A 70,649-nucleotide genomic window follows, 5' to 3' on the forward strand; every position below is an offset into this window, starting at 1 on the left:
ACTTAGCATTATACCCTCTATCCATCCATGTTGTTGCAAACGGCAGGATTTCATTCTTTCTTATGGCTGAATCATAATCCTGTGTGCACGTGTGTGTGTGTGTGTGTGTGTGTGTGTGTATCACATTTTTATCCATTCATCTATTGATGGACACTTGGGCTGGGATGTGGCTTCTCAGATTAGGCTATGAAAAGATGGTGGCTTCCATCTTGGGGACTGCTCACTCAGGGTGAGGGTGCATGCGTGAGGAAGCCAGCTGACGAGTCATGAAGCTATCCTGTGGAGAGGCCATATGGTGAGGAACTGAGGGAGGCCTCAGGCCAACAGCTGTGAGGATCAGACACCTATCTAGTCAGTTTACAAAAACCCTTCCCCAGCAGTCTTCAGATGAGACCACAGCCCAGGTCAACAGCTTGATGGCAACCTCATGAGACACGTTGAGCCAGACACCAGCCAAGCCGTGCCCAATTCCTGAGTTACAGAACTGTGAGACAATAAATGTTGTTTTGAGCTGCTAAGTTTTGGGATAATTTGTTACACAACAATAGTTGGGGAGGTTCGTTAAGGCATGGCAAGGAGAGGCTGGACCCGGATGTAAGTTGGCAGTGGGATAGTGGGAGTCCTGCCTGCTTTCAGGAGTGGGACAAGTGGGACAGAGGGAGCAAGGTGTCTCTCTATGGCTGTGGCATCATCTGACAGCCTCACCTGTCTCGGAGCTAATATTAGCTAGAGCTCAATGCCAAGGCTGAGGGACGGTGGATGACTTTATTGGGGTGGGGGAGGCTGGGGTCCCTTTCCTTTTATTATTGATGGAGCTCAATGTCTATTTTATTAATAATACATGCCTGGTGGTGACGTCTGTGAATGAATCTTTTTCTCCCACATCTAATTGTTCTGTCGGGCATCCCTCCTGTAGTTTTATCATTCCATCTTTTCTTTATTTGGTAGTTTTATTGCCAGTGATTAGTAATGGCAGCAGTTGGAGTCCTTCTTTATGGGAAAGATTCATCTCTGTTTACTAATGGGATGAATCTGGAACGAGGAGGCTTGTCTCTATCCCTGCCCCCATTTAGGAGAACCTAGAATCATAATACCCCTGGGCTCCCTCCCTCCCCCTCCCCCAGCACCATCTTGTAACGTTACATTCTTAGGAGACTTTTTCAGGCTGGGGAGATGTCCCTGTCGCAGACCTGGAGTGTGTCCCCACCACACAGTGTGAGAGTCTCTACTGCCTGACCCACTATTGCTGCCTGACCAACCCATGTCCCAGGGATAGAACTTTCTAGCTTTGAGTGAAGCTGACCTTCTGCTGCAGTGCCCTTGATGACAACCATGCTTCCAGGCATGGCCCAAAACCTACAGGACTCAAGGCCGGGGGCCCAAGGTGGGGTTCTCGTTCCTGGTATGACCTGCCTAGGCACGATGCATCCCTCCTGATGCACTTGTTCCCCGTCTGGTGTCTGAGAGCTAAACGGGCTATAAAGTGAACCTCTTCTGCTTTTATGGAGAAGGTGGAGAGTTGCAGGAGTGAAGCACGTTGAAAGTGAGAGGTCTGTGGGGAGAAGCACATTTCTGTGGATGGATGTAGTTATGTCTGCTTGTGGGGAAAGTGGAGAGTGAGGCAGGAGGGGGCTCCCGCCGCCGTGCAGCACACCGACTTCACCGAGGTTGGTTTCCCAGAGGGCATCTGGGTGCCCTTTCAGGGTTCTTCCCCATCCCTTCCTGCACTGGTGCAGCTAGTACAGCACGGCTGGGCTCCTCCTTGCGGATCCATGGTGTTGGTGGAGAACTCCAGCTTGGGAGCTGGATAAACCTGGTGTTTGGATCCCAGCTCCACTCTGTCCGTGTGCTGAGCTGTGTGGAGCTTAGATTTTTCTTCATCACAATGGAAAGAATAATAACTTATCAGTAAGGGGCTCATCAGGCTTCTAAAGAGTGAGCCCAGATCCTCAAGGTAAGGAGGGGTGGCTGGCCAGAGCTTAGAGCCTTAACACCTGCCCCCCCTGAGGAGCAGCAAGAGGTCACTGTGGCTAGGGAGGACAGAGGAGTGGCAGGAGACAAAATCAGAGAGCTGGAGACAAAGTCAAGGGCTGAGGAGCTCTGGTGGGTGGGGTGTGGGGCTGGTGGGAGCCTGAATCCTTCTGGCATCTGGCTTTTCACACACCAGGCACTGGTGTGTCCAGGGCCTGCCTCAGGAGCTTTGGGCAGAGCATCAGCCTCGTTCCTCAGTGACTACTTCTCACAGGGAACTCAAGGAAGTTCTCTGCCTGGGGCCAGAGCTCAAGCCCGGAATACCATCCCAGAAGCAAAGCTTTGGCTGGGCCGTGGATCCTGCAGCGTCTCGGGTTCTGCCTCAGGAGTAAGGCCGCACTGGGAGGCCATGGTCGCTCCTTCCACACTCGCTTCTCTGATTCTGGTCTTGGGGTTGGCACCAGGAAGGAGGGAGTAACTTTGTTCCAATTAAGCCGCATTCGCTTTGTCATCTGAATCCAATTCCCCTTCAGTCTCGCAGTCTAGGAATTATCCTTTATTAAACTCGGGCCGTTCCTGCATGCGCAAGCCTCGAACTGCAGCCGCAGCAGAATTGGGAGTGGTCCCCCTGGTGCCGTGCGGCCCTGCACTCCTGGAGGTTTTCCTCTTGCAGCTTTTTCATGCCTGCTTGGTGGGAGGAAGCCAGTCAACAAATGACCTCAGCATCCAGGAAGGGGAGCTGTGGGTGTGTTGAGCAGGACCCAGTCCCTGGCCCAGCCTGGAGGGCCCAGCCAGGCTTACTGGGGGCTCTGTGCAGCCAGGCCACCCCCAGACTGTGGGGCCTCTGCTGAGCAGTGAGGGGTTGTGGCAGAGGGAACCAGATGGATGAGCACTTAGTGGGTGCTGGGCAATGGGCTAAGTGCTTTACTGGTACTAACTCACCTAATCCTTACTACCATTGTATGAGGCTGGGATTAGAATGATCTCCATTTCATAGATGAAGATACTGAGGGTCAGAGTGACCTGCTCAATCACTGAGTAAGTAGTGCAGTGGGGATGTGAATCCGAGCAGCCTGATTCCAGGCCCTGCCCGAGCTCCTCATGAAGGCGGGGGCGGGGAGGGGGGCTCTTCTCAGTAATGCCTTTGATGTGTCTCTATGGGTTGGGGGTAGGTAGTGTTTTGCTACCCTGGCATGTTTTCATTGCAGATCTTCAGGGGTTCCCTTCTGGGGTGGTGGGTTGGGGCTTCTACCTTCTCTCAGTCTCCTTGGCTGAGGAAGGTCAGATGAATGTAGCCCTAATGGACATCTTGAGTCAATTTCATGAGAGGAATGCAGCTACGTCATGTCTTAGCTCCTGCATTTGTGACCCATGATATCAGTGAGAAAATAAACGTTTGTTGTTTTAAGCCACAAAGTCTTGTGGTATTTTGTTACGTATCAATGGATAACTAAAACAGTGTTTGTACGAATTTGTATTCTCACAAACAGCATATGAGAACTCCCATTGCTCTGTGTCCTTGCCAACGGTTGGGATTGTTGGAACTTCTTATTCTGCCAATCTGATGGGTAGGTCATGCTATTTCATTGTGACTTTAATTTGCTTCATTTACTTTAGAGTTCTGTTATTAGATGCATACACATTTGGGATTGTTATGTCTTCTTGATTAATTGGCCCCTTTATTACTCTGAAAGATCCCTATTTATTCCTTATTCTAAAATCTACTTTAATTAATATGAATATGGCCACTCCAGTTTCCTTTTTTTCATTTTTTATTCTTCTGCCACTTGATTTTATTCCTGTGAGCATTAAATCAGTAAGTCATCTCTTTCTATGTGTAACTTAAGTTTATTCATGCTTCTTGCCATACGATATTCATTTGCTCTACTATTGGCTTATTAACTCTATCTCATTTTATTTTTTAGTGGCTGCTTGAAGGCTATCAATTTAATCTTTAACTTATAATAATAATGTTATTCTGAGGCACCTGTGTAGCTCAGGCGGTTAAGCGTCTGATTCTTTTTTTTTTTTAAAGATTTTATTTATTCATTTGACAGAGAGAGAGAGACAGAGAGAGCACAAATGGGGGAGACGCAGAGGGAAAGGGAGAAGCAGACTCCCTGCTGAGCTGGGAGCCCAACATGGGTCTTGATCCCAGGACCTGGAGATCATGACCTGAGCCGAAGGCAGACACTTAACCATCTGAGCCACCCAGGTACCTCAAGCATCCGACTCTTGATTTTTGGCTCAGTTCATGATCTCAGGGCTATGAGATTGAGCCCCACATTGGGTTCCACACTGGGCATGGAGCCTGCTTAAGATTCTCTCCCTCTCCCTTTGTTGCATTCCTTTAAATGGAGTTGGGTTTTATCTGGGAAGCAGCTAAGTTACTTGGGATACGTTGGGTCCTTTAGAATTTACTTTGATGAGGAAGTGTTCTGTAATTTGTGTTGTTCAAAATGGTAGGCACTACTTACATGCAGCTCTTACCCGCTTTCTATATGGCTAGTGAATAGTCATGTTTGGCTAGTGGCTATCATATTGGACACAGTAGCTTTAGAGGCTTGACTTCAGCTTTTTTTTTAAAGATTTGTTTATTAATTTAGAGAGAGAGCGTGTGTGCAAGAGAGAGAGAGAGAGAGCACAGCAGGAGGGGTCAAGGGAGAAGGAGAGAGAATCCTCAAGCAGACTACCTGCTGAGTGTGGAGTCCAATGTGGGACTCAATCCCAGGAACCTGAGATCATGACCTGACCTGACCTGAAATCAAGAGTCGGCTGCTTAACTGACTGAGCCACCCAGGCGCCCCACCTTCTAGCTTTTTAAGGGCAGATCTAGTGAGTCTTTATTCTAAGATTTATTTAGCTCCACTACTAAGGTGATGCCCTCCCCCCCGCCGAGGATTCTACCTAATGCCCTGTGCCAGAGGATGCATTTCCATTCTAATTAGAGGGAGATGAACTAGTTTCGACTTTGCATGAGCTCTGGGAATTGTTCTATCTATGCATTTCCGGTGATTCTTTACCTGGGTTTGGTGGCTTCCTCTCAAACCTATGTATATTTTCTTATACTTGGCCAAAGACCCAAGGGGAATCCCTTTTGCAGATTTCCAGAACTTTTCTTCTGGACAGCCCCCTCCTCTCTAGTACTCTGCCCTAAAAATTCTGGTTTTCTTGACCTCTCGAAACTCTAATCTCTGTATCCACAAAGCCAGACTGCTGGGCTCTGTTTGGGTTTCCCCTCCCTGAAGCGCAAGCCTGGAAATTGCCTCTAAACAATAAGCTGATGAAATCTTGGGGCCCGCCTTACCTGTTTCTCTTCTCTTCTGGATGGCGGTCCTCTGTTGCCTGCTGTCCAGTGGCTACAAACTGCTGCTTATTGTAGAGGAAGCCCTACTACCACGAGGGGAGGCAGAAGAAGCATGCTCTCACAACATGTACTTTAATACTGATAGTGGCTGATTTCAATGTTTGGTAAATTCAGTTAGGAGCTCACTCATGGAATATGATAAAGTTATTTTTCTAAGCAGATTTCTGTTAATACCAAGTTTCCTTGTAAAATCCCAAAGATTCTTGGTTTAAATAAAAATGGCCAGATTGGATGGGCCTACAGACCTCACCTTGGAGGGACACATCTCTTCTGGTTTGCTGGAGTCCCTGCGCAGGTGGCAGAGAGAAGGGAGCTGCCCTGGGAGTCATTTTGGACCTAGCAAATTTCTTTCTGGGCCAGCAACAAGGGGGCTTAGATTTACTTAGAAGAACCTTTTTTCTTAGCATCTTCTGCCAAAGCTTGGAGGATTCAGATTAGATTCAAATCTGTTGTGGGAATTTTGGGAGGGAATAGCATATGGCTTCTCTCTTCCTTCCTCCTGCTTCTGGTGGCTTCTGCCCTGCCCCCTCCCTCCCTGCTCTGCAGAGTGCAGGACAGGGAAAGGTCTTTCCCCAGGCTGGGTGGGCTGTCCTTTTCAGCATGATAACATGCTCTGGGAAGATGGTGTGGTCGGGGGTCCTTTAACTGATGGTCTTAGCTGGGATCTTCTAATTTTAAGTTCTTGAAACCTCAAGAACATGCCCAAAGGAAGCTGTTGAAACTTTTAGGGATATCTTAGTGGCTGATTTGACTTCCCAAGACACTTCAGAGTCACCCTATTTCAAAACCTCATAGAGAAATTAATTGAGACATGAAGATGTCAAGCAGTGTCTCCTCTAGGACTTTCTAAAGCTCTTCCATGCTTGATAATATTCAAATCCTATCTACAGAGTTAAACTGGATGTGTGGACACCTTAGGTCATGATGCTATTTATCTTTTAGAGCCATATTTTTCCCTGTCATAATATTTATTAGACAGTTTCATTGGATTGAGGGTAAGCGAGAAGAGGATAATCAGCTGAATTTACCCCCCTCATCCTGAAGGAAGGCAACCTTGATTTTCCTTAGGTGACTTAAGAGTTAAACCCCATCTAAACCAGCCTGGCCTTCCCACTTGGTAGCCAAACATGGTGAAATACTTCAGAAGACTGGGATCTGGTCCCGAGTCTTCCCATGGCAATAAACACAGAGTTCAGGGCCACTCACCACTTTCACTTAATGTAATTTGTCTAATGTCCTCATCATTTCATTGTCACCAAACCAAATAAGAGTTGGTTACTAATTTGGGTTTTGGACGTTGTTGTGAGCACCAGGCAAGCCTTTGGCCTCTTTTTGTTGGCCGGTGTGAATTTCTCATCAAAGAACATTAGTTAAATGTGAATGCCAACTTATGGGGTACATTGTGGGACATCTGTTCTTGGGCCTCAGGTCCCTGAGACCCCATTTGTGGGGCCACAGGCTGCCCAGCTGCCCCTCATACAGGGTCAGGGGAGCACAGTGCCTGCTCTGGTTTGGGACTGGGTTGACTCATCCACATAGTGTCAACAACTAGGTGGGAAAGTGAGGAAATAAGATCAAAATGGAATGGGTTGCTTTCCTAAAAGATCCTTTTAACTGGCTTCAACTCTTCCATTTAAAGTAAGAATTCCTGGGGTGCCTTGCCTGGCTGGCTCAGCGCGAGGAGTGTGCGACTCTTGATCTTAGGGTTGTGAGTTCAAGCCCCACGTTGGGTGTAGAGATTACTTAAATAAATAAAATATTTAAACAGGGCAAAATAAAATAAGAATCCCACTGAATTCAGTGATGTTTACATGTTGCCTACCTTGGACCTCACACTGTGCTAGGCACTGGGGATGCAGTGATGATGTGGACAGGCAAGATTCCTCCTTCCAAAACTGACCATTGGGTAGGTGAGGGGGACAATTAAGTGGGCAATTACAGCCTGTTCTGTGATGGGGGAAGCCCAAGGACCAGCAGGTGGGGAAAGTGAGGTGCACGGTCAGGAGCAAGGGCATTGGGGATGGCCTCCAAGAGGACGTGGTCTAAGCTGGCGAGTGTTAGGGTTCACAAGAGTTAGACGAGAGGAGGCTGTCAGGGAGAGGGTGAGAGCAGACAGGGAAGGAAGGCTGGCGGAAAGACAGAGTTCCCGTCATCTCTTGCTGTGTCACAAACTACTCTGAAGTTTAGTGGCTGAAAATAACAGCAATCAGTTTATCATCTCTCACGGTTTTGTGGGTCAGGAATCTGGGAACAGCTTGGTGAGCTTCTTCTGGCTCAGGCGGCCAGACGCAGGAGCTAGAACAAGAGGGCCGGGGTCTCTCCCTTTCTTTTCATCCCCACATGGTCAGTGTTGGCTTCCTTACAGCAGAGTGAGCCAGGGGACGTGGACTGCTCCATGGCCGCTGGGGGCTTGAGGGGTGCATGTTCCAGGGGACCGGGGAATGTGGTATGGCATTTTTTGACTTGGCTTTGGCATTGCACACCAACTCTATCCTGTTGGGCACAGACCAGCGGGCAAGGAGATGCAGACCCAACCTCCTGTGGAGGGGTCAGAGAATGGGCAAAGTGCTGGAAATGGCCCATTTGATCAACTCAAAGAAGCCCAGGATGACTGGAGTCCAAGGAGGCAGGTGAGGAGGCCACTGAGAACTGAGGTCCCAGTATGTGGCAGCCGTACATGTCTTCCTCTGGAGCTGACTCTGCTGAGGTGAGCAGGAAGTCCTGGAACATTCTGGATCAGGGTGGGGCATTATTCAGGGCTTTGGAGTCCCTGTGAGGAGAGTGGAAAGGGGTCATATTGGGAGTGGGAGGAGTGGGGGGCTCTAACAGCAGCCTGAGTGAGGGGTGGTGGTAGGGTGCCGATGAATGGTGCATACTGACAGATGCCTGGAGATAGAATCCACAAGTTTGAGGTCTGATTGAATTGGGGACAAGAGATTGGGGGCAGTGGGGATGGGGACTGTGGCTTGGGCCACCAGGGAGTGGGCATTGTGGTGCTGAGCTGGGAAGGCCAGAAGGGGAGGACCTGGTTTGAGAGGAGAGCTCTGGAGCTTTTCCTTCTTCCATTTTTCTCTTTTCAGGCAGATATAGTTGCTCTGCTATCACCAGAGTGTGGGTCTGAGGGCCCCCCACCCTCTCAATTTGGCCCATAGTCCCAAATCCTGCCTTCCTCTGGCCCCTGCACCTTTGATTCTAGGAGAACATGGAGCCCAATCTTTTTAAGGCTTAATAATATTCCACTGGACGGATGGATGCCATTTTGTTTGTCCGTTCATCTGTTGACTGACATTTGGGTTGCTTCCAACTTTTGGCTATTTTGTGAATAATGCTGCTATGAACATGGGTGTGCAGATATCTGTTTGAGTTTCTACTTTCATTTCTTTTGTGTATCTGCCCATGTGGTAATTCTATGTTTTGCTTTTTTTTAAAAAAATATATTTATTTGACAGAGGGAGAGACAGCGAGAGAGGGAACACAAGCAGGAGGAGTGGGAGAGGGAGAAGCAGGCTTCCCGCTGAGCAGGGAGCCCAATTCGGGGCTTGATCCCAGGACCCTGGGATCTCAACCCGAGCTGAAGGAAGCCACTTAACGACTGAGCCACCCAGGTGCCCCTCTATGTTTAGCTTTTTGACTAACTGCCATTATTATTTTTTGCAGCGGCTGCACCGTTTTCTATTCCTACAAGCAGTGCACAAGGGTTCCAAGTTCTCCACATCTTCGCCAACACTTATTTTCCTTTTTCTTTTTTTTTTTTTAAATCCTAGCCATCCTAATGGCTGTGTGGTGATACCTCTTTGTAGTTTTGATTTGCATTTTCCTAATGAATAGTGATGTTGAACATGGGTCAAAAGGTTTCCATCAGAAGGTATCCACCTTCTGGGAAGTCAGCAAACTCGGCAGAAGAGATATGGTAAGTGTGTGTGGGTCAGGACTGGTGGGGAGGCCATTGAAATCACATTGCCTGGTGCAGTGGATCAGCTGGCTGGACAGAGCCCCCCCCCCCCATACTCCTCACACAGGTACGCAACAGACGACCCATGCAAGGAAGGGCAGAGATGGTGCTTCACTATGGCGGTGTTGGCTGAGTTCTTGACCTAGCTTGCTGGCACTTTCCATCTTGATCAGCAGGGAAGAATGGGCTGCTGAAAGCACAGGAATGCCAAGTGAGACTGACCATGTCATCTAGAGTTTGTAAATGTGAAAGAAGAGCACACCAGCCTAAAATTTTCCAAATTCAGAGGAAAATATAGGACTGAGCATGGAAGACAGGATGGCAGGCACCCACAATATCACTCAACACATTATGATGAAGGGGGACGAGAGGGCTCTAAAGAGAGCAAGGCGCACTTCTAAGCTTGGGAAGGATGGGAACGGGAGATGGAGGTCAGGGCTGGGACCCAGGAAGAGAACCAATTGCATGGAAGGGCTGGAAAATGGTGTCAGTGTGGCAGTGCCCAGAATACGCTGAGTTGGAGAACAGTGCGGGAACAGTGAGGGGACTTAAAAAACGAAACTGCAGTTGGATGAATGATGAGCACAGCCAAGACTGGCTTTGCTTAGGGATGGTGATGTGCGTGGCTCCTCAGTCCCCCATTATCTCCTCGTGTGCTGGGAACTCTGGCTCAACCGCCTTGGAAGGGAGCCCTCGTTCCTGTCTTCTGAGATCAGTCCGTAGGCTCCTTTCAGAGCTCCAGGGAACGCCTGCGTCTGGCTCTGGCAGGGCTGGTGGCTGCGCTGGACAGTTCCAGGACCTGGCTATACCTTTGCCCGTCCACAGCTTTCCACCTGGAGAAGGAGTGCCCGCCCATGGGCAAACCCAGATGGGCCCTTCCTCCTCATATGCCTCCACTGAAGTGACCCCACTGGCGGGAACGCTGGGCCCGGGCAGCGCCGGGTCATTTGCGTGGGAACTCTGCTTAGGATGGTGTTTATGAATCTGGGTGTCCCTGAGTCCCCCAGGGAGCTCTTCTATTTACAGCTGTCCTTTTCCCACACTTGGAGAGGTGATGAGGTGAGCAGGAATTGCAGCCGGGGCTGTCTTGTCATCAAGTGCACAGGTGTTTGGAAAGCCAAGGAAGGCTTGGGCTTCCTGTCTGAGAGCCAGCAGGTGAAGGAGAGAACCCCTAGAATCAGCTGCAGTTCTGCATCTATACGGAGTCCAGCGGAAGGAGGAGCCCTCTGCTCAGATGGCCCTGCTGGGGTGACACTAAGGACACATAAGCAGGTGGTGACAGGCTCTGATGACATGGCCCGGAGCTCTCTCTGCTTACCTTGGACTTTATATCTGAGTGATATAGAAGGTTCACATAAGACAATCGTGTGTAACATCACAGTGTTATCTGGGCCAAAATGCTTCCCACCTGCATAGAATTTACGTTTTGCCTAGAGCTCCTCTTTCAATTGCAAATGTTTCATTCATATATTTCACTCCTGAGGCCATGCCCTGTTTAGACTTTGGACCCATGACATTGTCATACTGGAACCCCATGTGCAGCCTGGGATCTCAGAGATGTAGTTAGGACACGTTGGACATTGAACCCATCCCTGTCTTAGGAAAGGGGTCATAGCTTCTCTGGCACGTTTCCAGTGATGGGGAGCTTAGTGCTCCCCAGGCCGTGCTAGCCACCTGGACACGGTGATGCCGTCTCCTGTAGGAAGCCCCTTTTCTGCCTGGGCTGAGCTAGATGCCCCTCAGACCACTTTATTAAATTACTTACCACACAGGACTATCACTGTCTTTCTTCTCTGTTAGATTTTAATTCTTTGGGTGTGGAGACCAGATCTAATTATCATAGTATATCTTTAGAGTCCAGTGAAGTGCCTGGCACAGGACGGGAACTCTGAAAATGTTTGTGATAGGAGGACACGAGGAAAATAGAGAGATAGGAAAAAGGAGAGAAAGGGAGGCAAAGAGGGAAAGAAGGAGGAAGGGAGGAAGGAAAGAGAACATTATTTGCAAATGAGTTGGTCTTCATTGATTCTATCCCCCGGAAGCACTACCTGCTTCCTAGGAACATAGGAACCTTGCTGTAAGTGATGGAGGCCTTCCTCTGGCTGACCTGCTGGGGAGCCAGGTGTCCCAGGAATCACTGCTCTCTGAGTGGATGCTGCATCCTGCCAGATGCCCTGTTCCTCTTGTGCATTCACAAGGAAGTTGACCTTGATCTCCAAATATCTACCTTGATGCTTTTAGCTTGATCAATAGCTTTGCTTATATTGTTTCTGAGACAGAAGATGACTGCTTCCCCATACGTAAGCTCCCCTTAAAGGAAGTATATTATTCCTCGTGGGGACATCGTTACTATTACTATGTTTTTTTTGTTTGTTTGTTTTGTTTTGTTTTTTAACCGAAGGTTTCTATTTTTGTTAGGCAGTTCTTTTCCTGGGCCCTGAGAATTTTAAAATGAGCTATCCATTTTCCTATCTGAGTAAGATGAAAGCAGGTGAGAGGATGCTTAGCCACGGTGGCAAGAGCCAAGATCACAGATTGTTCTTCCCACTGGCACCCCAATGCATGACTCGTGGGAACCAGACTTCTCAGACAGCAGCCAGACTGTGTTCCTGGCCAATCATCTGGTTGTCTCACCATGGCATCGAGACAGGGGATTTGTGGAGTATTTTCACAATGAAATTAAGGTGTGGCTGTACTTGTTGGGAAAACAAACAGGTAAAAAATCCTGAATCCAAATCGTGGCCAAGAATAAGAGCTCTTATACTGGTGTGAGCCTGGGACTTGGTGAGTTCTGTGCCTTCCCATCTTTCCAGCCTGGAAACAGCATCTTTGCCAAAGGAACAAGGATGATGCAGTTTGTGGGGTCCCTGGGGACGTGGACAGCACAGTCCTGACAGCTGCCTCAACAGCTGCCCTTTCTAAACAAGGAGGGAGATGTGTTTGCCCCTGTCTTTCCCATAGCACAAGAATTAAGTTGCTTCAGCAGATGCCCTGGGTAGAAGCCCATGAAACCTGCCTGCTTTCTTTCCTAGCACGGTTGCCCACAGTGTGCATGTGCTCACAGACTCCTCTGTTCTCAGAGGTCAGAGATGGTTATTGCATTTTGCTGCCTTGACCTGAATCAGATACTTCCCTCCACATCCCCAGAGGCCTGGGAGTTGGGACAATACACTTTCCTTTTGAGCACAGGGCATAGGTTAACAGTCATGAAATTGGGACACCGAGGGCCTGACTCAGTTCCCTGGGCCAGCCGTGATGGTGAGCTTGGGTCTCCCTCCTCTTTGTCCCCCGACACGGGTGGACAGCCTGGCCCCGCGAACTCAGGGGCAGTGTTGAGGGCTCCAGGAGGAGCGCCAGGATGGCAGCAGGTGCCGAGGCCGCTCTGTTCAGAGCGATGCCCCTGCGTGGCCGGCGGTGACGGAAGGTGATGGAAGGCCTGGACAGCACAAGGCACTTTACTCACCAGGGGAGACCTGCCACTGCCCAGATGGAAGACCAGTCCAGGACAGAACCACATCTGCAAGCTTGTTTCACTTTTTAAAAGGTAGCCTTTTCTTTATCAGAAAATAGCCTTCAGAGGAAAGCTTCCTCAGTAAAGAAAACCCACTCTATCCAAAGAAACATTTCTGCAGGGTTGCCTTGGGGCAGTCCTTAGCCATTTCTGCCTGCAGTGAGCTGAAAATGGTTACTGCACGGGAGGGAGGGTAGAGGCACTTCTCTGTGCCCTGCTGGACCTGGAGGGGCTGGGCCGGGTGGTCTGCTCGCCGGGCAGGGCTGCGCTCAGTGCAGTGCAGCGTTTCTGGGAGATTGGGAGTTGGCTCACTGCATGAGCCGGCCCTTGAGAAGAAGTAGGTGCGGTGCCCGAGCAGAGCAGCCATTAGGAATCAGGCTGGACTCACCCCAGTCGCATGGCCAGGGGAGGACAGGCAGTAAGGGAGGGGAGAAGGAAGGGGGAAAGGGAGCAGATCCAGGATCCGGGAAGGGGCTTGGGAGGGACCCGGTCATGCAAAAGTGCCCTCCCAGGGAGGAGAGCCCCAGGAAGCCCTTCAGGTCGGGTTTTCTCAGAATCCCCACTTCCTTTGAGACTTTAGGGATCCCACATGGCTAAGTATGTGTTGATGTGTGTGTGTGTGTGTGTGTGTGTGAGTGATTGATTGGTGGAAAGGGGAAGTAAGTTCTTCTGGGTTTATTTGAGGGGGGTTAGTCTGCTGTAATTCTCAAGAAATGCCTTCTGTGGCAAAGTCCTCTAGGTCGTCGGTAGAGATAATGCCCAGGCGCGGAGCATCTCCCGCCTCCACCCCTGGGCACCGGGGAGGTGCTGGCTGCATGCTCTGGGACCCAGGGCCGGCCGCCTCGGGGGTGTGCGGGCCCTGCCTGAAGAAGGTGGGGGCAGAGAGCTGAGACGAGCAGCGCAGTGGCATCAAGGGCAGGGGCCGGAAGTGGGGGTACAGCATGTAGGGAGAATCAGGTGTGTTTGGCGGGGGCTGCTCGGGGGAACCCCCCTCAGAGGATGGGATGGGGACCTTGACATATTTGCCTGTCTCTGGGTCATAGAAGGTCTTGATTTTCACCTGGAGTGGCAGATCGAAGACAAAGTACTCTCCAGATTGGGGGTCTTGGAGGACCTTCTGGGTGGCAGGGTAAGGGGCCAGAGGCATACGGGACTGGGATCCCGTAGGCAGCCTCCTGAGTGGCTCTAAAGCAGACACTGAGTGGCGGTGGATGGGATGGGGCAGGGAACGGACCTCGGGGAACCTGTATCGGGGCCTCTCTCCGGGGGATGGTGGCCTATGCTCCCAGTCCTCCAGGAAGGGCTTTTCTTCTCCAGGTTCACCATGCTTTTCTTGCAGTTGGTCGGTCTTTCTCCTCTTGCTTGCCAGCTTTTTGGCCCGCCGCAGGGCCTTCTCTGTTTTGGGTGGGACTGCCGGGGGCTTGCCGGCTGCCCTCTCCTGCTGAGCAGGAGGCTCTGGTTTCTCAGGGAGGCCTGCTGAGTTGGTGGCCATGTCCAGCACCGAACCTCTTGGAGAAAGTGTCCTGAGGTCTTCGGTGGATGGCTCAAGTTGGGGATCTGAGCCGGCCTCCCATGTGAGGGCGTGTGTCAGGTCCTCCCTACGGGCGACCCTGGTTGGGTAGAGGCTGGCCCAGGGGCTGGGGTGATGAGGCTCCCCTGGCAGCAGGCCCTGCTCAGTGGGGGCCTGGGAGGCATCGTCCCAGGTGCTGCTGGTGGCCGGGGAGCACGCGCTGCTCTCGTCCAGGGAGCTGGCATTAGGGGAAATTGCCATCTCCCCGGGGACCAGTCTTCTCCCTGGTGGCCCTGCTCTGGGTGTGGACAATAAGTGACTTTTGAAATCTTGTGTGTGCTCTTCCCAACACGTTCCCAGCTGCCGTGGGGGTGGCTGGTCTTCTGGGTCGCCTTGGGGCAAAGCGATGGTGGGGATGCACCTTGGAGCATCCAGCTTCCCCTGGTCCATGGAACTGTTCTTGGTTTCATTTGCCACAACGTGACATGCAGTCTCTGAGGGTGGCTTCAGCCCTTCGCCCTCTCCCATGAGTGGAGGAGACGGGATGTTTCTTGTTGGGACTGGCTGGGAAGTCTCCGTCCGGGCCATGCCAAGCACCTGTCCGTGGTCCTCCGTGCCCTCCCAGGCTGTGTGCTTCAAGTGTGTGTCCTGCATGCTAGCGGGGGTCGGGGTGTTGGCCATTTCCTGGCTCTCGGGGCCATCAAGACCAGCCTCTTCTCCCCAACTTGGCTTTGGCAAGTTGTCTTCTTTGTGGCTGCTGCCCAGAGGGTCCGCTGATGACATGGTCCTCAGGAGGGGCAGCATGATGGGTTTTATTACGGGGGTGGCCCTAAGGGTATTGTCTTTAATTGCAAACAATATGTGCTTGTTTGAAGTAGAAGATGGTGAGAGGGTAAGGTCTTTGGTTGTATCCTTACTTCTCCCCATCCAAGTGCCTCTGAAGTGAGCCTCCTCTCTCGATGCCTTCTTGGGTCTATATCCAGACAAACCTCCCCCTTCTCCTTGCAAGGATTCCCTCTTGCTGCGCTCCTGCATGCACGTGGGCCCATTACTCAGGGCACAGGGCTGTAGCTCCTCTTTCCCCATCGTTTTCTCCTTCTCGTCCTTCCAACTGTCTCCTGCACTTCTGTCATTCCTCCTGTCTTCCTGCTGGCTCTCGGTGAACCACGTTTTCTGCTGATCCTCAAATGAAGCAAAGGACTGGTCTGAAGAGCTGGTGCTGAACTTGGCCTTACTTTTGAAGCCTGGCATGAAATCAGATTGGCTGTCACTGTAAAACACATCTTCTTCCTCTGGAGAGAGGGGCTCTGGGGAGAATTTCTGGTTGAAGTTTGGATTCTGAAGTCCTGCGTCTCTCTCTGGTTCTGTCTCTTGAGACACGGATCTCAAGAAGCCCTTCTCGAGGCTGGGGCTCTTTGGTTTCTCTGCAGCCTTCCCTGCCTCAGGCTCTCTGCTGCAAAGCCTCAGGGACAGGTGCTTTCTAGGGCAGGGTTCCCCGGCGTCCGGACACTTGCCCGACCCGTTGGTGCCCATCTCCAGATCTCCATCGTCCTTCTCGTCACTGTTTCTGTCAGTTCCCTCCCCGTTGATGCAGAAGGGGGCTAGGGTGGTAGCTGGAGGTGAGCTAAGAGTTAGACAGTTATCTGCAGAGGCTGCACCAGGGACAGCCCTAGGGTCCTTCTGGGTACTGATGTGTGACCCAGAAGGGCCGTCAGCTAGTGTCTCCTTAGCCATCTCCTCTGGAGGGCTCTCCTCCAGCCCATTGGGAAGGATGGCACCATTGCTCACGGGTTCTTGCTTGCCTCTGGTTTTCTCCTCAAGGCCTTTCAAGAGGGGTGAGGGGCTGTATGTGCTTTTAACATGCTTCCGCACATCCTTCAGGTTGAACAGCAGGCTGGGCGCTTTGGATTTGTAGCTGTCCCGAGACTGACATTCACTGAGCTCCTTCTCTTGGTATCCATTTAGCTGCCCTGGGGGTGGTGGGGTTATCTCCCCTGGCTGGCTGTCGGATGGCTCCAGGACATGCTTGGTGGGTATGACGGGGGTCAGAAGCTTACTGATGTTAAAAGGAGGACTATAATGCTCATTGGGGTCCATGGGCAGGTCAAGAGCCTTGCTTTCTGGAAATTGTCCCTGGGGATTGTGCTTTGTATACAAGGCTGGGCCTCTTCTGGTGATCTGCTTCTTCTCTTCTGAAGCATCTGGTAGACTTTCTTTCCTTCCTTTGCCAGGCTTTGGTTTCCTCCATGGGGGCTGGGTCGGCTTCACCTGAGGGTCAGGCTGTAAGCTAGAAGCTTTTCCCTCCACAGCGAACGCCTGGGCTCCTGGATCCCTAGCTCCCCAGGGTCCAGATACGGTGAGAGCCCCTGCAGCCAGCCTGTTCACCTCCTGGCTGCAGCTGGCCCGGGCGTGGCAGGGGGAGACCCTGTGCTCAGGGGCCGGGGGCTCTCTTAACAAGGGCGCGTCGTCGTAATGCTTGGGAGCTTTGGTCTCTGGGACGGGGTCAGCGGCCTCCTTTCTCTCTGGCAGCCTCGGTTGGTGGGCGTTCCATGACTCAAAAGCACTGTTTTCGCTATGAAGAAAGGTCCCTTTGCGGGGCCACTCCTTACCTCTTCCAGGCTCACCCTTGGCTGGCTTGTGGGGCGGGGAGTGGAACTTGGACTCAAATGAGTTGGCCACGTTTTCGGGTGTCGGGAGGAAGCTGCTGGAGCCGTGACAGGCCATTTCGGGATTCTTGGGGGACTCCTGCTCTCCGTGCTTCCTGCCAGGCTGGTGGTGGCTATTCTGGTGGGCGCCAGAGACTTCAGCAGGCACCCTCCTGACCGTCAGAAAGGCAGAATCGAAGCAGAAGTGGACACCACTTTCTGGAAGAGGAGCAAATTTGGGCGGATTTTTGAGAGCCGGGGGCTTACTGGTCGGAGGCCTGCTGTCACAAGGTTGGCTCTCAGTCCTGTCAAAGGATTTAATTAGTGATGACACTTTCGAAGCAGGCTTGCTGTTGCTCCTCAGGCCGGACACGGGCACCTCCAGTCTCCTCTGGGCTGGTGTCAGCGGCGGGCTGCTCTTGGGATACTTATCTTCCCCTTGAACGTACTTGGGGAGCTGCTGGAATGTGGCCGCCCAGCCTGTGTGCTCTGTGCCTTGCGACGGTAACTGGCTCCAGATGCTGCTTTTCCTGTGGGTGTGGATCACTGTTCCCTGGGGAAAATTCCCAAACACCTGGCGGGTGATATCCGGGGACAGAGCCAGGTCGGAGTCATTGCAGGATGTGTCCTCTGAGATGCACAGGCTCCGGAAGGCCCGGTCTGTGAGGCTGCTCACCTCCCTGTCTGCATCGTCCAGCACACTGCCGATGCTCGAGGAATCACTGAACCCGTCCGTGCACTTCTTATTCCCCTGCATCATCCGCCAGCTAGGAAGACTGTCCCCGGTCAGCCAGGGGGTGCCTCTGGGGGATGATTTTGGAAGAGCAGTCCTCTTGCCGCAAAACTAGAGCTTCCTGTCGACCAGATGCAATTACAAAGTGTGATTTCTTTCTTTCTTTTTATTTTTTTTCTCTGTAAAAGAAAGGCGTGCAGGGTATGAACAGGATATCCAACTTAGTGGCTCCATGTGAGAACTACACACTGGTCCAGATGGGTGATCGTGCCAGTGATGGTTAATTTTATGTGTCAACCTGGCTGGGCCCTCGTGGCCAGTTTTTGGCCAAACATATGTAGATGTGGCTATGAAAGTATTTTTTAGATGTAATTAACGTTTAAATCAATGGATTTTGAGTAAAGCAGATTACCCACCCTCCACAATGTGGGTGGGCCGCATCTCAGAGACTGAGCTCCCCAGAGGAAGGGAGAATTCTGCCCCAGGTCCCTGGACTGGAGCTGCAACATCAACTCCCCCTGGGTGTCCAGTCTGCTCTGCAGATGTCAGACCCGCCAGCCCTCATAACTGCATGAGCCAGTTCCTTAAGATAAATCTCTTTTTATATGTATACATCCTGTTGGTTCTACTCCTCTGGAGAACCCTGCCTGATACAGTGCCTAAGGTCCAGATGTGCCATTTTTGCAGAGAGATCTCCCCTGACATTTCAGGGGCTGTCCCCTCCCCACTTTCTCTCACAGCGCCTGCTTTGTTTTCTTTCTGGTACTGAGCACGCTCTAAAATTACGTTGACTTCTTTGTTGCCTATCCCATCATGAGACCGTAAGAACCAGGAGCCACTAGGCTATCTGTCGGCTGCTTGAACTTGTCCCAGAGCCACCCCAAGAAAGCACAATCTCCAAGGGCCTGCAGCACCTGGGCTCCTTAACTCTCTGACTTGCCCTTGGGTGTGACCAGTGGGAGATGCTGGGTGGAGTCTGGAGGGAGCCAGAATCCCTGGCATTTCTTCCCCATGCCTGCTCCTGGCTGTGGTGTGGGGTCTGGGCAATGCTGCCATCCTCTCTAACTACGGCGCCTCTCTAACTAGGTCCTGGGCTCGGACTCTAACTGCTCCCCTTGCCCCCTGGGGCTGTGGGAAGGATAGCTCCTACTCTTCCTGAGTGGCTCCACTTGCTGGGGTCTCCCTAATGCTTATACCTCTCTTATAGTCCCTTCATTCGATTTTCTTCTTAAAAAAAAAAAAAAACTGTCATGAAATTGACATGAAATAAAATTTACCAACTTGACCATGGAAGTGTACAGTTCAGGAGTGTGAAGTACATTCATATTGGTGCAACCATCACCACCATCCCTCTCCAGAACTCTTACAGCATCCTGAACTGAAACTCCATACCCATTAGATATCGGCTCCACTCCGCCCACCACCCTGCCGACCCCAACCCCTGGCAGCCAGTCTGCTTTCTGTCTCTATGAACTGGATTATTCTAGGAACCTCATATGAGTGGAATCACACAGTATTTGTCTTTTTGTGACTGGCTGGTTCACTTAGCATGATGTCCTCAAGGATCATCCACTTCCATCCAATTTCCTTCCTTTTTAAGGCTGATTAATATTCCATTGTATGTTTATTCTACATTTTGTTTATCCATTTGTCTGTCAATGAACATTTAGGTTGCCTCCACTATTGGCTACTGTGAAAAATGCCGCTATGAACATGGGTATACAAATATGTGTTCAAGATTCTGCTGTGCCCAATTCTTTTGGGCATATACCTAGAGGGGGAATTGGGGGATCCTATGATAATTCCATTTTAAATTTTTTGAGGAAACTCCATACTGTTTTTCACAGTGGTTGTATCATTTTACGTTCCCACCAGCAGTGCATGGGGTTCATCTCTCCACATCTTGCCAGCACTTGTTATTTTATGTTTTTTTATTTTTTTATTTTTTTATAGTAGCCATCCTAATGGGTGTGAGGTGGCACATTGCATTTCCTTCTGGGTCCTGTCTGAGGATGCTGCTTTTGCCAGGACCCTGACCACTACTGCTGGGGTACATACTTCCACTGCTTGGAACAGACCTCACCCAGACAGAGGATAGGTCAATGAGTACATGAAAAGTTAGATAAAATAGCAAGTGTAGACCCTAGAGTGGGCCTGAGTGGTGGGCACTTGGGACAGTGAACATCTGGCAGTGTGCTTTGGGTCCTCAGCTGACAGATGACATTGTCACCCAGTGGCCCTGTTCACAGCAGCAGCAGAAGCCGGCAAGGCTGCATTCTTCCCTCCTTGCCTGGCTCCAGAGCGATAACACAGCCAAGGCTTTAGGGGATGGAAGATGTAGATGCTCCCACAGGGAGGTAGGGCCTGCACATCAGGTGTTCCATGTTCTATCCTGGCCCCGCATGGGGGATGGTGCAGGAGGTGTCCTGCCCAGGTCTGCCGCTGTTGGGCTAGCGGCGTCCTGTTTTGGTCCTGGAGGCCGGCCTTCTTTGGGGTTGTTTGTTTCCTGTGTCTTGACCAGTCTGACGGTGAGTTTCCAGTGCTGACTTGTTGGCAGGCTGACCTGGTTTTATGATGGGAGAACTGAGCTGGCTGTGATGGAGAAAGGAGGGACCCTGAGTTCTAGGAATGGGATGAGCCCACTCTGCAAAAGCCTCTACTTCCATGCTCCTCAGCCCTGCCTTGCAAATGAGGGCATCTCCCCAGAGAGCACAGTGCAGGATTTTTAGAAGGCCGAGGGCATCTGCTTCAGCTCTCAGACCCTGCTGGTGGGCCAGCTGCACTCCTTTCCCCACCGGCTTCTCCTTCCGTGTGGCCCAGCTCCGGTCACAGGGATGGAAGCATTCAGAGGTCAGGGAGAGTTCCGGCCTTTCTGATCAAGGGAGCAATCCGTTGTCTCCACTCTGTTGGTGCTATTTCTTCCTGCTTCGAATGTAGACACAAAGCCCAAGATGGAGTGTGTTTGTTTGCTAGGGCTAATGAAGTACCACAGAATGCTGGCTTACACAACAGAAATTTAGTATCTCACAGTTTTGGAGGCTGGAAGTCCCAAATCGGGTGTCAGTGGGGTTAGTTCCTTCTCTGGGCTGTGAGGGAAAGATCTGTTCCAGGTCATTCTCCTTGGCTGGTAGATGACCACCTTCTCCTGCATCTTCATATTGTTTCTCCTTTGTCTGTGCCTCTGGGTCCAAATTTCCCCTTTTTATAAGAGGACCAGTCCTATTGGATTAGAGCCCACCCTAATGATCTCCTCTTAACTGATTATATCGGCAACGACCCAATTTCAAATAAAATCACATTCTGAGGTCTGGGGGGTTAGAACTTCAACATATGAAAATTTGGGGGATGCAACTCAACTCATAACAGTAAGGCATTCACTTTGCAATCTTGAGGAACAAGCAATGACAATGAGAAGCCCGTTTGCTGAGGATGGCCTGGTGGGCAGAATGGCCCTGGGTCTTTGATGGCATCGTTGAGCTCTGAGCCTGTGCCTGAACTTCCGGTCCTGGAATTTGTGTTATTGGGGTGGGGTGGGAGACCTTAGTGGCTTTGGCCAATGTGAATCAAGTTTTCTGGATCTTGAGGTCCTACGGATACAGTCAGGGAGGCTTCTGGTGTCCTGAATGCTGGGGTCTTGATCTTGGCAATGGCTGTACTTGGTAATGGTAATACTGGGGTTTCTATACTTTCATATTTAGAAGAAAATAGGATAGTTGGAGATTTAAATTTAGAATCTTAGAGTTAAGCAAATGACCTCCAGCCAGTTAAATCCCTCCCACTTTTGGCAGATACTTGTTATCTTTTTGAACACTCAGCTTTGAACATTTGATAACGTTGGGGTAATTTCTTCTCCCCTCTGTGTTTTGTCTTGGTGGGGCTGAAAACCAAGGTGCCTGCCGAGACCTCCCTGGGCCAAGTGCAGATGTGAGACCCAGGCCAGGCCCTCTGTACTATTTCTTCTGGAATGACGCGAGGATGGAAATGTGCTTGGATGGGGCAGGGCTGTCTGCTCAGCCTTTACCAGCCTGGAACTTCAGCCTTCACCTTGAGTCTGCAAGGGCTCCAATTTCCTTTTAATACTTATCTATTTCAGTTGAATTTGTCCAGTTTCTGTTTCTTTTGTGCATGGCCAAAGAACCCTAACTGATCTGAAGTTTGTGTCATAATTCCCAACAGTAATACAAGATGTTCACCATATTAGAGTATTCAGAAAATACAGTAGTCCCCCCTTATCCACAGGGGATACATTTCAAGACCCCTAGTGGATGGCTGAAACCACAGACAGTAGTATTGATTCCTATATATACTATGTTTTACCTATGATAGAGTTCAATTTACAAATTAGACACAGTAAGAGATTACCAATACCCAATAGTAAATAGGACAACTATAACAATATACTATAATAATCGTTATGTGAATGTGGTCTCTCTCAAAATCTTACTGTACTGTACTCACCCTTCTTGTGATGATGTGAGGTGATAAAATGTCTATGTGATGAGATGACGTGGGATGAATGACGTGGGCACTGTGACGTAGGGTTAGGCTACTGTTGACTTCTGACCATACATCAGAGGGAGGCTCATGTGCTTCTGGACCGTGGTTGAGCGTTGGTAACTGAAACTGCAAAAAGCAAAACCATGGGCAAGGGGGAACTGCTCTAACCACATTTCTTCTGCCTCAGGAAAGAGACCTTTATTCAGATAGCTTCTTCAGTTCTGATTTGATTTTCCTGGGTTTGGATGGGACAGTCATAAAGTTGGCTCCACGCCTGGTCCTACCCCTAGTCTCCCAATGCCCAGTGGAGCCCTTCAGCACAGTAGTTGACAATGGAAGGTGTTTCCTTGGGTTGGTTCCATACCTGTTACAGTGGTGGGGGTTGCAGGTGCCTGCCTCGCTGGGTTTTAGTGCCTGCAGTTTTAAAACTTCTCATGTTTACATTTGCTATCATCGCTGCCCATCTAGAAAGAAGAAGAAAAATAATATCAGTGGATCCAACTGGCCAACTGGTCAAGCACACATCAGGTGCAAAAGATGTCTTTAAATGTCAGTAATACAGTGGGCTTTCAAATATATATATTTTTAAATCCACACTTGAACTCAACAAAATTCCAGACATAGGCATTTTTGTGAAAACCAATATAGAACCAATATCTATCCCTTCCAATATTCGTTAATTCATCTGTGGTCCAAGAAATGTTTAGGAAGCTGTTTAAGCCTTTGGGGTTTCTAATATGGTTGGCCCAGTTGAGAATTAGTTTTTGCTAGTCCAATCTGATCAAAGGCCCTTTCCCACCTGGATTAATAACTCAGGTTTTGCAGTAAAGAGAATGGGAGTGGCAGAACTTGAATCCACTCAGCAAGCAGTAGCACAGTGTTCGATTTATTGTTGGCAGGAGGCTTGAGTGTCTATTTTGACAGCTAAAAGAACCCAAAAGCTGCCCAGGAGAATTTTAAGAGTACTCAGAATGAAGTGTAAACTAATTAAAATAAATCCATTATGCAAATTTTAAATGCAGACCATTGGGGCTTCCCCCAAGACGTTCCTCATCTCAAAGCTCCTGGCTATTAATCTAGTCCATGGTAGTTTATTAATAATATTAATAATCATACTAACTCAGATTTGTGGAGTACATTTCTTTGGAGGCTCACAGAGGGCTTTGTGTCTACCACCATTGGGCAGGCCAGGGCTAAGGATGACATCAGTCCGAGTTGCACACGGCTGAGACATGGGTGCAGAAGGAGGGGAGGCGTTTCTCTTATGAACATTTAGGGAAACTATCACTCTGCGCTTGGGTTCATGGGCTCACTGTCGTTGCTGCTTTTTGGAGGCCAGCGCAGATCTGTCTTGCGCGCTGCGTTGGGCTACTCTTCTTGGGCTATTCCTTTTTCATTCTCAGCACTGCATTCAGGAACAGCTTGGAAGACTCACACTGTTCGTGTCAGCCTCTTGCTGAGAGTCCCTCAATGGCTTCCCAGTTTTAAAGAATGAAAATGAAAATCAAACCTCCTTAACAAAGAGTTTTTCTTTCCATCCTCCTCTTGGACTATCTTCCCTCTCATGGTTGGCTTTCCAGAGCGTGCCTCAGAGCCTTTGCACACACTGTTCCCTCTGTCTGGGATTCTTTACTCCCCTTTCCTCTGTTACCTGCTTAACTCCTACCTATGCTTCAGAACCCAGTTCCCATTACCCTTCAATAAGACTGCTTCTTCAGGCCATTGTAAGTCTCCCTGTTATATGCTTTTGTAGTTGGCTATTCCCTCTCCTTTGCATTACTTGTTATAATTGCACTTCAGTGGTTAACTGGGTGATTATTGTTTGTCTTTCCTGGTAACCTGGGTGCTTTACGGTGGCTGTTTCCATGTCCATCTGGCTCTACAGGCTCTCCTCAGGAAACATAAGACACAGCACAAGGAAAATCTGTTAAATGAGTAGGCAAATCATTCCACCTCTGTCGTATTATTCACACTATTGACTGGCTTAGCAGGACTTATTTTATTGAAACTCAATTATAATTGGGTAATTCCAGAATTATCACAATTTTCACATTAGTGAATTTGGAGTCAAGTGGATTTAACTTACTTTTTGATTCCAAGCCCTAAAATACATAAAAATCTGCCTGTGGTAAGAGATGAAAGCAGGTGGAACAGCTCAGTCCTAGACACGGCTCCCAGGCTGGCCCAGGGGAAGGCATTTATTTGCACCATGGCATATACCATTTAAGTTGGGATCAAGGTTCAGGGTAATCAGGGAGAAATAAGGAGCAGCTTCATGACTTCTCCATTTTCCTGTTCGTCTTTTGAATTGCACTCAGGGCCCCAGTTGGGGATGACTGGAAGGCCAGCATCCAGCAAGAATTTGTTGAGTACATTGACTGGGGTGCTGTTTACAGCCACAATGCAAGTGCTCATGAACTGATACGTTATCTAAATTATGGGTGTCAGCAGATGACATGTTGGCATCTGCCCTGTGTGGTACAGGCAACCCTGGAGAACACCCACAGCGTTCTGTTATCGGGTCTTCCAACACTCCATCCATTGATGCTAGATGCTGGTCAAGCTTGCATCAGGTAGATGCGAAGCATCAGAACGCAGGAGTTAGTGGACTGGAATTTCCAGTTCAGCCATTGAGGAGGGGTAAAGGGTCCAGTGACACACCCATCTTAAAGAGTTGCTTGGTGGGGGACCTGGGGGCGTGTATGTACCCCTGTGGCCTTAAGACTGGGAGAATGACACTCGAGGATGTGCTTTGTTTTTCCTTATTGCCAGAGTCATTTATTTTTTAAGATTTTTTTTATTTATTTGAGAGAGAGAGAGAGAGAGCATGAGCGGGGAGCGGGGAGCGGGGGGGGGGAAGCAGACTCCCTGCTGAGCAGGGAGCCCGATGCAGGGCTCGATCCCAGGACCCCAAGATCATGACCTGATCCAAAGGCAGACGCTTAACCAACTGAGCCACCCAGGCGCCCCAGCCAGGGTCTTCTTTTTGAATCAGAATGTATCAAACAAACCAAATGGGAGTGTGCATCCTCATGGATAAGCATTTTCTCCCGACGAGCAACGAAATATCCTTTGCACAGTCATCGCTAAATTCTAACTCTTCTGGAAAGTTTTCTTGCATGATGCTTTTTCCTGTGTCATGCTGCAGTTGAACTATCATGGCCTGGAATACACTGGTCTTTGCAGATACAATTTTCTCTCTCTCCTAGTCCCTTACAAATACCTCTGTGTGACCCTCACGCAGCCCCGGCTCTGCCCACACCCTTTCTCTCCAGGCCTGTGGTGCACTGGAGAAGGAGCTGCGGGCCCAGGTGGGTCCCGGCTTGGCTCCTCGGCATGGTACCCTCACTGCCTGCCTTGTCTCTATCTTCCCTGGGCCACCGACTGCTCACTGCTTATCCTCAGCTCTCCACTTCCTTGTACGGTTTTTTAACCACTGGCACGGCTTTATTCCACTTTATCTGCTGTAAATCCATCTTTCCAACAAGGCTTTGGGCACCTTGGAGTGAGAGCCCCGACCGGGTTCATCTTTGACTGATAAGATTGCTGGAGCGGGGTGGTCACTCCCCTGTTTGCAGCTGCTGTTGCTGAGTGTGATTCCTGGCCCTTGACACTGTGATGACGGAGCTTTGCTGTGAGTGTGTGGTGGGACACGGGACGGCTGAAAGCCCTGCCACCCCATGTTCTCCTTGCCTCCCACGAGGCTCCTGGCGGGAGCCCGCCCAGGCCCGAGAGGGCATGCAGCCCGACATCTGCTGGTCTGTCCCAGGCAGCGAGGACAGCAAGTGGCCGGAGGAGGGGACTCATATCCACCACTCTCTAGAGGCCCTTGTATATACATGCTCCATGTATAGCTACTCCTCCAAGCCCCACAACCTGAAGAAGTGTGATGGGCACACAGAACCAGAGCCCCGCTCGGAGGCCCCGGCTCCAGCACCATGATCGTCCTCGCGGCTGTGCCCTATCAACTTCCTTTCCAGGATGAGACAGTGGACCCTCAGAGAGGTGACATGAATATTCCGTGTCACACAGCTGGTGAGTGACAGAGCTGGGCTTGGGACCTAGGCCTGTGTGGTCCTGGAGTCAGACACAGCAAGGGAGGGAGCCGCTGGCTGGGTTGCCAGATTGAGCAAATGAAAAATACAGGACATCCAGTGAAATTCCAGATAAACAACCAACTGAGAATGAGCGTGTCCCGTGTAACAGTGGGATATACTTTGTATTAGTCAGAGTTCTCCCTAAAATCAATCATCACATGCTTGCACTAAAAATAGGTAGTTATTGTTTATCTGAAATTCAAATTTCACTGGACATCCTGTTGTTGTTGTTTTTTTTTTATCTGGCAACCCGAGGTCCTCACCAACTTTGGAACCCAAAGAGAATCGCCATCGGAGGAGGCCAGCGCAGTGAGTCAGTACGGGATGACTCATGTTTGTGTGTCACCCTGCAGTTCAGGACACATTTAGTGGCCATTATCTTGTTTGATCCTCACGATCCTTATGAGGTGGGGCCAGCAGGCCTCATTGTCACAGTTTTCCAGGTGGAGAAGGAAAGACACAGAGAGGTGCAGAATGTTGTTCGGTGTCACACAGCATGTAGAGAAGAGAACGCAGGTGGGATTCAGCTCATGCTCACCACTCGGTTACCCCGAGCTTCCTCTGGGAGGCAGCCCTGACCCTCTGGATCTTGGGCTCAGGTGCAGATGGGTGTCTCTTGGGCCCCTGGGTTGTAGTGCAAGGGGGAACTGAGGGCAGGGATGGAGAAAAGGAGGGTTTTTGTTTCTAATTACCTCCCACAGATCTGTTCACCTCAAGTTTCCGTGATAACCACAGGGATGGAGGCGATGGTTCAGCTGGTAAGCAGAGGGTCCTCCTGTTGGGGGCTGCAGACAGCAGGAAGGTTCAGGTGGGCCTCACACAGCTGGGAGGGATGCTCTCGAGCTGCTCAGGAGGCCGTTTCACTCCCCTCTGGTCCCTGCCGGTCTTTGCACAGGAAGCCGTTGGGGTTGGCTCTCCTGCTGGGTTTGACCACTTGCCTGTAGTGTGGTTTTTGAGCCTGAGCTCTTTGGGTGGATTTAATTACTTTAATTGAATGGTGTTTTCACTTCTCAGTAAAGGGGAGGCAGGAAGCTGGTGGAGATGACAGGGGTTGGCTTTATCACACCCAGAAGGCCCTAGCAAATTGGAATTGATTCCTCTTGGTCTTCTTTCTGGGTGGTGTTTTGAGCTGTTGAGGTGGGCATGCCTTGAAAAGCAGTTAAGTGTAGTGAGTCATGACAGCCCCCTGCCTGTGTACCCATGGGCCCTGTTCCAGTTCGTGAATGCACGGACATCCCACATGCAGCCTTCCCCCTCCACCCCAGCCCGGGACCCCTGCCTTGCTGGTCAGTCTTGGGCCAAGCTCTTAACCTCTCTGTGCAATTGCCAACAACCCTCTTTCTTGGCAGTTGCCGAGCGAATGTCCTTGTCTCTATCCTGTATTTTAGGAGGCAAATGGTGATGGCAACATCGACTTCCTCAGTTGGGGTCCTTCAGTGGGGAGAGCAGATGTGTGTTGAGTGTCTACAGCATGGCAGCCCTCAGGCCCACCGCTGCTTGTGCCTGCATTCTCTCATTCCTCACGGAAACCCATCAGGGTAGGCCCAGCTCCCCACCTTACAGAGGTGGGAACTGAGGCTATCACCTGGGTTACCCGCTGTCTCTTGCTGAGTGCTGGTGCTGGGATTGCCTGTCTTCGGTTCCAGGGCCCCGCTTCCTGGCCCCATGATGACTCCTCCTCAACTATCCCCAGTGTGATCATGTCTCGATCCTTTTAACTCTTGGAAATCAGAAATCTCAAGGTCATTACATTCAACTGGAAGAACACAGGGGCTCCTGTAAGGCCAACTGGAAGGTCTGTCATGCACTCCTTCACTTGACGAGCACCCCCAGAGCATTACTGTGTACCTCCCTGTCCCAGGGCTGGAGACAAGGCTGCGGCAGGGCTGATTGGGGCCTCCACCTCGGGGAGCTGCCGGGAGTCACTGACGGTATTGGGCCACATTAATCAGATTGCCTCCGAGTGGCTTCCACTGGGCAGTGTCTCTCATGCACAGAAATCACAGCTTTGATTTGTACCTGGGTCATGGTGCATCTGCTTGGACCATTTTCGTTCCATGGCCCTGGAACTTGTGAATAGGGGAGGAGGGTCAGCCTGCATCCTGGCCTGGTTGAACGGCCCCGACCTAAGGAACTAGACTGGGAAAGCCATGGGCTCTCAGACTGATGCCCGGACTCCTGTGCCCTGGGAGCGGACAAGGCCAGCTTTCTCCAGCCCCGGGAACACAGTGTGGTTGGCACCGGGGGTCCCGATGGCAGCGCTGGGCCAGCGTGTGTCGGAATCCTCCCTGAATCACATCACATACAAGGAGTCTCAAAGCCCTGCCGCGTGTAGGAGACCAGGAGTCACAGGGAATGTGGCCGAAGAAAGCTGCGTGTCTGGGCTGACTGGGCTCACAGAGCCACTTGTAGGCAGGTGATCTCAGCTACCGTGGGCATTCTGCTGCCTGCAGGAGAGAGCTCAGGAGGAGAGAGGCTTTCTCCCTGGAGCTCAGCCCAGCCTGCATGCCCTGCCTGCCTGGGTGCCCAGTCTGCTGTGTCTGGATGGGACATTTCCTCGGGAGCCTCTGAGGAGCATGACCCACGTCTGCAGGGAGAGGTCAGGGATCCTGGCAGAGGGAAGGCCAGGCCTGGTCTCACCAAGCTCACCACAATGGGCAGGTGACAGCACCTGGCATCACACACCCAGCGGTGGGCCCTGTCGCAGGAGGAGAGTGGAGAAGCAAGATACAGAGGCAAGGGGAGAGGTGGAGAGATGGGCTGAGTTCAGACCCAGCAAGCTGCCCCTCCCAGCTCCCGTTCCTGTACCCTGATTGTGTGACTGGGGGCTGAGCACAGTTTAGTAACTGGCTGTCTGGGGCAAAGTTCCTGCCTTGTAGCCCTGGCTGATTTCAGCGGTTGACATCCTGCGGCCCGTGAGCCACCATGTGGTGCAGGGGCTCTGGGAACCTCTGAATCCTCGGGTGCTTTGATCAAGATACTTGGGCAGGGGTCTTACTCTGCAAAAGCTACTATCTGCTGCACTGTTTCTGACCATCTCTGGTGGCCAGGTGTTGTCGGGGATCACTCCTTGGAGCTCCTGGTGGCTGGATGGGCTGGATGCAGCCAGAGCTGTCTTTGGACACTCCTACCATCAGGAAGGAGCTCAGGCCTGGTACCCCTGGCCTGGTACCTGCTCCACCAGGTGCTCTCTGCAAAGGCTGAGGGTCCCAGCCTCAGTGGCCAGACCCAATCCAAACTCCAGGGGCTGTATCTACTCCCAGGCCAAGGCAGGCAGCCTCTGGAAGGGGGACATGCAGCTCTTTCAGAAACACCCAAAAGGGTTGGGTCCACCTGGGTCTGGGCCAGGTCCTGGTGCTCCTCTACATTCACTGGGTATGACCTTGGCTAAATGACATCAAGTCTGTGAGCCTCAGTTTCCTCATCTGTAAAATGGAGCCAATGCCATGCCCCCATGTATAAAAAACAGGGGTTCTCAACTTTGGCACAATTGATTTTGCTGAAGTCCCCTGGGGCAAAATCACCCCTGGTTGAGAACTACTGCTATGGAATCAAGGAAAAAGCACAGCCCCATCACCAGAACATCATTTGTTCATTCATTCATTCATTCATTCATTGTCAGTCAGAGTCCATCAGTCGGTCATCCCTTCTGTATGTCCCAAGAACATCTTGCCCTGAAATCTGGGAACCATAGGATGAAATGAGATAACCATCGATGGGCAGTTCGAGGCAGTAGAAAAGAGCTGGAGACCCGGCACCAAGTCAGCGTCGTACTGGGCCAGTCACTTCACGTCTACCTCCACCTGTAGAATAGGAACAATAAAGAACAACCCTGGCTCTGCCCACCCCCTCGGGGCCGCTCCCCACACTGGAGAGGGTAGAGGAAAGGAATTGTCATGAAGTTGGTCCCTGTAGTCTCCAGATTATTGGAGCGACCTGACTCACCAGGTCTGGGTCCTCCCCTGGCCAGGGGACGCCTGTAGTGGAAGGAGGCCCAGGGAGCCCCAGGTGCCACAGACCTGTGGTTTACCTTCCAGCCAAGGGGCACCAAGGGAATTACGTGCATGCCCTTCACTACATGTCTCCCAGGAGCAGTTTCATCTTTGCTTGTTTTCCCTCAACACACGGTAGGAAATATTTACATCCCGGCATGGAAACTGCTCAGAGACATAGACAGTTGACTTTTGAACAACATGGCTTTGAGCTGCGCGGGTCCACATTTACACAGACTTTTCCAGTAAATCCAGTACAGTCCTGTAAATGTGCTTTCTCTTCCTTACGATTTTCTTAATAACATTTTCTTTCCTCTAGCTTTCTTCAATAACATTTTCTTTTTTGTAAGGTTACTTACTGTAAGAATGCAGCATATAATACACGTAACATACAAAATATGTGTTCATTGACTGTTCATGTTATCAGTAGTTAAGTTTTTGGAGAGCCAAAATATGCAGATTTTTAAATGTGCAGGGTGGGTGTTGGTGCCCTTAACCCCCTAATGGTTTAAGGGGCACCTGTAGATCAAGGAAAATTCATGAAACAAAACTCAACCTGCTTACCTGTACCACTCTGATATCTTCAGTTCTATTCTATTCTATTCTATTCTGTTCTGTTGTTTCATTAAAAAAAACCAATTTGCAATTTGGTAAGGGATTTCAGACCCGATAATGAGTTCTGATCTGCAGTGGTTTTTGTAAATTACTCTGGACCAGGGACTCCAGGCATCCCTGGTTAGGCTCCGTTGCTGCTGCCCTGTTTGTAGGGATGCTGGGTTTTCGTTTGGTTGGAGAAACGGGGACCCAAGGCCCAACCACTGTGACTGGCAGGATCTGACCAGATTCATGTGGGGCAGGGGGAGGAGACCACCTCGGGGGGCGGGTTTATGGGGCCAGGCCTTGCCTTTTCTTTGTGCTGTGTCCCCAGTCCCCACATAGTGCCTGCGCTTTTGTCAAAGGAGCAAATGAATGAATGAGTAAGAGAATTCCCTGTGTACTGAGTAGCTGGCATAAGACAAGCACTTTATATACTCCAATATTATTGATTCATGTTTTTTATTATGTAATTAATATTTGCAACAGCCTTGCGAAGTGGAAATTACTCTTGTTCTTTACAGAGGAGGAACCTGGAGTCCAGGGAAGTTTACTACCTGAGGGCATAGGGTTTGAACTTAGGGCTGCTGAGAGGGAGAGGGTGCCTGCAACCTGTATTTAAAAGGGTGCCTCCAGGGACTTCTGAAATGCCTCCTGCAGGCTGAGAACCTCTGCTCAGGACCACCCCACCCCTGGCCACCTGCAGCCCCCACACTCCTGGTTCTCACCTACAAGTCTCCTTGGAGCTCATCCTAAGACCTTTGGTCACAGGCTTATTGCCCACACCCCATCACACCCAAGAGCCCTTGCAGAGGCCGTGAAAGCCTGCCCTGGCCTTACTGGCAGGCGGGGCTCTCTGCTTATGAGCTTCCGAGTCAGACAGACTTGGGACAAGTCACTCCACTTTTCTGAGCCTCCGTCTCCTTTTTGTAGGCTGGGATTGATGGGCAGGGGAACCCAGCAGCCTGGTACTTGTGAAGTACTGTGGCTCATGAAGTGGGTCTTGTAGGGAGAAATGATTGTAACCAACGGCCTGAACTCCACCTTGGAGAGCCTTGTCCAGAGAGGAGGCCCCTTCAGAGGTCCCGGGGAAGAGACACTTGGGTTTGTTGGGAGTGGGGTGTCCCTCAGCACCTGTCCTTTCTCCAGCCCCTGGGAAGAAGAAGACATTTGGGGATAAGCACTACCCCCTGAAAACGGCCCTGGAGTGTCCCGGGCTTGGGCAGAGTGCCCGGACCACAGGGTCAGGGGTGCCACAGCGTTCCCCTCACCGTCTGTGTGCCCCATTTCCCCATCTGTAAACCGGCGCTGTGGGGCTGGGTGGCAAAGGCGGAGAAGCAGATCTGGAAGAGCCATCACTGAGCCCCAGCTCCCTGCTGGGCAGTTCCAGGCGTCCATCCCATTTATCCAGCTCCTACTACCTGCCACGCACTTGGTATCCGTGATCTTGCTCAGGGATCACAACCAGAGGCGTTAGGTGGGGCTGGTGCCAAAGGAATTTGAGGTGGGAAAAGTGAGGGTCAGAGAAGTTGAGGAACTCGCTCAAGGTCACACAGCCAGAGAGCACCAGCATTGGGATTCAGACTCAAGGGTCTGTGCTACATGGCTCTGCCCTTCCTATGCAGCCAAGGCAGAGCTAGGCTTTGGGTTTCTGGGGGTGTCTCCATCTGCCATGGTGTCCACACAGGGTGGTGGGCAGGGGGAGGGGGCAGCAGCTTCTCTCTTAGCACCTTCTCTTCTACCTTCAGTGGCTCTCCTCTTCCGATCAGAGAGCGTTTGCTCTGGCAAAGCTAGAGATGGCATCTGTTGCACCTGGCTGTCCTTCAGGAGGCACATTGGAGGGTGCCATCTTCCTCATCCTTGCACAGCCAGGAGGACATGACTTTCTGGCATGGGGAGGGGCCTCACATGGAGAATCAGGGAAGTCTTAAACCCAGGAATTCCTAAACTCCACAAGGGCACGAGCGCGCGCGCGCACACACACACACACACACACACACACACACACACACACTTGTCAGAGTCCGGCTGTCCCTGGCCTTCTCACTTCCTGCTGGAGGCTGGAAGTAGATGGGAGATGTCTGTTTGGGAGCTGACACCTGTCCTTTCTCCAAGGGTCGTGGCAGCGGAGAGCCCGGCTCTTCCAGGGAAGGAGAGACAACTTTCCTGCCGTGGGGGACTGACAACCATCCTGCCTTCTTCATGGAATTCCTTATGGGATGTTTTACAGTGGCAAGAAAAAGAATTCAGATGTGGCCACCCAGGTTATCCTTCTAAAAATGAACACCGAGAAATGCTCTTCCAACAGGCAAAGTTATTTAAAACTACAGCTTGAGTTGATGTGAAAAGATCAGCTTCTTGGAGCATCTCCTACTGTGTTTGAGAACAACATGGGGACCTTGTCCCCTTCCCTTCTCTGAGCCAATGGTTCTTCTTGAAGGCCCCAGAGGGCTTGTTAGAGTGCTGGGCCTTACCCCAGGGATGCCCACGCAGGAGGTCGGGGTGGGGCATGGAGGATGCTGGTGCTGCCCATCCTGGGACCACACTTGGAGCACCGCTGCCCTAGGTTGGAGGCTGTATCCCTTTTGGGGAGGTTGTACTGATAAGCCGTAAGCTCTGGGGCCACTTGGGCCCCACGGCTGTCCACCACTGTGGTTTGGGCTGTGTCTCCCTTGCTCCAGGCTGGCTCTGGGCGGGCTGTGCATGTGTGGGGTGCAGACGTGAATCAGAAGTGCTGCCCTCTTCAAGGGACCATCGCCTAGCTGGGGAGAGCAGGCAGAAGTGAGTGCAAGCTGTGGGTCCAGGAGGTGGAAGGAGAGAGGTCTCACAGGGCAGGGCTTGTTCGAGGGCAGCTGCAAGAGAGCTTTGGCTGCTGTGTGTGCATGGGCACCTGATCCGGACTGCGCACCAAGCAGAGGGTGGTGGAAGGAGCGCGAGATTTAGAGTCAGACCAGGGCTCCCCTTTCCTAGCCTCGTGTGACCTCAGCACGTTACCTCTCCTCTCTGAGCCTCCGACCCTTCAGCTGCAGCAAGACCCACCTCATTGGGTGGTTGTGAAGGGTGGGGGTAAAAAAAAAATGTCCAGAGCCCAGAGGAGATTTACACAGTACAAGGACTCAATGCATGGAAGCTTCCAGCACTCCAGAGACCTCGGGTTTTTGGAGCAGACAGCGCAGGGAAGGAATCTCGTATCTACCACTGTGATTTGAATCTGCCAACAGGATTGCTGAGCGTGTTAAATGATCGCATGTGTGTAAAGCACATAGTAGGTGATCACTAAATGCCACCTGGCATCATCTCTCATCCCCAGAGGGGGCGGTATAACAGAGCGGGCAGGGCACGGACTGATGCCAGACCTCCTTGGGCACGGCTCCTGGTTATGCTAGCTCTGAGTGACCTTCTGCAAATTATAAACCCTATTTGTGCCTCGGTTTCCTCATCTGGAAAATGAGACTAACAGTCGTACTTGCCTCATGGGGTCATTGTGAGGACCTAATGAATTTGTGTCTGTGAGGTGGCTGGCAGCAAGTAGCTGTCTGTAAATGTCGCTACCCTCCCCACCACACATCTGGCCTCACTTAGGGCTGGGGGCATGAGGGTCCCTAAGACAACATTGCCTTTCGCCAATGTAAGCAAGGCAGTGACTGACCAGCACGCCGAGAGGGCTTCCCTGTCCTGGGATCTGCCCTCGTGTGTGCCCTCTCCGCCTGGTTTCTCTGCCTTAGCAAGCCACTCAGCTCCCTCATTCTTAGACGGGATCTCGGCTGACCTTTCGGCGCAGTGTTGGTGTTTATAGGGCGTTCCCCTTACACGATGGGTCTGCAGCTCCTAGGCAGTCACCCGAAGCAATTCAAGGAAACCTTCCTCGCTCAGTTACAATTTAGACTCCTACCCTTGCCCTTGAGATGTAAGTTAAAGTTAGGTAAATTTAAATTAGGTAAAATTACGTAAAGCTTTTACCTCCTTTCTTTCCCTTGGGGGGTTGCTGGTGGGGCAGAGCAGGGCGTGCTGGCTGATGTCGGTGTGCACGGAGTCACCCAGACCCTGCCCATGTTGCTGTGTGGGTGGGAACATCACTTCCCCTCTCGGGCTGAGTCCTCCACCCCGAGTGCTAACGGTGTACAGATCCATGATGCTATTTGGCATATGAGGTTAGGTAATAATGATGTGTGAATGTCCAGCAGTCACTGTGAGGATGGGTCATTCCTCCATGAGGCCAGCTACTCTACTGCTGAGCAATGAACATGAGTCAGCTGAGCCCTGAAGCATTGGGGTTTCTCTTTAGGGACTTCTGGAAGGGAAAGATCCATGTTGGAGTTTAAGCAGGAGAGAAAAAAACCCAACAAATAGGGCAGTTGAGAAAACAGTTGTCATATTTATTATGTGTCTGGTACTTTTCATATGTTTGCTCAGTTAATGCATGGAGGAGCCCTTGAGATGGATTCCCATTAGCTGGTAATTCCCATTTTACAGAGGAGGAAGTTGAGGCCCAGGGGCTGGCTAAGAAGGGTGGAGCTGGACTGTGAATCTGGATCTGCCCCTTCCCAGAGCCCCTGTTGAGCACCTCCACGGGTCTCCGGGAGCAGCAGGGACCCTCTGAGGCTCTAAGGGGAGGAGGCTGTCTGGGCATGCATGGCTTCTTTGAGGAAGGTTTTGACTCTTTGTAAGTGTACTGGCCTCCTTGTCGAGACTCTTTTGGATGCAGAAAAGACATGGGCTTTGGACTCCGGTCCCAGGTTTGCATCTTAGCACCTCATTAGCTGTGCATCCTGGGGCAGATTACACTGAACGTCTCTAAGCTGCGGTGCCTGCTTTCCCAAAGGGGATCCTCAGACCTACCATGCTGGATGAGCCCAGCAGTAAACCCCAGACAATCTATGAAAACGCTCTGCACGTGGGAGTCAGGGAGCCAGGGATGACCCTGATGAAAACGGTGGGCAGACAGGGACAGAAGTGGCTCTGAGTCAGTGGCTTTAGCCCAGTGGGTTTGAATTCTGGTGTTTTGCTTTCTGCGGTCGTTAGGCTTGACCTGGCTCAGAGAGGGGTTGACAGAGCCAGGTGAAGCCACCAGCTGTTGGTGCCACCTATGGCCAGGCTGCCCCTGAAGAGGGCAGACCCAGGGGCATCTCCAGCATGAGGCAGGCAGGGCCCTGAGGCACAAGGCCTGAAACTGGCCTCCGCAGTCAGCAGGGAGTGGGGAAAGCATTGGGTCACTCAAGCCCATCTCGGAGTTTCCTCCCCTCCTTGCCTTAAGCTCCAGGCGAAGGCATGGCTGAGATGAAATTCCTCTGTTAGCTCAGCCTTGCAGTCCCTCAGAAGCTCAAGCCCTCCCTGGAAGGGGCTCCTCAGGGACAGGAGGGGCCAACTGAGGCAGGGAATAGCATCCAGGTGGAAGAGCCCCTGGGGTCCTGCTGGCACCACGTGCAGGTGTCTCCGTGGGATTTGGAAGCCCTTCTAGGCCCCTGGGGAAACTGTGCCGTGCTCATCTTCTCTGGGCCAGAGTCTCAAAGGGACTGCCATGCAGAGAACGGGGGACACAGCAACTCCCCACTTTCACATGCTGTGGTCCAGAAGAGTCCCTTGCTCTTTCCTACTAGGAAAGGGAGGTCTATCTGTCAGGTCCTGGGGAGAAGGCTACTATTGGTGGATTGGCTCCTCGGACCCTCTTGCTGTCAGATTCCCAGACACTCCGACTCTGTGGTCAAGCTCTCCAAGGCTGACTGATGCAGGCTTGGAAGGGAATGCACTTTGCACCAAGTGGTCTCCAGTCTTCCACCTGAGAGCCGAGGTCAGCTGAGAACATGCTCTCCCTCCACCTTGAATAGGAGACACATATGACTCACACATGCAGCCGCCTCCAGGGAATGTTCCATAATGATACCGGTGACCTACATTGGGGGTGACCCATCTCAGCAGTGTTCCACATTCTCCATTTCTGGGTCTTGATCCGTGTGCCTTGACAGATCCTTTGTCCCCCCGACGCCCCATCTGTCCTCACCAGCTTGTATCATGCAACCCCTGGGAACCAAGTAGAAATTAAGAGGTATTTTGACAAATTTTTTCAACTAACTGAATGAAATGTACAATTGAGTTGTAGGGTTACAGATTGGCTGGATTTGGTGAAATGTGGTTTAAACCTTCAAGTGGAAATAAAACCAAGATCCTCTGTAGCCCGTTGGGAAATGTCAGCTCTGATGTCTCCACGAGGGCCACCTTCTCTTAAGCCCCCTGCATTTCTCCAGTAACCCTCTGCAGATGGAGTGAAATCCCAAGAGACAATGAAGAAGATGGCCCAGGCCTGTCTCCACTGGCTGGCAGGTGTCAGCTACTGAGATTTCTGGTAGACGCTGGAGGAAAAGGGCTATTTCCAGACATGGGGCTTCCCCTTTCTGTAAGGGTCTCTAAGGCTTCTTAAGGTCAGGGTCGAAGAAGCAGAAGATGCCAAGACACTTGCCTGCATACTGATGAAGAGACTCCAGGGTGGATGCATTCATCCTCTGAGGACTGGTGGCCCTCCATAGCCTTCCCGGTCTCCTCCACACACACCTGTCTCCCCAGGTCCCCAGGAGATCCAAGCCCCTGTTTCCAGGACCCAGCATCCCACCAGCCCCTTTTCCTCCCAGTAATCACAGTTGCTCCCATCCCAACCAGCTTCTGGTCACCAAATAGCAGGCACAATTGTTCTCCTCTCAAAGACCCAGGCGCAGAAGCACACTGGACTTGGGTCACCCGGAGATGTCTATTTATAAACCATCCTGATAAGCACAATCTGCCCTGCTCAGCCCAGGCCACACTCCATAGCAAAGCTAACCTCCCAGTGGCAAATGGAACATTTCCTGTACCAGCCAGACTGGAAAAACCAGCCCCGAGGAGGGGCCGGGGCTCCTGAGCCGGCTACTGATCCTGAAGAGTCCAGCTTACAGGCTGTTTTAACAGCTGGAAATTTCCCTGCTTTTTTTGTGTGGGTACCAGATTGACCAATCTCAAGGAGTGTTCTTGTACAGTTGAGGTCAGCAAACTTTCTCTGTAAAGGGCCGCATAGTAAATGTTTTAGTTTTTGCTGGCCAAATGGCCTCAGCCTTTGTAGCCGTGGGCAAAATGTAAATGAACAAGCGTGGCTGTGTTCCAATAAAACTTTATTTACAAAACCAGGAGCCCAGCCCACAGCTGTGGTTCACTAACCACTGTTGGAGAGGGAACTCAAATGCTGTCAAATTGGACCTCATTTAACACAAACATTTGTTTATTCTACTCTCTAGGATTCCTATACTTACGGATTTTTAAAAATATTACTTCAAATAGAGCTCATTATAATTGGGTTAGATGTGTTGAAAGAAATGGTCTATAATTTAGTTTTAAAAAATAGTTTTCATTTTCTAGAGAAGTTTAGATTTGCAGTAAAACTGAGCAATTTAGTGAAAGTACAGAGATTTCCCATATAGTTATTGCCTCCCACCCCCCCCCTGCAACATATGCATGGCCTCCTCCATGATCAACATCCATGGGAGGGGTTTAAAGTCCTAAATAATAATTTTTTAAGGCTATCTAGTTTTCCACACATATTCAGTATTATCTCCTCAGTGATCCATTCTCCATGAGAAAAGAAAGATATGATTTCAGATTTGGCCAAGCATGAGTCTGGTTGAGGACCCCCAGCGTGTGGGAGAACACTGTGGGGGGGCTCCATGCTCAGGACACACATACTCTCAGAGTCTACCGGCCAGAACATCCCAGTGACCAATTGTCCTCTTTGTTACAGCTGTCTGGATCCTGCTTAGCCTCGCATTGGAGTCTCAAGATAGTTAGTCCCCTGCCTGAGAACCTGTCACCGTGGGGTTGCTCCCATTTGGCAGTGCATGACCCAGGCCCATCCACAGGCTTGTGTCTGCTCGGCCGTGTGAGAGCAAAGTGCTCTGACACATGCACGTAAGGACAAAGTCACACACAACTGTACCATGCACTCTATACAGCGTAGCCCTCCTGCTCCACACGGAAATCCGGCACCCACGGCACCCCCAGCCCACGGAGAACCTCAGCCCCCAGGGTGCCCCTGGCGGCTCACACCACCCTGCACAGCGCCCGGATTCAGAACTCCATCCCCATGACTGCCGCCCCCCGAGCGAAGGTCCCTGCTGCGGGGAGCTCCAGCCTCCCTGCCTCTGCTCAGAAAAACCAGCCAAGCGTCGGCAGCCTACCTTCCGCTCTGCGCGTGGCCCAGCTGCTGGCTCTTCAGGCCTGCCCGGAACCGGAGAGAACCCTGAGTCCTCCAGCAGCCCGGCTCTGCCTGGCCGCCGAAACTTCTTCCCTCCTTCTCTGGGCTGTCCAAAGATGAGCCAGGGACGGAGTCAAGACCCACACCTCTTAGTTCTCACAGACCTGCCCACCTGGGGAAAATCAGTGCCCAGAAGTTGTCCAGACACTGGACGTTCATGAAGCGTACCTAAATAGAGACCCAGCCGGGGGAAACCAAATGGTGTTCTCGGTGGGGAAGAGGCAAACAGTCTGCATCGCAACACCCGCGTGGTGTCAAGTAACAGTCAGATTAAACAAACAGCCTCAGCAGCTATTTTTACATCCAGATCGGCCGCTGGTAATAGATAACTTGGGGAGTGAGAAATTGCTTGCTGCTGAGCTGGACCCTAACCATGAGTCCAGCTTCCATCCAGAATGATTTCTTAAAGCTATTTCAGCACCTAGATTCAAATACAAATATCCCAAGGTGCGAAGGAAAACATTTGTTTAGGGAAACGTTAAAAAACACGATAGTGGGTGCCTTGGAGCCAGCACCCGCCCGGAGGCCTGCTGATGTCCCGGGGCAGAAATAGCCTGTTTCATCATCCCCTCGGAGGACCGTGGCCTGCATTCCTCGAGTAAGGAGCTGCACTCTGCTGTGCTTTTGGAGCAAAATAACAGGCCCAGCTGCAGGCTGGGGGAAGGCCAGGCTGGGATTTCAGGGGGAGAGTTTCAGAAGGATGGGAAATAATCAGGGAAGAGGCAAGGTAAGTGCCCACTTGGTGAACCTGGCTGTGGCAGGCCCCGTTGTGTGCAAGGTCCAAGTGCCGGTGGACAGGTCTCGTCCTGCCAGCTGAGAGCTCCCCTCTCTGGCTCTGGGAGGCCCTGGCCCAATGACCACTTTCTATCTTGGCCTGGGGTTGCCTGCTCTCCAAACTGCCTGCAGACCCCCAGACATCTTCCAACCCCTATGCCTTTGCTCATGCTGTTCCAACCCCTGGGAGCCCCCCTTCCCTTCCTCAAGTTGGCCCTGTGACAGCCTGCTCACTGCGACGATTTTAAAGCAAGAGTTTTTGTCTTTGTTTCCAAGAGCGCTTTCTCATGTTCCCCTGCCCCATGGCCTGGGAAAGCAGAGGTGCTGGTCCTCACCAGGCACCCTGCTATATGAGGTGCTCAAAGCCCCGGAAAGTCTGCACTGCACTGTATCTCCGTATCTATTTGTGGACTGCCTCCCCCGCCCTCGCCCCCGCCCCTTGTGGGCTTCTCATGGCCAGCAACCTGTGTCCTAGCCCTAACTCGGGGCCTGGCACCACCTCCAGCCTTGAATCTGCTGGTGGCCAGGGTCACAGGGACCCGGCTCTATGCACTTCAGTTTGAACGAAGTCAGAAAGAACAGTTCCTTGTTGCCCTGCAGTTGGAAGGGTCAGATCCCAACCAGCAGGATTAGCCAGCCCTTTTTCCTCCTTGGAACCTCAAAACTTGCCTTTTGCCCTGAGAACTTAGGACCTGACTACAGGGACACCTGCTCACTAATCAGTACTCTGAGACAGTTTGTAGGAGGCTCTAAGTGAACCCCTTGATTTTACCCACCCCACCACCTCCCCTGCTTGTCAAAACCAACACTAGCCAACCTGGCCAATGAAAAGAATCAACTTGAGATGTGAGCCAGCATTAAAACAACACAACACAACACAACACAACACAACACAACACAACACAACACAACACAAAAGACTCGGAACCCCTGCCCCTTGTATTTCCTAGCTGACACCAGCCAAATCACTTAACCTCTCTGTGCCTACAGTTTACTAAGACGGACAGACTGCCTAAGTTCTGCTGGGTTGAAGATCAAATGAATTCATGTACACGGATATGCTTGTATATTGCAAAGCTTCTCAAATGTGAAGTCATTTTTTTGATGATTTTTGCCACACCTTCAACCATCCGTACCATCACTTACTATATTTTTGTCAGGAAAATTTAAATCGACTTCTTAAAAAAACAGAACTTTGTGGTAAATAGCAATACCTGCAAAATCATGGGTTTGATGTTCTAGTTCATCTTTTCCCCTCTTACACATTGAAACAAATTCATCATCAGTTCACATGTTATCTGTGCATGACCCAAATCATTTTGTTCTAGATTTTAGGGAAGGCTGCCTCATTAAATCTCATTTTATTGGGGAGTTTGCTTTGGGGTGGAGTAACAGGAGCTGAAACCATTCCGCAGGGCCCTGGTCTTCCTAACTTCCTTTCCTCCCGCTCCTCAGCACGTTCCCTCCCCAGCTTACTTTTAATTCTTCCCAGGTGGAGCGCCTGACGGCACGTCTCTGGTTTGGGGTCCTAGAAGCGGTGAGCTTTGCAGTGCGGCTGGAGCTGGTGGTGTTTGCTTGAAGTGGCTGCTTGAGAAAAGAAAAGCACAAGGGTGACCCAGGGAACTTTCTGGGGGCAAGAGAGTGGCTGGCAGCTTTGTCAGCGTCAGCAGGAGGGGTCAGGAGAGAACAATGAAACACCATTGACCCGCTAAGAGCCCGGCCTGGGAGCAGGAGCTTGGCGGGGGTGGGGGGGGTGGCCCGTCTGGCTAGCCAGACCACAGCTGACCGCTGTAGAATCCGATGTCTCCCCCAGAATGTGCCCTACCTGCCCCGTGCCGTGGACTCCACATCTGGCTCGGTCATGGTGGGCACACCAGTGTGGACCACCCCCACACAGAGCACAGCCAGAGAACTCAGCCCCTGCTCCAGACCAGAGGTGAGCTGGCATCTTTCCAGGGGCTGGGCCCAGGCAAAGTGACCACTCTCTTCTAGTCCAGGAGCTGTGAGCTGCGTGGAAAGAATGTGAGTGAAGACACAATTCTAAATGTAGAACCACGGACGCTATGTGAGCCGGCTCCCTAATCATCCAGAAAAACAAGGCCTGCGTGTACATTCTGCAAGAGCATAAATAAAGCTGTCCTCAGGCGGCGGGCTACGGCATCCCATCCTTCAGTGACTTCCCTGGCCCCAGCTGGCGGCAGAACCCCTGGAACAGAGGCGGGAGGGGCCCAGCTGCCTGACCGCGTGTGTGAAAATGGCCTCGCTCTGGCCTGGATGTGCTTGATGCTTACTAGCCTCATTCTGCAGCAAACTGGCTCTGTTCTGCATCTGTCTTATTCAGAAATGTTCAAAAGCTGGTGATGGGGGTAATGCAGAATTTCTGGGGCTGGGTGTTGGAAACTCGCGTCCCCACAAATGACATGAGGCAACTCCCATGGTTCTTCCACTATTGTGGTTGTACCAGACTGCTTGTTAGGAGGCCTCAGCAGATATTTCTTCACTAGTGCTCATTCTTCTTTACGAGTTGTTTGCATAAACTTCTTCAGGAGGGTGGAGCATGTTCTGGGCTTAATAATAACAGCAAAATAGTAAATGCTGGCTAATACTTATCAAACCTATACTTGGTGCCCTGCACTGTCCTGAGTCTTGACCTAAATTAACCTTGATGCTGTACAGTCTTTATCTTAGGGCCTGGCACCACTTTGTTCTAGCCCCGCCAATTGCTACCTGTCAGGGAGCTAAGCAAATACACGATAAGGAAACCGGTATTTCCTGAGCATGCATTATGTGCCAGGCACTGCCTGTGTGTTCTTCCTACTGAATCCTCATGATATCCCAGTGTGATGTCTGTACATACCCCCTCTTTACAGATGAGCAAACTGAGGCTTTCAGAGGTCCTGGATGTCACTCAGCTAACAGTGGCACTGAGGATGCAGATGAGGGTTTGTCTGCCTGTCTAGTCTGTATATCTCTGTTGCACCCCCCAACCCCCAACATAAGTGCACTCCCAGCCCAAGTCCAGGGAACATGGCTGCCTTCCCACCCACCTGTTTTCCTTGCCTCTCCCTGGCAAGAGAGCAAAGTCTGGCCAGGGTACCTCCTTAGCTACTGATTTGTTATGGGAACTGAGGGGATTCTGTACCTCAGTGTCGGCGCAGTGTAAGTATATCCTCAGGGCTGGTGCAAGGATGGGACGTCACTGTAGGGGGTACTGCTGGAGCTCACCTGCTGAGGGGCCTGAGCAATTAGACCCCTCCCTTCAGATGGATTTTCTTACCAGGAACTCTGAGTTGGCTCCTTGTGAAGGGATGTTACGTGGTAACGTGTGTCTGGTGTCTAGCTCAGAGGAGCTGGATATATCGAACTGCGGGGGAGGGGGGGACACCTGTTTGTAGCTCACAACTGGAAAACAGCCCACCGGCTCAGGTTGCTGGTACCCTTTCCCTAGGGATGCTGCTCTCCTAGCCTTGCCAGCCTCGTGCCAGGATGGGAGTGTCATAGTCTTATCTCAAGTCGTCTGGGCCAGGGGGGCTCTCCTTAAGGCCTTTCCTTCAGAATTCTTTGCTTAGGAGTTTCTAGTGAAAGATTTCGATGCAAGAAATAGAACCTGTGCTGTGAAATGAAGTAAATCCAGTTTATTAAAATGCTATCAAACACCAACATAATCATGGTGACCAGTGGAGAGGTCAGCCACCGTGCACGTGGAGTCTATGTAAGCCATCTCTCCTCCTGGAGGGATCTGGAAGTCGAAAGTCAGGAGGAGCAGGGGGAGTGGAGAGGTGTGCTCTACTCCCTCACATATGGGCCCACAGACTTTTTCTGTAAGAGGCTAAAGTAAATGTTTTCAGCTTTTCAGGCCAGATGGTCTTTGTCACAACTGCCCAGCTCGGCCGTGCAAGGTGGTCAGAGTTGATCCGTAAACAAAGGGGTGTGGCTGAGTTCCAATAAAAGTTTATTTGTGGACACACAGATTTGAATTTTATATAATTTTCCCATATCACAAAATATTCCTGTTTTGCTTTTACCACTTAAGTATGTCAAAAGCATTTTTAGCTTATGAGACTACACAAAACCAGGGGCAGGACAGGTTGGCTCACGGATCATATGTGCTGAGTACTGAGCCACTCTCTCCGCTTTAGCCACCGCCAAGCACATGGGCTAATGGGCACCCGAAACCTGGCTAGTTTGGACGGAGACATGCTGTGAGGGGGGGAAACGCACACTGGATTTCCAAGACGGTGCCCCAAAAAAGTCCTCCCAAAACAAAAACAGACTGTGAAAGATCTTCTGTTTAGAATAGTGTATTGGATCTTGTGTGGATATGATGATACTTTGCATATTGTGGCTTTAATAAAATATATTATTAAGATTGCTTTTACATATTTCTTTTTACTCTTTTAATGTGGCTACTGGCAAATTTAAAATGACACGCGTGGCTCACACCATGTATTTCTAGTGAGCTGCTCTTCTCCTGGCTTTGACCCTGCCCCTCATCGTCCACTGTTTCCATGAGGCCAGTCTGTTCCTGGGATCAGGGCTGGTGTGGTCATGGTGAAAATGTCTCAACTTCTCCATCGTCAAGTGCTCTGAGTTCAGAAGTTACACAGGAACTGTGTATTCCTAGATCACTAGTATTATTATTTCTATTTGGTTCTTCCATTATCTGTAAAAGAGTGAACCTTAAGAAATTAAATTTTCTGCCGTTGAAGAAAAATGGGGATAATTACCACTTTCCGAGCACCTACTGGATACTGGGTTAACGGTCTCATACCCGGTGTATATTTTAATTTTCACAGCCACCCAGGGGAGTGGGGAGACCATCCCTATCTCCAATTCCAAATGCAAAACGAAGTAAGAGAGGTAAAAATCCCTTGCCCTAAATTGTGTAATTGACGGTGGAGCTGGTCTCAATTTCAGGTCGCCCGGTTTGCCTAGACTGACTTTTTTTTCCTGGTGCCATAATCACTAAAGTGCCCCTAGAAGCAGGGTCTCCTGGAAGAATTGTTTGACTAGATGTGGAGGAAGAGGATCATAAGGCAGGGCTGGGGTACAAAGCCAAAATGTGTTCTCTTGCTGTTCTGCACCCCGAGGCATTGCCTGCTCTGTCCCCCAGCAGCAGCTGGGGAGGAAGGCCACTGTTCAACTCTTCATACCCACCTCTGGCCCAGGAGTAATATGATTGCTTTGACCTCAGAGATGGATTAATATAAGAATCACTTCTCTCACCCTGGCTCCAGCCGTACTGCCTCCTTGCTCCTCTTCATGTATGCAGCTCCGTCCTGCCTCAGGGCCTTTGCACCTGCTGATCCTCTGCTTGGAGCTTTCTGCCCCTGATCTTTACAAGGCTGCTTCTTTCTCCCCATTCAAGTGTCAGCTCAAGGGTCACTTCCTCAGTGACCGTCCTGCCTAAAGACTCTCACTCTCAGCCTCGGTCATCCTCCATCCTGTTTATATCCTTCATACCATCTCCTTCTTTGCTCATGGGTTTATGCTCTGTCGATGCCCTCTCCAGAATGCAAGCTCCAAGAGGACTTTTACTTTGTCTGCCTTCTTGTCCCCTGCCCCACTAATGGGTGATGGTGGGTGAATGGGAAAGCACTGGGGGTGAGGGGGGCTCCTTACGGCCTTGCATCTCCCCCGACCATTACAAACTCAGTGTTGGCCTTATCTTGGGGTGATGGTTCTCAAGTCAGCTGGAGGGCTGGTGAAAACACAGATTGCCGTGGCCCTCCCTCAGAGTGTGTACCTCTAACAAGTTCCCAGGTGGTGCTTACCCTGCTGGCCCAAGGACCAGCCCCGGAGAAGATGCTGCTACTGGCCAAGCCAGGCCCAGGCCACTGTTGCGACAGGTGGCTGTCTGGGAGCTACTGCTTCATAGTGGCTTCCCACTCAAGGTGAAGCTTTATCCTCCCTGCGTCTCGGAGGTGGATCTACTGGTAAGAGCTTGGACACAAGTTAAACAGAAGACGAGGCTGGGGCTTGAATTCAGGAGTCCCAGCCCTCAGCCTCTGCAGGCTCCCACCTATCCTGCGGTCTTACATCCTGAAGGCCTTTGGGTATGGGTCACAGGTGCCAGGGGAATCCAGCCACCTCTTTCTACTTGTAACCTTCTTGATGCTTGGCAGAACTTGACAGAACTTTGGGAGGCACGGCCAGGAGAGTCTCTGAGGCTGAGTGGCTAAGATTGTGGATTTTGGCCTCAGAGAGGTACAGGTTCTATTCCCAGGTCTACCAAGACCAGCTCTGTGACCTCTGGCACGTGATTTGACTTCTCCAAACTTCAGTTTGGCCATTCCTTCACATGACTATTGCAATGGTAAACGAGAGGACACAAGGGCATGGCACAGGTCGCCGCTCAGCGAGGGCACGACAGGCTGAGGAAGCTCGCGTGGTGGAATTCTGATCACCTGGGCTGGGTCGGGGCTGGGTAGGAGATCTGCAGCAGACTGGCAGTGACTGAGAAACCCGGGGGCTCGGGGAGGAGATCTGCAGCAGGCTGGCAGTGGATTGAGAAACCCGGGGGCTCGGGGAGGAGGTGAGGAGTGGAGGACCATGAGCCCCGTGCAGCTGTAGAAAGCGATAAGGAGCATCTCTCTGTCGTTCTCAGGGCAAGGGGGAGACTCTTGGGATCATAAGGTACCATTTACTTAAAAAGAAGAGGGTCCAAGTATGCAGGTATTTATATATATTTACTTATATTAAAGGAAAACAATAGAATAAATAAAATCCCAAAATGGTTACCTGTGGGGAAGGGAAGGCACATGTGTGTTTCGGGATGGGAAGAGGAGCTGGGCTTCTTTGAGTCTACTTTGTTTGGTAGATTTGATGTGGAACCATGTAAGTACCTGCCAGTTTATAAAGCTAGATTAAACCGAAACTTTGAAAAAGGCAGTCCTTAAAAATTAGAGCAAAATGAAACAAATGAACTTAATGTGTAGGGGGCATAATTTCACAGAGGGGAAGTTATTTCAAATGATGTGAAAATACATTAATTTGACTTAACACCCGCAGTCAGGATATAGCCTCACACAAAATTAACTGTCAAGTGAAATCTTACACTGTTCTCAGAAATATAGATAGATAGATAGATAGATAGATAGATAGATAGAGATAAAGCAAATGATTAAGGATGTTAATGTCATTAGAAAGCAAAGTGGTTTTTTTTTTAGTGTTAGAGACAACAGATGCAAATATAAAATCCAAATGGTAAGTAAAACCCAGTACTTGTGTATTTATATTGAATATCAATTTAAAGTAAAAAGATCATATAAAGCAAACATAAAAAATCAAGTGTAAAATCAATATAAAGAGAAAGCATAACAAAATATACTTTCTTTTAAAAAAGAGGAAAAAAGGGGCGCCTGGGTGGCTCAGATGGTTAAGCGTCTGCCTTCGGCTCAGGTCATGATCTCAGGGTCGTGGGATCGAGCCCCGCGTCAGGCTCCCTGCTCGGCGGGAAGCCTGCTTCTCTCTCTCCCTCTACTACTCCTCCCTGCTTGTACTCTCTCACTCTCTCTGTCGAATAAATGAATAGAATCTTTAAAAAAAAAAAGAGGAAAAAAAGCATTTCCTAATAAAAAGGCAATAACTAACAGAATAGCTAACAGCAATGAATCTCCTTTGGACAAAGATTTTTGTTTCTAAACATGATTTCTCATTAAAAAGAACGAGCATTCTCTGAGCTGGAGCAGAACATGTATAAGAAGGAGTCTGGAACCCCTTGTCATACTAAAGGCATGCAGGCTAAGGAAACCCCCTGGGAAGATATCAAAAGAACAGGGACCAATTTGAAGAGGTTCCCACCAGCAAAAGGTAGGATGATACAGTGTGTGTTTGTCAGTAAGAAAACACCACACGCCCTGAGACACATTGAATCTGCTTGAGCCCACGAGTTCATAAAGATCCTGAAAAAAATAACTCAAGCCACGCTCTGTGGCCCCCTGGGCAGATGTCAGGAGCAGCTTCTTTCTTTTGAAGAGGGGAACAGGGTTGAGTACCTCCCTTGACTTTCCCTTGTGAACTGTACAAAACAGTTCAAGGAGCCAAGTGATGGATGAAGAAAAGTTTCTCTAGTAAAGAAGGAAGGGTAGAACTAGAATATTATCAGTTTCAAACCCCTGGCGAAACAGTGAGTCAGGGTGACAGTCCCCCAGGGGCCCCCTATGAAAATACATATTGCTCACGAAGTATTCTTGCCAAAAAACCAAGCCTAAATCAGAACAAGTCCCTAACCCTGGATTTCACTAGCAGATTAAAAGAATAACAGGGACAGAGAAATCATGAAATGACACTATGAGGAAGCAAGGAGCAAAATCGGGGTGTGCACAGCCCTACGGGACAAGTGACACGTTTCTTTCACACATTAGCCATTGAAATTGAGGCAGGTGGGATCACCTGATTAAAAGACACTAAAGGAGACACATCAATTAAACACCACCTATAGACTCTTTTTGGATCCTGATTCCAACAAACATAGCAAACATTTGTAAGACCACTTGAAAAATTGGAGTGCTGCCTGGGTATTTGATGATACTCAGGGATCACAGCTCCTGTTTTTAGGCATGGTAATGGTATGTTAAAGGAAGAAGCTTTATTATTTAGAAAGACTTACACTCATATTTATGAATGAAATGAGATGATCTCTGGGACTTACTTCTAAGTCATGCAGTATATGGGGACACGGGTTGAGTACATGAAACAGGATTTTTGTCCTTGGGCATTTGCTATACTATCTTCTGAACTTTTGTATACATTTGAAAAGTTTCATAGTTAAAAAAAAAAAAACCAGAAAATTCCCTGGTGCAGGGAGGAGAGAAGGAGAGGGTCAGGGTGAACTGAGGGGCAGGTAGGAGCTCCGGGGAAGGAGAGAGACGCAGCAGGGAGTCCGAGAACTCGGTGGTCAGGTGGCTCTGCAAGAGCCAGGGTGAGATCGGAGACTGTCCCTCGGGTCACGTGGCAGAGGAGGTGGCACCTGGGTCTGCCCAGCCCATCCTGTAGACTCCAGTCTGTCTGGTATTCCCATTTAGGGTTATTTGATATTAAGTGGCTTCAAGGAGGCCAACGTCTCTACAAATGTTGGCAGGTACACAAAACATCCGAAACAAATGTCCAATTTTAGAGTTTGGTTGGCTAAGGTTATGCTTAAAAATTAAAAACTTAAAATAGAAGAACATATTTATAGTAGATTATTAAATAACCAAGTAAAAATGTGTATATTCACGGAAAGAAAAAACCCTGTAACAATGGAGTTATGTAAAGAAAAGTTCTCCAGTAACGTATCACTAAGCATTAGGTAAAAAGATACCTAAAACCAACAGATATTGTTTTATAAGCAGAATATGTGCGTGTTGATTTTTCCTTTGTAAAAATAATGATGATGCATTTTTCATTGAGATGATTTGTAGCAGGGTGAAGAAAACCTAATTCCTACTTTTGACCAGAGATTAGAGTTGGACCAGCTTGCAGGAAACCTGAGTGCAGAGTTTTGGTGGGGCGCTTTCAGTTCCCCCACCCTGCTCACCCCACTGGAGCCACCTTGGCCTGGCAAAGGTGAGCGGCTAATTTCACCCATGACGTTAACACCCCTGGAATGGCTATATGGGAGGGTGGGGCTAAAAATACCCCAGTGCAGGAGGAGTTTCTCTAGAAAGCCCGTAGCTGTCTACTTTCTCCCAAGGGCTGGGGAGGTCACTCGCCTGTGGCCAGTGCTGTGATGTGATGACCATGCCTAGGGCAAATACTACTTCTTGGACCCTTGCAGATCCCAAAGTCCCTAAGGCATTGCCTTTGCTGCAGAGGCCCCCGGGAAACAGGTGGAGGGTGCTCACAACCACAGATGGGCTGCCTGGCTCATGTACCTTTAGTCTAGTTTCCTATTGGGGAACAGAAGATGCCAAGACCCCCTCTGGGCACCTCAACTCCACCAGGGGAGGTTCATTTGCATTCTCCCGTCCAGGTTTAGGGCACAGAGCAGGAAGTGGACAGCACAGTGGGACAGGGACTGGCTCAAGCGACTTGCAAGGTGGGGATAGAGTCAGTCTGCACTCTTAGGTGAGTAGCTTTGCAGGTCACCATTTCCCCTCCAGCTTCGCTATCTGGGACATTCAGATCCCAACTCCCCAAGATGAGCCCTGCTTCCAGAAGCTTCCAGAGGCTTCCAGAGGCCAGACTTCAGGGAGATTTCACACAGCTTCCTGGACATCCACTAGTCACTGTTCTGTTGGCACGGATGGTGCTGTCTGGTGTGCAGAGTGTTCCCCATCACTTTATGGGACATTGGTTCTTAATGCAGCCCTCTGAAGAAGGCTCAGCAACCTTGTCACCCTTCACTTTCCAGCAGAGGGGGCAGGGTCTTGGGGATTTATGGAAGTCACTTGGCGAGTCCAGCAGATAATGGAGCGAGTGCAGACCTCAGGTGCCCACCAATTAGGGTAGGAGCTTTTGGGCTCTTTCCTGGCCTCTGTGGAGGGACCAGCCCATAGATTTGCTTACATATCCCTGGCTCTTAGCTCCAAGCCCCAGATTCGCCTAAAGCAGCCCATGGCCAGATGTGGCCCAGAAAGCTGCCGGAGGGTTTTGTTATAAAATAATTTAGATTCGTTAGCAGCATTTAAAGACCAGGAGATTTTGTGGCAGTAGTGGCATGTCTGGCTATATTTAATGGAAGATTGGGCACCACTGGGTGGCATTCGTCCGTGAGGGGAGGGGCTGGGGCTGCCCCTTCAGGTAGGGCATGCACCCTCCTGCTAGCCATCAGAGAACTTCACTCATTTACATACCCTGTCAGGATGAAGACTTTTGTGTTTGCAATTGCTTTCTAAGTGGGGGATAGTCTAGGCGGTGTTGGAGAGCGATAGCTGATCACAACAGCCTGTCTCAATGTCTTCCCTAAAGCCAGCCATGGGGGCCGGACCCCGAACACCCAGCCCTGCCACCCTCCTGGCCACTGGACACCATCAAACACTTGGAGAACTGGGAGCCACGTTGAGTTGAATTAAACCTTGAACAGGACATAAACCAGGACGTGTTCTGCTGGCATTAATACTAAATAAGGCTTCTCTTCAGAAGCATTTACCTGCTGTGAGCAGATATGTCTTCATGAAATATGAAATCCACCCAAATTTATTAAAACCGCCTGCGAAGTAGTGGGAACTCAAACTGAGCAGCCCTCCGTTAGAGCCTCATTATTATTATGGCATTATTTATTTATATCCCACCCTAAGACAGACATGATGTAATCCAGTAATTAAGATTGTTATGATTGAATATTTATTAAGCACCTACAATAAGCCAGCCACTGATCCACAGAAAATGAGTCTTTACCCTCAAGAGCTCCCATCTCGTTGCCACGGGGAGCTCAGTGCCTCTCATAGGGGAGCAGGGGGGCAGTTTAATGGATTTTGTCTTTTCTGAGCAAGCCTGAGAAATGACACTGATCAGAAATTGGATCCAGTTTAGTCTTGCTGTTCATTCTGAATTAAATGAAAACAATCCATCGCTGGCTTAGGAACGCCATAGGCTTGCAGAGGGGCTGCTCCTCCAAAATGTCTCAGATGAGTAGCGGGGCCTCCCAGCACAGGGTGGTGGGCAGGGCCGGTCTCTCCCCATGTCTCTCTCTCCCCTCACCCCCCATGCAGGCCAAGAGGCATGGGCAGCCTGGCCTGCTTTTTAAACTCATTCCCAGGTCCAGATTGGATGGTACTTTGGTATTTCTCATAACACAGGTCCTGCTCTGACATGTCACAAGCCAACATTTGCTGGGTCCCTCCTGCGGGCCAGGGGCTGCAGAGGGCACCAGGCACAGCCTCAGGCTGCCTGGAAACCTTGTCCCTGGACAAGGCCCCCGCAGGGAACTTCCTCCAACTATTTCCCCACAACTGCTCCGAAGCAGCCCTTGAGAGCTTCTGAGGCCTCTCCTCTCTCTGGTTCTCTCTCACTTGTCATCTTCCTTCTTCCGCCACACTGGGTCGCTTCTCCTCAAAAGGACCTCTGGGCTGTGAGCTCGCCAAGGTAGAGCCCATGCTCTGGGCTCCTCTTGCTTCTTCCGGCCCCAGTGCCTGGCAACTGTCTGCACAGCAGAAGAGGAAATGAAAGAATGAAAGCATGAGGGGGTCAGTGAGCAAAACACAATTGCACACGTGAGCCGGGCATTGATAGGCGACTTTCTGCAACCGACTTTCTTCATTTACAGTTAGTTTTTCCCTAGCGGATTGTTTCTGTGTTTGGGAAGAGGGTGGAATGTCCCCCAGGTTCTCTGGTGTCTTTGGTAGGAGGTGTTTTGAAAACTGACACATGCATGCCCTGTTTCCCTTAGAATTAGTCCTGACTTTTGCACTTGGTTCAAATAAAAGCCACCTTACCATGGAGGAGACCCTAGTCGCTTCCACAAAATCTCGGGGTTTTTTAAATTAAGAAAAAAACTGTGGTTAAAAACATTTAATATAAAATTTATCATCTTAAGCATTTTTTAAGTGTACAATTCTGTGGCATTAAGTATGTTCATACTCTTGGGCAACCATGCCCACCATCCATCTCCAGAACTTTTGCAGCATCCCAAACTTAACTCTGTCCCTGTGAAACATGAACTCCCCATCCTCCCACCACTGACCCCTGGAACCCACCATTCCACTTTTTGTCTCTATGAATGTGACTACTCTAGGCACCTCAGATAAGTGGAATCATGCAGTATTTGTCTTTTTGTGACTGGCTTATTGAACTTAACATAACGTTCTCAAGTTTCTTCCAAGTTGTAGCATGTGTCAGGATTTCCTTCCTTTTTAAGACTAAATGATATTCCATTGTGTGTATATATCATATTTTGTGTATCTATTCATCCATTCATGGACACTTGGGTTGTTTCCACCTTTTGGCTATTACAGTGATGCTGCTATGAACACGGGTGTGCAGATATCTGTTCAAGGTCTTGTTTCCATTTCTTTTGGGTATATACTCGGAAGTGGGATCGCCAGATCCTATGGGTAGTTGGATTTATAGTTTTTTGAGGAGCTGCCATGTGGTTTTTCATAGTGGCTGCATCACTCAACATTCCCACTAACAGTGGACAAGGGCTCCAGTTTCCCCACATTCTCACCAACACGTGTTCATTTCTTCCTTTTAGAGAAATGTTTAGGGTAGCCATCCTCATGGGTATGAGGTGGTATCTCATTGTGCTTTGGATTTGCATTTCCCTAGTGATTAGTGATGTTGAGCATTTTTTTCAAAAATATCAGATTTTAAAGAAGTCTGCAGACGCGCCTTAATGAGGTTTTATTTGAAACGAGGGTCTTCATATTGAACATGCCATGTGATTCACAGCTGTGGCTGTGGATGGGCATGCTGGGTGACCAAGGGCGAGAGCCTGGGCAGGTGTACAGCTGCTGGGTGTCAACTGTGTTGCCTCTTCCGTTTAGCGCAGAGCCAGCTGCAGACATGATCACCTGTGGGGTATTATACCCTGTGATGCTGCGTCCCCTCTTATGTGTCTGATTTAATCGGTCTGGGGCCATGTGCAGCCATATATACTGGGGAGGGCGAATCTGCTGTGCAGCCAAGATGGGGACTATTGCTTCAAGCTGTGCTATTGGTTCCGTAGTGTGGGGATCTTTGGGGGTCAGAGATGGGACATAGGAGCCTGTGTAAAAGTGAATGAGTGCGTTGCTTCGGGCAGGTTTCTCCTGGTGCCAGGCTTGAGGACCACACTGAAGTCCGCTCAGGTCCCCTTTAGTGTAATCTAGAATCCTAGACCCTAATTCTCTGACACTTGTCCCGATGCTGTCAGACAACCCTGAAGTTGACCTCGCAGGCCTCATAAGGTGTTTGCTCGGAGGCTGGGGGATGCCTCTTCCTTGTGGAAAAGAGGCTGTCACTTATTACCACGTCCCCACTTGGAGGGGACACGGACCGTTTGCTTTCACAGAAAATCTTTGCCATCCGGAACTAGTAGTGGTTAAGCTACAGTATTTCCCCACCATCTTGATGTAAGACCGGCCAGGAGGCTTGTTCCAATACATATTACCAGGCCTCCCCCTTGGAGCCTCGGATTTGGTAAGGCTGGGTCAGGGCCAAAGAATGTTTTGTTTTGTTTTTGCACAAGCACCACAGATGATACTTATGTGAGGTTAGGAAACACTGCCCTAAAGTGGGGGTGGTGGCCAAGGGAGCAGCTTCCCTTTGGTGTAGACCCTGCCCTCTGTCACAATAATGCACCACTCACCGTGTGTCCCTTTGCTCTTAGCCAGACGTTCGCCATGCATGGACCCTGGACCAGCAGCATCAGCGTCTTGGGACCTGTTAGAAATGCAGATTCTCAGGCTCCACTGGACCAGACTCTGTGGGTGGTCCCAGAGAGTTGTGTTTTTCGAGCCCTCTGGGAGATTCTCCTGCAACCGCTGGTCTTAACAAAACATTTTCACACACTATGTCCTTCATCCCATGTTTTTCATAGGTGGGAAACCGAGGCCCAGAGAGCAGCAGCATGACTTGTCCCAAGTCAGACACTGCAGGTGGCACAGAGCTGGAACTCAAAGCCATGGTTCCTGATTCTGGATCCAAGAATTCCCTTGAACTCCTTCCCTGGAGAACATGAGGGTCTATAAAGATGGAGGTGGAGCCCGGGCATTCAGGAGCTCCTTATCTCTGATTCTAACTTCACTGCCAGGGATGTGGAGATCCAAGAATGGAAGGGATGAAATATATGCCTTTCATGTAAATTAGAGTATATTTGGTCAATAAACACATAAACAACCCCCATCTAAAGTCAACCCTCCCCCCTCCCCCTCCCCCCAACAAAAGCTCTACCATTAGGGTCTAGGATTCTAGATTACACTAAAGGAGAAGAACTCTTTAAAATAAAGGATTGCATAGCTAGGCAAATCAGACATAAATATGACATCACCACCCATGGCATCAATGAGAATTGTGTCCACCAGAAAACGGGACTGCCATTGACCATAGTTCTAATTTGGAGCAAGACCAAACCACCAGACCCAGGCCACACCCTTCAGGAACTAATAAAAGAAATTGCTGTCGAAATGCTAGGTCATCCCAGAGTAGAGAGGAAACATCCAGAGCGACTGGGCTTGAAAGAGGAGCAAGACTTAAAGGCAGAGCTGTGACCTCAGCCCAGGGAACGTTTTCCACCTCCTCTGAGGAATGTCGGCCACCCCTCCACGCCCCTCCCAACCCTTCCAGATGAAAGGGGATTGGGAGGCAGTCAGACAAGAGAAAGGGGCTGTCACCTGACTGCATAGTCCAGCTTGGCCTCTTACTAGCCATATGGGTATGGGCACATTGTTAATCCACCCTCTGCCTCAGTGGTCTTATCCATAAAGTGGGCATAAAACCTGGCAGCTTTGTACAGATTAAGTAAACAATGTGTATTCAATCTTTGGTTCCATGTTTCATCTGAGGTTGGCACTCCGTGCGAAGCAGCTCCGATTAGGAGAGTGGTGTGTTAGTTGCGGTCCTTGAAAGAAGCTTCTTTTGACAGACCCTGCCTGGTTGGGGTCACCAGCTCAGACAACAGGAAGCAGTGCCAGGATGGCTCTTTGCCCTTAGTAAGTGTTCTGGGCAAAAAGTCAGCACGGTCACCCCTGAATGCTTCCTTCCCCAGAAAGACGAAAATAGCCCCGTCTTTGATCTATTTTAAATCCCACAGGGAGCTTATTGCCTCCAAATCCCAGGTATCATTCCTCCTCAATCAAAACCACGTTTCATCTTTTCCTTTTTAAGTTCTGCTTGGTGGTCTCATTCCTAAACATTTTCCATGTGCACTTGCAATACAGTCATTTGGGGGTGGGTGGGTGGAGGTAGTGATGGGAAATGCATATGTGCATGCATGTATGAAGTGTGTGTGTGTGTGTGTGTGGCACAGGCAGGCCTGGGGGTCAGACTTTGCATTATTATCTTACCAAAAAGATAGTAAGAAGCTGATTTCCACTGTTAGCTCACTCCTTAGCTCTAAAGGCTTTCTAAGGATCTTATTTTCTAATTAGCAAATTTTCTAGGGATCTTACCCTGAATTCTTTGTACATATTATGTACGGCATAAGAAATTAAATGTCTCATATTTTGGAATTGCTTCCATGCTGAGAATTCAGTACATATTCAGGTGACCCTTAATGGGATCATAGCATCCTGGAAGGAGGTCATCCTACCTCCTCAACCTACATCTGGGGAAAGGTAGGCCTCGAGAGAGAAGGAGCCGGCTCCAAGGTTATGTGGTGTGTGAGTGGTAAACCCCAGTCCTGGCTTCTCTCTTCTGTGGCACAGTGGGATGGAATTGGCCCTTAGAATGACCTACCAGAGACCAAAGCTGGCCAGATATTAACTGTTCTTCCTGTGGCAGGATCTAATGCATTAAACTCCACCATCACATTCCCATTTCCCAATTTAATGCTGCAAAGAGGGCCAAAAATGGGCCTATTGATGCATCCATTCATTCATTTAATGTTCCTGTGTCCCCTGGTTCTGGGGACAGGGGACTCTGAGATACAGACTCAGCCTGGCCCCCAACCAGCTGGAGCGCTCAGCCCCCTGCTGGCAGGCCGTCGACATTGCAGGTCATGTTCTCCCTATGGCCATGGAGCCTGTGCGCGTGCGTGTGCGCGCGCGCATGCGTGTACGCCAGAGAACCTCTGCCCAGGCTGCAAGGCTGCCAGGTTGCAAGGCTACAAGTCAGAGTGGGGCCCGAGGTGTAGAGAGCGGGAGAGTGAGCTAAGGAGGCTTCCCTTGGGGACCTGATGGAATTTGGAGTTTTTAGGAGGGTTGCAGTGCTGAGAAAGCATTATTAACATGGTCTCTCTTCCCTGAGAAAAAGTATGTGGACAGGGGAAATGAGGTCACAAATCGAAATGGTGAGGAATTCCAAGGGCTGGTGAAACAAAAAGGGGTACTGGAAAGCGAAAGGCCATGAACTTGTCTGCGTTCTTCATCTGGGATGAGGCATTCCTTTTCTTGCTTTTCCTCCTTCCCCTCCTCCCTTCTTTCCTGCTTCCTTCCTAACAAAATCTTTGTTTCTCATGATAGATAATTTGACAATTTTGGGGGAAGTAAGAAAAAGTGGGAAGAGAAGCCCCACCCACAATGTGGGCAGTGAGTGAGTCTATGTTTGTATGGAGTACAGGGCGTCTGGGAACTCCTGTACTTCCGCTCAGTTTTGCTGTGAACCTAAAACTCCTCCAGAAAATAAAGTCTGCTAATAAAAAAAAAAAAAACCTCTACCCATAAGTTCTCTAATTTCTTTTTAAAGATTTATTTATTTGAGAGAGAGAACGGGGGAGGGGGAGAGGAAAAGAATCTTTCAAGCAGACCCCCGCTGAGCAGAGTTCTACGTGGGGCTCCATCCCATGACCCATGAGATCATGACCTGAGCCGAAACCAAGAGTCAAATGCTTAACTGATTGAGCCACCCAGGCGCTCCCCTAATTTTTTTATGCAGTTGTGGACAATTTCATCTGGACAATTTCATAATGTTCTTTTATCATCGAGCGTTATAACAAAAGGATTTCCATGTTACTTTGATTTCTTCTGAAACATTATTTCTAATGGCTTAATATTTCATACTCTGGGATTCCAATGTATTTGGCTCTTTAGAAAAGTGCCACAATAAAGATGTTTATAGGTAAGACTTAGTCTTATTTAGACTTACCATCTTAAGATATATTTGCAGATGTGTGATTATTGGAGCAAAGATGCATGTTATTAAGCCCTGTATGCACATGTCTTGCCAGATTGCTTTCCACTGCCACCAGGAATGGCAGGTTAAACAGGTGGCTACCTGTTTAACCACATCCCTGACAGCACTGAGTATTTCCTTTTTACAGCTTTTTGCTACTATGAGCTGTAGGAAACGGGGCCTACCATGCACAGAAATGTCCCCGGGTATGACTGCAACCACGGCTGCTACAGACCAGGTGGGGGGCCTCTGTCAGAGTTTGAAAGGACACTGGTGAAAGCCCGAAAGGACATGGTGACCCCCATGGCAAACCGTGCTTGCTGCCCAGCAGCTCCGACCGCCTCCACCAGAGCTGTGCCTGGCATATCCCCACAGCAGGCACGGCCAGGCCATTCAGCATTTTGGCCGGTGAGCATCTGGAGGTCAGCCTTCCATCATTCTTCTTTCTCATTTTGGGATGAGATCATGAGATGCAGGCTGGTAATTGCTCAGGAAAAGAAGGCTCCTTTTTAATCAGGTGCTAAAAGTGTTTTCAGCAGCCTCGTGCCGTGCTGCTGACGGGAGCAGTCTCCAGCCAATTTCGTGACACTTCAAAGAGCAGAGGTAAGATTGCTTCTGGGAAATTAGCACCACTGCCTCCGCCCCCAACCTCGATTTTCTTGGACCATTTAACACAGGTCAGACCCAGAGATGGGAAATATTGATGTGACTGCAACACAAATATTGCTGAGACCCTAGCTGAGACCCCAGGCCCATTGCCGTCTCTGAGTGTTGTGTTTTGTTTCTTCATCTGTACAATGGATCAGTAGGAGAGAGAAGGGGGGAGAAAGTCACAGCGTTTATTGCGCTGCATACTTTTCATGTTCTATTTCATTTGATATTTTCAAGAACTGTATGAGGCAGAGAGCATCACTATCTGGGCTTTGGATCCATCCTGCTGCACAGCACAGGGCCCCCTCCTGGCACCATGCACCCAGCACAGAGACTCTCCCCGTGGTGCCCGCAGCCAGGGCCACGGAAGCAAAACCTGGCTTTGTGACCCATGGCCAACACCCTTCTTAACTCTCTTGTGCTGAATTCCTCCTGCTGTAAATGGAGCCGATTGGTTTCAGCCTCTCCTCCAGGCCAAGAACACTTGGGAATCACAGAGCCTCCCTAACGCTGGAAACAAATATTGTTCAGGAAGTGGAAACTTACCAGAGCAGTTAATCAAGGCTGCACAGCTGGGGTAGGGGCTCTCTCTACCACCTCCCTCCTGCTCCTCAACCTTGCGGTTCTGCTCCTGATAACATCTTAGGTCAAGCATGTGGCTAAATATAGCCCCTCTCCCGGCTAGGCTGTCATCAGCACTGTCAGCGACGTCCCAGATTTTCAGACTTAGCATCGGGCTGTGACTTGACAGCCAAGCTCATATGGGGTCGGGATTTTGTTTTCAGAAGGCCTACCCTCTTCCCCACTCCGAATTTAGGCACCGGGATGGACCCCAGGTATGGAGTGGGGTGAGGCTGGACGGAGCCTGGCCCTGCAGACCCAGAGGGCTGAGTCTTCAAGATCGAAGTCTCCGACTGCTATGCCCCATGACCATGGGAACACTGCTGCCTCACAGGAGCTGTAAGGCTCACCTGTAGGGCCAGGGTAAGGCAACGTGGGAAGGTGGGCAGCCATTGACCCTCTGAGCCACAGTGGCCTCATGTACAAGAAGGGATGATGAACTTCATGCTTGCCATTACAGTGACTAAAGGCAAGCAAGGGTGTGCTGACTCTCTTGCAAGCGAAGCTCCTCACGCTGGTGGAATTGCTGTGTATTGAGTCTGCCACGAGGCTTGGGCTTTGCCATCTCTCCACCAGCCCTGCCGTACAGATACCCAGTTCAGCCGAGCTAACATGTTCTGTGCGTCTCTGTGCGCTGGCAGCCCAGGGCTTGGAAGAATGCTGGGCTCAAGAGCACACAGACAGTGAGCCGCAGAGAGAGGACTGAAGGCTGGGTTTGATCGTGGCAAAGTCTCTACAATCCCTGTCCGGCACTCCCTGCTCCCTCCTCCCTCCTCCTCAGGTGACGATCACTTAATTTTTCTCTGGCTTATTGCTCAGAATTCTTAAGGAGGAAACCAACTGAAGGGAGAGGGGTACCGGATGGGACTGAGGGAAGGGGCTCAGAGGGGGCTCACCCCCAATAGAGCAGGTTGGGGGGGTAGGGCTGCGGCACTGTCCCATCTGAAAACTCTAGGAGCATCTTTCTATGTCAGTGGCATCCCTGGATTTGTGCAGCCCACAGCCTGTGCAGCTGAATGTGGTGGCCCTTCTAGGGCCACTTCCCCTCCAGGCCACCTTGGCCCCTTGGAGATACAGTTGGATGTGTATACTCTTTCCTCATCCCCCTGAGCCCCACAGGTTCCCAGGTTAGAAGGAGGGATCGAACTTAGCTTAGTTGAAGTGATTTATTTTTTATGAGTGTCTATTCCCCTGTTTAGTGGTACAATGCGGTAAGCTTCCTTTATTCTAGAAACATTTGTTTTGTAACCACCATGGGCCAGGCAATGGGGATACAGCAGTGGCGAAGACAGACAGGGTCCCTGCTTTCCTGAAACTTAAATTTGGGAGATGGGATGGGGGATTCGAGATGAGAGTGTGGAGCCTTAAGGCCAGGGTACAGTGTTTGCATTTTACTCAGTGTTACAGGAAGCTGAAGGTGGGTTTAATCAGGGGGCTGGTAGGATCCGATGTGCATATTAGAAAGAAGAGAGCCAAGCAAGGCTCCTAGTACTGAGCAGTTACTCACTGTCCCACTTATGGTCTGCATTTGTTTTGGGAAGCCACCGTGCAATGGGCTGCTATCCACAGCTAACAGGTGGTGACCACATCTCTGTGACCAAGTGATCACCACGTATTGACTCATTTTAATAATCACAGCAATCCTAGGAGAGAGGTACTATTGCTATGTAAATAATTTGCTCTAGTCACTTGGCAGGTGCCCAGACATCCTGGCTCCTCCAGAAAACTGGTCTTAGCAGTAGCTGTTAGCTTCTCCCTGGGCCACCGGCTCTGATAATCAGGAGCTTTGCTCATGCCCATGGCTAAGGGGTCATGTCCACACTTGAGAAGTTGATGTTTGCCTTCTCCAAACATAGGTTTATAATTCCTCTTCTAAGTTTGCTGAGGACTAAAGGAACGGTCCCCACTCTCTGTCCTTTAAACAGCAGATGAGCCTTACCCTGGAGAAGGTGGAGGATGGCAGGCCTGCCTTGAACCCTCCAGAGAGCTGGGCCACCTCGCTGAGGGGGCCCACAGGAAGGTCTGGTGTCCCAGACCCCAGGGAGCCCAGCAGTATCTTTGAGCTTGTCTGGAAGTTTCTGCACAACAGAAGGGCTCTCATTTGGGTGGCCCCATCCAGATGCACACATGCAATGGTTAGTCCAGTTACTAGTCATCAAGGAGAGCTTGTGATGTCGGCTGCAAGTTGGCCATGGCCATGCTGGTTAGCACCACATGCTGCAGGCAGAGGGGGGAGGTGCAGAAGCCCCAGGCCCCTGTCCTTTCTCTAACGTGGAAACTTTGCCCCACTCCATCTTTGCATGGATCATTGGGCCGGTTCCCTGGTCATAAATGCCTTCTCTTCAAAGCACAGCGGGACAGGCCCACTCAGAGCCCGGGGCTGAACGACCCCCCCCCCCGCCCCCCATGTGCGCTTGCATGGGTGTGCTCAGCCCTGGTACGCTTGTGGAAGGGCGGCAGCTCTCCTGTGGATGGTGAGAGAGTCAGAATAAAGAAGATGGCATTTGGGGCATTCTTGGCAGAGATGAGATGGTAGTGCAGCCAGGGATCCAGGTAAGGGAGGACAAGGGGGGCCCTCGGGATCTCAGGGTCCCATCAGGCAGCTTGCACCTGTGAATGAGGTAGCATCACCTCTGTTTTCCAGAGGGACACTGGGTCTCCGGCTCGCAGCAGTACCCCAGGGCCGGGCTAGCTTTGCCCCTGGCTCGCATGGTGTGCCTCCTGCCGTTACCTCTTTGGCTCTCACATGGCCATCCATTGTGCTAATTGAGTGCTTCACAGTGTTTGAAGGCCAGGTTTTGTGCTTGAATATATTGCCACATTAATAACTTCAGAACATTTCAGGCAGCGTCGAAATAGTAAATTAGGACGCGACGGGCCATATATTCAGGGCAGAGAGCTGAAGTGCCATTTTATTACATGTGCCATGGAATTAAAGGCTTAATTTTCTTTTAAAAGATGGCGATGCATCATTTCCTGCAGCCAGGTAAAAACAGTTAGCAGGAATGATTTATTCTTCATTTCATTTAAAAATAAGAAACCGGAATCCTAGGATCTCGCGCTCTGTTATTTATCTCTGCCTGGAGGGCACTTGAGACTTTGATCTGCCATCCTGACTTGAAGGACACCGCCAAGCCCTGGGAGTGGTCAGGGGAGGGGGGTGAGGATGGAGCCGTGGCCGTCCTTATGGGTTGCAGGCCCCCGCAAGGCTCAGAAGGTAGGCGGGAGGTGTTCCTCTCCCAGATTCGGCCACAGGCTGGCTCTGGCTGGGCCATCACCTCTTGGCACCTGGTCCTCTCACCTACAAAATGAGTAACAGCAGGAGCTACTCAGGGGGCTGCTGTAAGGACCTCCTGAGATTATAGCTGGAAACAAAGTGGGTCTTCAGCGACTCTTGCACAATTTTAAAAAAATTATTTTTTTATTTTTGAGAGAGAGTGAGTGAGCGAGCAAGCCGGGGGCAGGGAGAGGCAGAGGAAGAGAGAGAATCCCAAGTGGACTCCCCACTGAGCATGGAGCCCAACGTGGGGCTCGATCCTAGGACCCCACGATCATGACCTGAGCTGAAACCAGGAGTTGCAGGCTCAACTGACTAAGCCACACAGGGGCCCCACGGCTCTTGCACAATTATGTGGTATTTGCAGGAAGAAAATGTTACGACAGCTCTCTTGTTTTCTGATAATAACAGTAATACTCATTGAGGAGAATTTGGAAAATAGAGGAAATAACAAAGAAGAAAATAAAGAACTGGTATCATATTGCCTGAAGATAGTGTGATTTTTTTTGTTTTTGTTTTTGTTTTTTGGCCTACGTTTAAAAACAGAATGAGATTCACATACATTTGTAAAATTCTGGTACTCTGTTTTTCCGGCTTGATATTACAATGTGAACGTCTGTCTCATCATTGACAGTTGTCCACAAACTTCTTACATGGCTGTATACTATTCCTTTAGATGAATGCACGTGACCTATGCTGATCCCCCCGTTGTTGGATCTTTATATTCTTTTTTTTTTATCAACACTCCTTTTTCATAACTGTGAAGGGCAGATATTATTGACCTGTTTTATACCCTCCTGCACCCTGGCTGCAGTAACAAATTATCCCTGAGGGGCTTGAAACACAGAGGTTTATTCTCTCACTGATCTGGGGTCCAGAAGTCCAAGATCGAGGTGCCTGCAGAGCTGAGCTGTCTTCCAACGCTCTCCTTTGCCAGCTTCTCGTGGCTCCCAGTGTTTCTCGGCTTGTGGCTGCCATCACCCCAGTCTCTGCCTCTGTCTTCACATGGCTTCACCTCCGTACATGCCTCTCTCCTCTGAGTATCTCTTGTAGGGACCCTTTGTCACTGGATGGAGGGCCTGCAAAGACTTTCTCCAAATAAAGTCACATTTGCAAGGTCTAGGGGTTAGTGTGTGGACAAGTATTTTTAGGGGACACCATTCAGCCCACAGATGGCAGCCAGGACACTTGCCCCAGGTCACAAGGTTTTAGGTAGTGAAGCTGGGATTCTAACCTAGGCATTTGGCCTAAGCATATTTAATTTGTCTGAACATCTTCTTACCTACACGAGAGTCATCTTTTAAATTTTTTGTTTTAAAGACCTCTTTGTCAGATGACACTGGCTCTCTCCTGTCTGTCCTTGCCAGGTCCTGTCACCCTTGGGGGTAGGACCAGCAGATGTCATCCTCAGATTCGTCCCTGCCAGTGGGTGGGGCCTGCCCAGCCACCTGCATGCCCAGCTGCAGTCTCCTACCCTGGGTGCCTGGGCTTTAGTGTCAATTCTAACAGGAGCCAATACTCACAGTCTGGCAGGCATGAGCTCCCCCTGGGATTTCTGTTGTCCCAACCCACTGCCCACCCTTCCAGATACCTCAGGTATGAGTAGTACACCCTGGATCTAGACCAGCTTTGCCTTGACTGCTCTGGGCTTCTCTCCTTCTCCAGGGCGACCCCAGATCCGGTCTGCCCTGCCTCCTCATTGAGGTCTGGGGGACACAAACCCCCTACAGCACCTTCTCTAGACACTTGGCCTCCCCATGTGGCCAGAGCTGCTGAAAAGCTCAAGCAAGTTTCCTAAGAGTGACATTGCCCTGCCCACTGCTTTGCAAATCTGATTACTAGATGAGAAGACTATGGGATTTCCTGGGGGATGGCTAAGAAGCTGGGAGAAGCGCCTCTGAGTGCGCCTGGCTAGCTGACTCGCCCCCACTTCTTCCTGTGGGCCTGAGCATTGGCTCTGGTAACCCCCTAGTTATTCTTAGCTCACACTGATTTATGGCTGTCTATGCCTGTAACCAGGTCTGGGTTCAAATCCTGCCCCTACCTTTCCTGGCAAGGCCTGTATCATAGTTATTAAGGTAAGAGGCTAGAAGGAAGACTGCTCAACCCCAGGAACTCGGACACCTGGGTTTCTGCTTCCTGGCAGCAGCACGGTGGGGCCGTGGTGCCCACAGAAGGGGAGCAGCTTTGGCCGTGACATGGAGGATGCTATGAGGACGGGGTGTGGTGGTGTGGGGGGCTCTCCGCACTAGTCGGGGGGAGGGTCTTGCTGAGAACTGGGACGGCTCTGAGGATGTGCCTCCCCAGCCAGGGCCTGGGGGGTACTGTCCTTTAAGCGTGGCGCCCACTGTGGGAACTGCTGGGATCAGGGCCGGCTGCGAGCGGGTGCTCTAGAGGGGCTAGTGCACTGCGCACTGGTGGGGGGCATGGACCCGCACTGCCCGGCTCGTGCTGAGCTGCAGCACTGTGTCCCCACTTGGGCCAGCTTGCTCCAGCCTCGGCTGCGCCCCCAGAGTCAGAGTGGGCCCCCCACAGGCTGTTTGCCACCGCCGCTCTCCCTTGCAGCCTGGTGGGGTCCTGTCTGCAAGGGTCTGGGGAGAGCATTTCCCCGGGGTGCTCTGGAGGAGTTGGAGGTGATGCGCACCCTCACTGTGGCCAGCCATTCATGAAGGTGGAGCTTCTCATCCCCAGCTCTACACACGGGGTTGGGGGGCACGGCCCCTCCCTTCCACTCTCCTCTTTACCTGCCTGTGGAGATGGGTGTGTAAGAGTGTGAGTGTGTGCACATGTGAGTGTATGTGTGTGTTGGGGGGGCTGCTGTCGGCTCAGTGTTGGTTTTGGTGTGCGAGGGGCCAACTTCTGGGGCTTGGAGGGAACGGGGCAATGACAGGCACCTCGGTGGGTGATGCAGCTCTTCTCTGGGATGTTCGATCATGCAGGTGTGAAGGCTGTTTCTCCAGTCTCAAGGTTGTAAGAAAAAGGCAGGCTCCAAACCTCAACGTTCTTAGAAACCCTCCCATCCTGTTAGCTGGGGGGCAGTGTGCAGACATAATTGTCCTGCTTTGAGGTGGGAACAGAAGTTCTTGGAGCTGCCTGTCAGGGAGACTTCCTGATGTGGGGTCGCCTTGGAGGGGCAGGAGAAGGCAGGTGGGACAGGGACAGTGAGGGTCTGACCTGAAGCAGCAGAGGGAGGAGGGAGGCAAACCATAAGGCTCTTAACTGCAGGAAACAAACTGAGGGTTGCTGGAGGGGCAGTGGGTGGCAGGATGGGGTAATTGAGTGATGGGCATTAAGAAGGGCACGTGATGTTCTGAGCACTGGGTGTTGTAGGCAACTGATGAATCACTAAATTCTACTCCTGAAACTAATAATACACTATGTGTTAACTAACTTGAATTTAAATAAAAAAATTAAAAAAGAAAAGAAAATAAGACTCAGAGAGGTTGAGTGATTTGTCCAGAGTCACACAGCAAGAAGGGGATGAAGCAGGGATTCAAGGTTTACTAGAGCTCATGTCTTCTGGACCCAAGCAGGCAAATGTCTGCCCCTGTTCTTGCTCCTGTTACAGCTACTCAGTCAAAAATTTACTCCTATAGGGAGAAGTACTTAAAAAGTACCAGACTCAAAGATGGGATACGGTCACAGATATGAATGAGGCAGGCCTGCTAGCCGTGTCAGAGGCTGCTCCTGACATGGAGGGAAGCCTTCTGCTGGGAACCCTGGTGCAAGAGAGCCGGGCATCAACCAGGCACAGGCCTGTGGGACGGGCTGGGTAAGGCAGCCCGTGGACCGTGACCTCCTCTGGACAGCTGGGCCCCGCACCCCCCGAGATGGGAGCGAACCCTGGTCCAACTCAGCCACTAATCAGAGAGTCCCTGTCCACCCACATCCCTGGCACTGTGTGGGGCAGGCTGGACTGAGACACCCCCCAGGATGTCCCTCTGACCTGGTCCTGCTGAGAGAGTGGTCTTTACGGTGAGAAACGGAGTTGCCCAGAGGCCCTGTCACTGTGACAGCGTACCCCTTGAGGCAGCAGGAGTGTGTGTGCGGGGGGGGGGGGGGGGATCGGCCCACAGCCAGGACGCGGGCTGCTTGCAGGGTGCCTGCCCTGGGCGCTTGCACTTCCTTTCTTGGAGCAGCAATGAGGCAGTGGGAAAGAATCCAATCCCACCCAGCCGGGCCTGCCCTTCACCCGAGACACCAGATACGACTTGGAAGCCAGCTGGACATTCCTGTGTTGGGTTGTTCAGAAACGGACCACAGCCCCACTGCTCAGAGAGGCCCCGAGTACCCCCTGCTCCCGCCCCCTTCTTCCTCTCAGAGCACTGCTCTCTCGGCAATGCCCCCTGTCCCAAGGGACTGGGCCTCTGACCTTGGTAAAGCCCTTGGCCAACCCCGCGCCCGCCCTCTGGCTCTATTTGTTTATAAATAGACCCATTTCTCATCTTGCTCCAGCCCAGAGCTCCACACCCAAGAGGCAGACGCAACCTCGGGATTCCCTTTCCAGCCAAGGGCAGAGCAGGACCCGACGGGCTTGTGGGCCTGAGGGATGAGGTCACAAATTCTCCTGCAAATAGCAGCTCGCCCTGGACAGTCCGAAACACAAGCCTGCCTGTGCGTTCCTTTCCTGTGACTGCCCTAACAGATCACCACATAGTCTCTCCGTTTTGGAGGCCAGAAGTCCGACATCAAGGGGCCGGCAGGGCCACTCTCGCTCCCGAGGTTCCAGAGGGAGGGTCTTTCTGTGCCTCCTCTAGCTTCTGGTGGCACTCTTCACTCCTTGGCTGTGCACATACCCCTCCAATCCCTGCCTCGGTGGTTTTATCACCTCTTCCTCTTCTGTCTCAAATGTCCCTCTCCCTGTCTCTTCTAGAAGAACACTTGTCAGTGGACTTAGGGCCCAGCAGGATACTCCAGGATGATTTCCTCATCAGGAGACCCTTAATTCCATCTGCAGTGAAGCTTTTTCTAAATACGGTCACATTCATAGGTTCTGGGGATGAGCATGTGGACGTAACTTTCGGGTGCCACCATTCAGCCCGCTGCAGCTTGGCACGAATGAAATGTATGGAGATGGCCATCAGCAGGTGTGTCAAATGAGGGAGCCCGAGAAGAGGGATTTGCAACAGAGAGACGCAAGCAGGGGGATGCCTACTGGTCTGCTGTCTGGGCACCTCCCCCTCCTCCCCCCAACACTGGCACCAGGTAAATTGTGCTGATCCTGAAGGCAACTCTACTGATGGACCACTGGCTAAGCCGAGGACGCAAGAGAGGCTGCCTGTCGTCTTCGGCTTGGCAGCCTGTGGGTCAGCCGCCCAGCCTCGGCTATCGGCTGGATTAGTAAATCGTCAATAGAGCCGGTTGAGCTAAGACAGCTGGAGTAAGCAGACCACACATAGGCACTTCTTATTTTGGCTTTCGTGGTGACGTGGTATGATTTGTAGCTTGGCCCTCGGCCACCATGACACTCACAAAGCCTGGTCAGCTGTCACCGTGTCATGCTCTGTGCTGAGTGAAATGACCTGCGTGTAACTTCATGGTGCACGGAAAGAACACGGTCTCTGGAGTCACACAGACCCCCGGCTGGGTCCCCTCTGTCACTCGCTGCTGGTGGGAACTTCCGGAGGCTCCGACAGTTTTCTCCTAGGTCAAATGAGGAGGGACAAACCCACCTGCAGACATGGCTGCAATTACGAAGGTAGATTGTATTTCAAGGGCTGGCACATAGTAGGCACTCATTAAATGGTCGTTTTGACTTCAGGATGGGGACGGTGCCACGGTCCACCATCCACAGAAGCCTGAAACTTCCCACTGCCCCCTCCCTTGCCCTCTCCCTCTGCCCAAGTCTTGCCATGTCTTGACTGCTTCCCTGCGCCCCCACGGCCGCTCCTGGCCCCTGTCCCTGCCTCAGGCTCCCCGCTCTAGGCCCGCCGCGCATGGCAGCCAAGGCCAGTGATAGCTCTGGTTTTGTCACATTCCCTGCCTAAACGTGTTGATGATTTTGCGCGTTTGCTGGATCAAGTCCCTCAGAATCAGCTCCACCCACGTGGCAGCCTCAGGGATCACTGCTCCTCCTTCACGCCATGCTCCCTAAACCACAGGAGCCCTGCTCAGAGCTTCTGTCTCCCTCCCAGACCCCCTCAACAGCCCGTTCTTCTCTCATCCTTCCTTTCTCCCTCTCCCCTCCTCTCTTCCCTCCATCAGCCCCCTCACTCATTCTTCTCCTTAGCTCTTCTCTTCGTCCTCCCTCTCCTCGCGCCCCGCCCCGTCGTGCAGGCTGCAAAGAGGGTTCGTGCTCCCTTTTCCCGTAGGGCCTCGTCCTTCCTGTGACCACGCTGCGTCTCCACGGGCTGAGCGCTGGGCCAGGTGCTGGCTCTCTGCAGCGAACGCAGCACTCCCCACTGGCTCTCCTGCTGGATGAGGAAGGTCATGGTCCAGGGCGCCAGCGCTGGCGCCAGAACATCTGACCCTGAACTGCCCGTGTGACCTTGGGCGAATCACTTTACCTCTCTGGGCCCCATGTTCGTTAGCTGTGAACTTTCTGTGTCTTGGGTTGCTGTGAGATAATGCAGGCCGAGCACCGAGGATGAGAGTGTGTGCCAGTCTGTGCGAGTGCTTTCCAGCAGGGGGTGGGGGGGGGTTAGTCAGAGAAGACAAGCAGTCGTGACTCCATTTGATAAGGGAAACATGGGTGAAATGAAGGGACAAGACGGGGTGCCTCACCAGCCAGGGACACTGGAGATGGCTGCTGCCTTCCTCGAGAGGCCATGAGCTACTCCAGGACAGGACTGGGTCGTGGTTGTCGATATGTTCCAGGGCCTGGCAGCCCTTGGTCCCGTGGTGTTGGGTACCTTCTGAGCACCATGCCAATCTGATGGTCTACACCTCTTGTTCTGGTTGCTGCTGCCTCCCTCTGTGACAAACAAGCCCTCTGGGGACAGTCCCTTCCCTTTCTGGGCCCCATGCTGCATGCCTCTCACTTCCTGTCTCAGGGTTTCCCTCAAGGCATGTGGGGACACCTGTGGGGACCCACGGAGCCCTCATACAGGTGAGGTCCCGAAGCACAGGGCTTCCTTTGCCCTGAGGGAGGAGGACAGACAAAAGATAAGCTGCTCCCTGTTTGAGCCCCAGGAGGATAATTCTGAGAGTCATTTCAAAATGTTCTTCTGAAGGTTCTGGCCAGATAGGGTACCATCTCCCTCAGCAGTGGGTCGCCTGTAACACACCTTTGAATTGCCTGTCATGCTGTCTCTGTCCAGTTCCCCCCGTCCTACACTCCACATCCCTGGGATTCTTCCCAAATCCACTACCTGCATCAACGCTTTGGCTTGGTCTCTGCTGGAATCACCCAAGGAGATCCCGAAAAAGGATGTAAGAGGGGCTGACTGAATACCACAGTCAAAGAAGCTGCCACAGCCCCTAGTGCCTCTTGGAGGGGTATCACCTTTGTGCCATCAGTACCAAGGTGAAGAAGTGAGGATGGAGCAGGTCAGGTAGGGAGAGAAAAACTGGGCACTGGGTCCAGCCAAGGTGGGTCTAGTGGAGACCGGAATCCAGGTCAGTGACTGGAGGCATCAAGTCCGGATGGGGAGTGTGAGACACCACCTCCAAGGGGCCAGTCCAAGAGCAGAGCCCGCAGGGAAGCGACAGGTAAGGCATCAGAACCAGGGAGCTCACAAGGAGCACTGCCAGTCTCTTCTCAAAGGCTTCTGACTGGCCCAGCCACATCCAAAAGTCTCCCCCAGTCTTACAGGGCTGGTATCAGACAGAACCCTGCACCTGGCATTCAGGGACTCCTATGACCTAGGTAAGAAAGGAAGTCTTGAGGATGCAGGTGGCATTTTCACCTTGCTGAAGGGCCTGGCTTTGAGAGGAGGGGTAGTAGCCTCTGGGAGGTGGCCAGCTGGCCTCATAGATGACGTTGGAAACGGGTCTGGTTGTTCTGAGCTTCCAGGGTCACTACAGAACCAGTGGGGGCCCCCACAAGGACAGGGGGTGTGGTAGGGGGCAACCCTCCTGATCCAAAGGGCTAGAACTGACAGTGGAGGGAAAAATGGGTCCAGAGATCCCAGATATCTTGAAAGACAAGTTGTCATACCAAGTGAAGAAACAGATTTGAGGATGTGCTAGCAAATGAAAAAAAAAAAAAAAATCACACCTGGCCTTGCCTGGCCTCACAACAGTGAGAGTGTAATGAAATCCAAGTGTACCTTCTGCATATTCTTTTTGGTGAAATATCTGCTTATGGTTTTTATCCATTTTCTAATTGAGTTATTTCCTTTTTACTCTTTTCAACTGGGTTTTGAAAATTCTTTATATACTTAGATATAAGACTTTTGTTATCTATTTGGTTTGCACATATTTTCTCCCAGTCTTTCATCCTCTTAGCAAAGTCTTCTGCAGGACAAAAATTTTTAATTTTGATGTGGAAAAAATTTTCAATTTTTTCATTTCATGGATTGTGCATTTTATGTCAAGTTTAAGAATTCATTGCTTAGCTCTAGATCCCAAT

General features: G+C 50.7%; 1 protein-coding gene across 4 annotated transcripts; it reads right to left on the reverse strand.

The window, feature by feature from the left end:
• Nucleotides 1–12,724: 12,724 nt before the first annotated feature.
• Nucleotides 12,725–41,942, reverse strand: CUNH10orf71 (chromosome unknown C10orf71 homolog). 4 transcript variants are annotated; one of them, XM_073904508.1, is made up of 5 exons: nt 41,741–41,942; nt 41,392–41,499; nt 22,551–22,650; nt 22,144–22,312; nt 12,725–17,866 (listed from the first exon to the last, which is right to left on the reverse strand). In XM_073904508.1, exon 5 carries the CDS (start codon nt 17,714–17,716, stop codon nt 13,508–13,510), a length of 4,209 nt encoding a protein of 1,402 aa, XP_073760609.1. In that variant the 5' UTR covers nt 17,717–17,866; nt 22,144–22,312; nt 22,551–22,650; nt 41,392–41,499; nt 41,741–41,942; the 3' UTR covers nt 12,725–13,507. The 4 variants fall into 4 exon arrangements, with proteins under 4 accessions (XP_073760609.1, XP_073760610.1, XP_025736951.1 ...); XM_073904509.1 differs by lacking the exon at nt 41,741–41,942 and having other exon boundaries at nt 41,392–41,554; XM_025881166.2 differs by lacking the exons at nt 41,392–41,499; nt 41,741–41,942 and adding an exon at nt 39,065–39,386.
• Nucleotides 41,943–70,649: the final 28,707 nt, after the last annotated feature.

This window comes from Callorhinus ursinus, unplaced genomic scaffold, assembly GCF_003265705.2.
Source record: "Callorhinus ursinus isolate GAN/ISIS: 27379988/994484 unplaced genomic scaffold, GSC_fseal_2.0 scaffold20, whole genome shotgun sequence".
Taxonomy (NCBI): Eukaryota; Metazoa; Chordata; class Mammalia; order Carnivora; family Otariidae; genus Callorhinus; species Callorhinus ursinus.

What these genes read in the sequence shown, in the direction of transcription:
- CUNH10orf71 (XM_073904508.1), bottom strand. Translation starts at nt 17,716, where the DNA reads ATGATGCAGGGGAATAAGAAGTGCACGGACGGGTTCAGTGATTCCTCG.